Source organism: Nicotiana tomentosiformis, chromosome 1, assembly GCF_000390325.3.
Source record: "Nicotiana tomentosiformis chromosome 1, ASM39032v3, whole genome shotgun sequence".
NCBI classification, from domain to species: domain Eukaryota; kingdom Viridiplantae; phylum Streptophyta; class Magnoliopsida; order Solanales; family Solanaceae; genus Nicotiana; species Nicotiana tomentosiformis.
Genome location: NC_090812.1, coordinates 92,006,961 through 92,079,049, shown reverse-complemented (window position 1 = coordinate 92,079,049; position 72,089 = coordinate 92,006,961). Strand labels below are relative to the sequence as shown.

The window sequence follows — 72,089 nt, the reverse complement described above, 5'->3', positions numbered from 1 at the left end:
CTATTGTTTATCCCTATGTGTTGCATTGTTATATCGTTGTGTTTTCTTTTTGTTAAATTCCAGTTTCTTATTATATTGTTATATTTTCCTGCTTTTTTTATTATATACCAGTGGACCTGACCTGACCTCGTCACTACTCTACCGAGGTTAGGCTTGGCACTTACTGGGTACCGTTGTGGTGTACTCATGCTACTCTTCTGCACATATTTTTGTGTGCATATTCAAGTGCTTCTTATCAGCCCCGCTACTAGCTGAGAGTAGTTTACCCGGAGTGACCCTCTATTCTCTCCTATGTCGTTTACCTTCCGTACTTCTTTTATTAGACTCTGGTATATAGAGATACTAGTTTCCTTATGTAGCTTGTGACTTATGATGTTCCGGGTTTGGGAAGATTATGTATTATAGAGTATTGGTTATTGCACATGTCGAGCGGCATTGCTATAAATATTTTGTTATCCACTGTTGTTAGTTGCCAAGTTTTACTTTCATTTTTGTTATATTCCCGCAATTTTTTAGGCTTACCTATTCGTAAAGACTAGATGTCGTCACGACGTTATATAGAGGGAGTTTGGTTCGTGACAAGTTGGTATCAGAGCCGATTTATTATTACTCGGCATGGTAGACTTTGATGTTATCTTGGGCATGGACTGGTTGTCGCCCCATTATGTTATTCTTGATTGTCATGCTAAGACCGTGACGCTGGCTATGCCAGGTTTACCGCGATTTGAGTGGAGAGGTACCTTAGAGTATATCCCAGCAGAGTTATTTCATTTCTTAAAGTTCAACGAATGGTTGAGAAGGGGTGTGACACGTATCTAGCTTAAGTGAGAGATGTCAGTATTTATACCCCTACAGTTGAGTCAGTCCCAGTAGTGAGGGACTTTCCAGATGTATTTCCAGTTGATCTTTCGGGCATGCCATCCAACAAAAATATTGATTTTGGCATTGATTTGTTGTCGGGCACTCAGCCCATCTCTATTCCTCCATATTATATGGCTCCTCCTGAATTGAAGGAGTTGAAGGAGCAGTTACAGGAGTTGCTTGATAAGGGCTTCATTCGCCCCAGTGTGTTACCTTAGGGTGCTCCTGTCTTATTTATGAAGAAGAAGGATGGTTCTATGTGAATGTGTATTTATTACCGCCAGTTGAACAAAGTTACAATGAAGAACAGGTATTCATTGCCTCGTACTGATGATTTATTTGATTAGCTACAGGGAGCCAGGGTATTTTCCAAGATTGATTTACGTTCTGGTTATCATCAGTTGAAGATTCGGGAACCAGATATCGAAAACTGCTTTTAGGACTAGGTATGGTCACTACGAGTTCCTCGTGATGTCATTTGAGTTGACCAATGCCCTAGCAGCTTTTATGCACTTGATGCACAGTGTGTTCCGGCCCTATCTTGACTCATTCGTCGTTGTATTATTGACGACATTCTGGTGTACTCCCGGACTCGGGAGGATCATGATCAGCACCTGATGATTGTGCTTCATACCTTGAGAGAAAAGAAGTTATATGCGAAATTTTCAAAGTGTGAGTTTTGGCTAGACTTAGTGGCACTTTTGGGTCATGTAGTATCGAGTGATGGGATCTAGGTGGATCCGAAGAAAGTGGAAGCAATGCAGAGTTGGACTAGACCGTTATCAGCTATGGAGATCCGGAGTTTTCTTGGTTTGGCAGGATATTACCGTCGTTTTGTAGAGGGATTCTCATCTATTGCAACACCTATGACTAGGCTGACCCAGAATGGTACTTCGTTCAGGTGGACAGAGGAGTGTGAGGAGAGCTTTCAGAAGCTCAATATAGCTTTGATTACAGCCCCCGTATTGGTATTGCCTACAAGTTTGGGGTCTTATACTGTATATTGTGGTGCATCACGGATTGGTCTTAGTGCGGTGTTGATGCGGACAGTAGGGTGATTGCCTACACATCCAGATAGCTGAAGGTGCATGAAAGAACTATCATGTCCACGACCTTGAGTTAGCAGCTATTGTTCATGCCTTAAAGATTTGGCGGCACTATTTGTACAGTGTCCCTTGTGAGATTTACACTGATCACCGGAGTTTACAGCATCTGTTCAAACAGAAGGATCTTAACTTGCGTCAGCGGAGGTGGTTGGAGCTACTTAAGGACTATGATATCACCATTTTGTACCATCTGGGGAAGGCCAATGTGGTGGCCGATGATTTGAGTTGTCGTGTAGAGAGTTTGGGGAGTTTGGCATATCTACCAGCAGCAGAGAGGCCATTAGCGTTAGATGTTCAAGCCTTAGCCAGCCAGTTTGTGAGATTGGATATTTCTGAGCCGAGTCGAGTATTAGCTTGTGTGGTCTCTCGGTATTCTCTTTATGATCATATCAGGGAGCGTTAGTATGATGACCCCCATCTGCTTGTCCTTAAGGACACGGTTCAGCATGGTGATGCTAGGGAGGTCACTATTGGATATGATGGTGCATTGAGGATGCAGGGCAGGCTATGTGTGACCAATGTAGATGGATTGCAGGAGTTGATTCTCCAGAAGGCTCACAGCCCGTGGTACTCCATTCATCCAGGTGCCATAAAGATGTACCAGGACTTGACGCAGCATTACTGGTGGAGGAGGATAAAAAAGGACATAGTGGAGTTTATGGCTCTGTGTCTAAATTGCTAGCAAGTTAAGTATGAGCATCAGCGGCCGGGTGGATTGCTTCAGAAGATAGAGATTCCAGAGTGGAAATGGGAGCGGATCACTATGGATTTCGTTTTTGGGCTCCCACGGACTCAGCGGAAGTTTGACGCAGTTTGGGTGATTGTGGATAGGCTGACCAAGTCAGCTCATTTCATTCATGTGATGAATACCTATTCTTCAAAGCAGTTGGCTCGAATTTATATATATGTGAGATTTTCAGGCTTCATGACATACTGGTATCTATCATCTCTGACCGGGGTACGCAGTTTACATCACGGTTCTAGAGGGCTGTACAATAGGAGTTGGGTACTCGGGTTGAGTTGAGCACAGTATTTCACCCTCAGACGGACGGGCTGTCCGAGTGCACTATTTAGATACTGGAGGATATGCTCCGTGCTTGTGTGATAGATTTTGGGGGTGCTTGGGATCAGTTCTTGCCACTTACGGAGTTTGCCTACAACAACAGTTATCAGCCGAGCATTCAGATGGCACCGTATGAGGCTCTGTATAATAGGCGGTGTCGGTCTCCAGTGGGTTGGTTCGAGCCGGGCGAGGCTAGATTATTGGGTACATACTTGGTTCAGGATGCCCTGGATAAGGTGAAGGTGATTCAGGATCGACTTCACACATCCCATTCCAGACAGCAGAGTTATGCGGATCGGAAGGTTTGCGGTGTTGCATTCATGGTTGGAAAGCGAGTCTTGCTCCGGGTTTCGCCTATGAAGGGCGTTATGATGTTCGGAAAGAAGGGAAAGTTGAGCCCAAGGTACATTGGTCCCTTTGAGGTGTTGCGGAGAATTGGGGAGGTTGCTTATGAGGTTGCCTTACCTCCCAGTCTAGCAGGAGCCCATACAGTATTCCATGTTTCTATGCTCCGGAAGTATCACGACGATCCGGCTCATGTGTTAGATTTCAGCTCAGTCCAGTTGGACAAAGATCTATCTTATGTTGAGGAGCTAGTGGTTATTTTGGATAGGCAGGTTCGAAAGCTGAGGTCAAAGAACATTGCTTCTGTGAAGGTACAGTGGAGGGGTCAGTCGGTCGAGGAGGCGACTTGGGAGACCAAGCATGATATGCGCAACCGCTATCCTCATCTTTTCACCACTTTAGGTATGTCTCTATGTTCGTTCAAGGACGAACGATTGTTTTAAGAAAGGGAGGATGTAACGACCTGGTCAGTCATTTTGAGTATATTAGCCCTGATCCCCTATTAACTACTTCCCCCGTATCTTTTACTGCTTATGTGACTTGCTGGGAGGTTGTTGTTGTGGTTTTGAAGTGAATTGGGATACTTAGTCCCTAAAACGGAAGTTTAAGCCTTAGGATTTTGATCATAGTCGGAACTGTGTGAAGACAACTCCGGAATGGAGTTTAGTCGGTTATGTTAGCTACGTTGGGTGATTTTGGACTTAAGAGCGTGTCCGGAATGTGAATCGAAGGTCTGTAGCTGATTTAGGCTTAAATTGGCGAAAGCCGAATTTTTAAGATTTTGAGCGGTAGTGGACTTTTTGATATCGGGGTCGGATTCCGATTCAGGAAGTTGGAGTAGGTCTGTAATGTTGAATATGACTTGTGTGCAAAATTTAATGTCAATCGGACGTGTTTTAGTAGGTTTCGGCATCGGTTGTAGAAATTTAAAGTTTCAAATTAATTAAGTTTGAATTGGAGGGTGATTCATATTTTTAGCATTGTTTGATGTGATTTGAGGGCTCGACTAAGTCCGTATGATGATTTAGGATTAGTTGGTATGTTTGGTTGAGGTCCCCGGGGGCCTCGGGTTAATTTCGGATGGTTAACGGATCAAATTTGGTTTTGGAAGAATAGCTGAAGCTGCTGCACCCGGTGTGATCGCACCTGCGCAACATTGACCGCAGGTGCGAGCCTGCAGAAGCGAGCCAATGGGCGCAGGTGCGGTTTGGAAGGAAGAGGACAGGGGTCGCAGGTGCAGAAGTATAACCGCATCTACACATCCGCATATGAGAAAGATGGAGCGCAGAAGCGGAAGGGGCCAGGGCGTGAGGGATCGCAAAAGCGGAAGAATTCCACAAGAGCGGTCGCGCAGGTGCGGCCCATTGCTCGCAGATGCGGACCCAGTGCCTTTAAGTCAATTTCACACCTGCGATGGAAATTCCGCAGGTGCGGCACCGCATGTGCGACTAGAGGTCCGCATGTGCGAAATTTCTGGACAGAACACTTAAATGCAAGGGTTCGCGATTTTTGCTCGTTTTTGACATTTTGAGCTCAGGTTTGGCAATTTCTTGAGAGCATTTTTCAGGGATATCTTGAGGTAAGTCCCTTGTGCTTATTTTTTATCAATAATATTGCTTTCCCATTTGTTTTGCCACCTAGTTAGTGTGTATTTAAGGTGGAATTTGGGAGTTTGAGTCTAGGGATTTGAAAAGATTGATTTTGGGTTTTGAGTGGTCATTCGAAGTCGGATTTTGATAAATTTGGTATGGCCGGACTCGTGAGTAAATGGGCTTTCAGATTTTGTAATTTTTGCCTGATTCCGAGACGTGGGCTAGAGTAGACCATTTAGGACGGATTTTGGAATTTTTGTTAAAGTCTAGATTTCATTAATTAGATTAGTCTATTATAGTTCTATTTATGATATGTTATTGTTTTTGGCTAGATTTGGGTCATTCTGAGTCAGATATTCGTGGAAAAGGCATTGTTACCGATTGATTGAATTGGGTTCGAGGTAAATGGCTTGCCTAACCTTGTGTGGGGGAAATCCCCTTAGGATTTAGTACTGTCGTGATATGTGAGCGTCGTGTACGTGAGGTGACGAGTACGTACACGGGCTATTTGTTGAAAAAATCGATTTATTTTACTGAGTAGTAACATGTTTTTCCTTTAATTTGAGTTATACCGTTTAAATAATTATTAGTCTGTTTTTATTCTTAATTGAGTTATTCCAACATACGTCGTTATCCTGATTAGCCTAATATCGCATGTCTACGTGCTTTAACTACTTATTTGAACTCTATGAAGCATGCCTAGTTGATTTTCTTGTTTTTCCTTATTCTTTATCAGCCTTAACTGTAGAATTCTTGCTGTTAACTATGGTATTTATCGGTTGAGCTATGTGTTTACTTTTGAGACTACGAGGCGGTTCCTCGGGAGTTCTCCCTGCATATTTACTTTTGAGAATACGAGGTGGTTCCTTGGGAGTTCTCCCTGCATATTTACTTTTGAGACTACGAGGCGGTTCCTCGGGAGTTCTCCCTGCACATTTACTTTTGAGACTACGAGGTAATTCCTCGGGAGTTTTCCCTGTATATTTACTTTTGAGACTACGAGGCGGTACCTCGGGAGTTATCCCTGCATATTTATTTTGGGACTACAAGATGGTATCTTGGGAGATCCCCTGCTGTTTATCCTTGTGTGTTGCATTGTTATATCGCTGTGTTTTCTTTTTGTTAAATTCCAGTCTCTTATTATATTATTATATTTTCCTGCTTTATTTATTATATACCAATGGGTCTGACCTGACCTCGTCACTACTCTACCGAGGTTAGGCTTGGTACTTACTGGGTACCGTTATGGTGTAGTCATGCTACTCTTCTGCACATATTTTTGTGTGCAGATCCAGGTGCTTCTTATCAGCCTCGTTACTAGGGGTGGGCGTTCGGTCGGTTCGGTTCGGTTTTAAGAAATTCAGTTCGATTATTTGGTTTTTGGTTTTGTAAAAGTAGTAACCGAAACCAAACTGAAATAAGTTCTGTTCGATTTTCGGTTTGAACATTATCAAATTGGGCTCTCTCTATGTAATAATTGGACTGACGAATTTGTTGGTTTTCTTTGAAAATTTCGGTAAATTAGACTGAAACCAACCGAAAATTTGTTAGTTTGCTAATAATTCGATTTTTCGGTTAACCGAACCAAATAAACTAATAACCGAAAATCGAACCGAAAAACTGAAATTTTAAAATTTTAAACCGAAACCGACCGAAAAAATCGAATAACCGAAACCGAAATAAAAATATTTTCGGTTCGGTCGGTTTTTTCGGTTCTGACCGAAATATGCCTACCCCTACCCGCTACTAGCTGAGAGTGCTTGCTGTTGTACGGAGACTTCAAGGTATATCTGTCGCGTCCGCAGATTTCAGAGTCCCCCTCTATTCTCTTCTATGTCAATTACCTTCCGTACTTCTTTTGTTAAACTATGGTGTATAGAGATACTAGTTTCCTTCTGTAGCTTGTGACTTATGATGTTCCGAGTTTTGGGAAGACTGCGTATTATAGAGTATTGGTTATTTCACATGTCGAGCGGCATTGTTATTAATTATTTAGTTATCCATTGTTGTTAGTTGCCAAGTTTTCCTTTCGTTTTTGTTATATTTCGGAAATTTATTACGCTTACCTAGTCGTGGAGACTAGGTGCTGTCACGACGTTATACGGAGGGAGTTTGAGTCATAACAATAATCATCCAGTATAACTAGGGGTGGGCGTTCGGTCGGTTCGGTTCGGTTATAAGAAATTCGGTTCAGTTATTTGGTTTTCGGTTTTGTAAAAGTAGTAACCGAAACCGAACTGAAATAAGTTCGGTTCAGTTCGGTTTAAGAAATTCGGTTCGATTTTCGATTTGAACATTATCATATTGGGCTCTCTCTATGTAATAATTGGACTGACGAATTTGTTGGTTTTCTTTCAAAATTTCGGTAAATTAGACTGAAACCAACCGAAAATTTATTGGTTTGCTAATAATTTGGTTTTTCGGTTAACCAAACCAAATAAACTAATAATCGAAAATCGAAAAACTAAAATTTTAAAATTTTAAACTGAAACCTACCGAAAAAACCGAATAACCAAAACCGAAATAAAAATATTTTCGGTTCGGACTGAAATATGCCCGCCCCTAAGTATAATATACTGGACAACAAACCTTCAGAGGACAAAGCATATTAAAAAAAATAGAGACAAATAATCATTGAAAAAAATAATCACAAATAAAACACACCTCTAGTATGAACAGAACTCATAATAGAGTATAACATACTGGAAAACAAGCTTACAGATGGCAGGCTTCCTGTATAATATACTAGAATCAAACAAAACTCAAGTATATTATAATAATCATCCAGTATAACATACTAGACAATAAACCTTCAAAGGACAGACTTTCCATATAATATACTGGACCAAATTAATTACAAAACTCCATAAACAAATACTGGACTAGAATTAAAAAATATAATCAAACACCATATTAAAAAAAAATACATATACAAATTATCATTAAACACAAGTAATCAGATATAAACAGAACTCTATTATATTATAATAATCATCCATTAAAAAATATTATACAACAAGCCTTTAGAGGACACACTTCCCGTATAATATACTGCAATAAATTTATTACAAAAATAAAACTCCATAAACAAAAACTGGGCTAGAATTAAAAATACATAATCAAACACCATATAAAAAAACACATACAAATTATCATCAAACACAAGTAATCAACAGAACTTCCAATATATTATAATAATCGTCCAGTATAAAATACTTGAAAACAAGCCTTCAGAAGACAGACTTCCAGTATAATATACTGGACTAAATTTATTAAGTATGAGGTCCAGCACATTGCTCTGGATTTCAAGTTTTAACAAGAACTCGAGCAATCCATAATGCAGTTGAAGCAAAAAACTACTTGAAAATTAACCCTAATATACAGCGACTACAAAAATATTTGAACAACTTATCAAAACAAGTTACGCAACAATTACAACATTACAACATAAAACTAATAACAGAGTGACAAAATTATCAGAAATAAGACGAACTACTCAACAAAGAAAAAAAAATCGTAGATGTTAAAATACCACAAATATTTGAACGCTAACAGTATGGAAATCAAAATTGAAACAAATGAAACAACAATAACAACGAAAATTCAAACACATTACTGTAAAAAATAACATATTCCCAGATAAATTTGAAGAAAATTTGACCTAACCCACACTAAATTCGAAGAAAGTAATCTCACGAAAGTGAAATCCGTACACTACTCTAAACATAAAGCAGTGTACGGATTTCGCTTTCATGAGATTACTTTCTTCGAATTTAGTTTGGGTTAGGTCAAATTTTCTTCAAATTTGTCTGGGTAAGTGTTATTTTTTACAGTAATGTGTTTGAATTTTCGTTGTTATTGTTGTTTCGTTTGTTTCAATTTTGATTTCCGTACTGTTAGCGTTCAAATATTTGTGGTATTTTAACATCTACGATTTTTTTTTCTTTGTTGAGTAGTTCGTCTTATTTCTGATAATTTTGTCACTCTGTTATTAGTTCTATGTTGTAATATTGTAATCGTTGCGTAACTTGTTTTGATAAGTTGTTCAAATATTTTTGTAGTCGATGTATATTAGGGTTAATTTTCAAGTAGTTTTTGGCTTCAACTGCATTATAGATTGCTCGGGTTCTTGTTAAAACTTGAAATCCAGAACAATGTGCTGGACTTCATACTTAATAAATTTGGTCCAGTATATTATACTGGAAGTCTATTTTCTGAAGACTTGTTTCCAAGTATTTTATACTGGACGATTATTATAACATACTTGAGTTTTGTTGATTACTTGTATTTAATGATAATTTGTATGTGTTTTTTTATATGGTGTTTGATTATCTTTTTTAATTCTAGCCCAGTTTTTGTTTATGGAGTTTTATTTTTGTAATAAATTTGGTGCAGTATATTATACAGGAAGTCTGTCCTCTCAACGCTTGTTGTACAGTATTTTTTAATGGATGATTATTATAATATTCTGGAGTTCTGTTTATATTTGATTACTTGTGTTTAATGATAATTTGTATCTGTGTTTTTTTTAAATATGGTATTTGATTATGTTTTTTAATTCTAGTCCAGTATTTGTTTATGGAATTTTGTAATAAATTTGGTCCAGTATATTATATGGGAAGTCTGTCCTCTGAAGGTTTGTTGTCCAGTATGTTATACTGGATGATTATTATAATATACTTGAGTTTTGTTTGATTCCAGTATATTATACAGGAAGCCTGTCATCTGTAAGCTTGTTGTCTAATATGTTATACTGGATGAGTTCTGTTCATACTAGAGTTGTGTTTTATTTGTGATTATTCTTTTTCAATGATTATTTGTCTCTGTTTTATTTTTTAATATGCTCTGTCCTCTGAAGGTTTGTTGTCCAGTATGTTATACTGGATGATTATTATAATATACTTGAGTTTTGTTTGATTCTAGTATATTATACAGGAAGCCTGCCATCTGTAAGCTTGTTGTCCAGTATGTTATACTGGATGAGTTCTGTTCATACTAGAGTATAATGTTAGTGATATACCTTTAAGCTTTTTATATAGGTATACTATAGAGGTACCTATTATAATAGGTGGAGCAAAAAGCCGATTTTTTTTGATATATAGTGTCAATTGCAGCAATTGCATGTTCATAGGGTATCTCATCTAGCTGAAATTCAGAACAATTACATGTTCTCTTGTCTAGATCAACAATAAATTCCATACCCCCTTCTTTGACTTTGAATTTGAGTCGATCAATGGGCAATACTCTAAATGTAAAAGCTGGTTTAATTTTGTCATTCAATGTAGCTTCTGTCCAGTTTGATATTTAACGGAAAATTCCTTCTGCTGCTGTCCATCTTTCATAGAACCAGATTTGCAATTTTTCTTGTATGAAATCCATCATTGTTAAAAGTGGCAATTCTCTTGCACATCTCAAAACATTATTCATTGACTCAACAATATTTGTTGTTAGCATATCTGTCATGACCCAAAAACTAACTGTCGTGATGGCGCATATCGTGGTACTAGGCAAGCCACTACTCAACTATCTTAACACAGTAAAAGCTTTGAAATTTAGACGGAAGCAATTAATATTTAAGAAAACCTTTTCGGAACAGAAATAAACCCGCTACATAATACAATATATCCCAAAAACGGGGAGTCATCGAGTATATGAGCATCTATACCAAGAACAGTCTAATGCAATGTCTAAGGAATAAGAACTAAAATGAGATAAAGATAATGAAGGAGAGCCAAGGCCTGCGAACGCCATGCAGCTACCTCGATAGTCTCCGGGATAAGCTGCTCAAATATAAACACCGGTTATAACCGGGAACACCTGGATCTGCACACGAAGTGCAGGGTGTAGCGTGAGTACAACCAACCCAGTAAGTAACACTAATAAATTAGGAACTGAAATATAATGACGAGCTATGTAGTTATAGTTCATTTTCAATAATCTCAACAAGAAAGTAGACATGCTTCCAAATCCGGCAATTTAAGTCAAATCAGTTTATACATTACCAAGTTCAAGTAAAACCAGATTCAATATCTTCCAAGAGTTTCAAATAGTGACATATAGCAGCTAAGTGCAACAATAAATGAAAGCAAGTACAGCCTCTCAGCGGAACAGTCACTCAACCTTTCTCAATAGCTCAATCACTCGGCTCTCAGCTCTCAACACTCACACCCAATAGGTATCTGCGCTCACTGGGGGTGTACAGACTCCGGAGGGGCTCCTTCAGCCCAAGCGCTATGTCGCTTCGGCGTGCAGCCTGATCCCATATAAATAGCCATAAGGCTAGTTACGGCGTGCAACCCGATCCATATGCATATACAGCCCTGAGGCTCGTTGCGGCGTGCAACCCGATCTATATATACAGCCCTAAGGCTCGTTGCGGCATGCAATCCGATTCATATACACATCCATAAGGCTCGTTGCGGCGTGCAACCCGATCCATGTACATACATATAGCTCACAGCTCGGCACTTAGGCCCTAACTCAGTCACCAACCTCTCCAGTCTCTCGGGCTCTCAGAAATCATAAAAAAATCATCCCAAACAAAGATAATATAATATATCAGCAAGAAACAAAAAGAGACTGAGATATGATACACAAGTAAACCGTGACTGAGCACAAAACAACAATTTAGCTATTAATTCAACGAGTACACGACCTCTGCATGCCCCAACAGTGTAATCACATAGCCTAAGCATGACTCCTAACATGATTTGTAGTCAAATTTCTATAACATAGGGAGAGCATATAGCTAACAACAAGTTATTCAACTTTACAGTTCCACGGAATGGACCAAGTCACAATTCCTACGGTGCACGCCCACACGCCCGTCACCTAGCATGTGCGTCACCACCCAACAATCATATAACAACAAAATCCGGGGTTTCATACCCTCAGGACCAGATTTAAAACTGTTACTTACCTCAATCCAATCCAAAACTCTACTCCAAAATGCCCTTGCCTAGCGAATCGGCCTCCAAACGTCGCGAATCTAGCCACAAGCAATACAATACAATCAATACAGCTAAAGGCATTAATTCCATAAGAAAAATACGAATTATAAACCAAACATCTGAAATTGGCTCAAACCCAGCCCCGGGCCCATATCTCGAAATTCGATGAAAGTCACAAAACCCTAAATCCCATTCACTCACGAGTTTAACCATACTAAACTTACTCAAATCCGATCATAAAATCCCATTCAGCCCAAGAACTCTTCCTTATTTTCCCTAATTTTTCACCCCAAAATCACAAATTTAATGGTAGAATTAAAGGCATAATCATGGAAATTAACCAAAAATAGATAGAAATCACTTACCCCAAACACCCACGTGAAAATCCCTCCAAAAATCACCTTCTACCGAGATCCCAAATCAATTTTGTGATATGAACTCGAAACTCTCGATTTTGAATCTTTTATTCTACCCAGATACGCCTCCTTCGCGGACGTGGAAGCACCCTCGCGTTCGCGAAGCACAAGTTGCCTCTAACCAAAAATCCCTTCTATGCGAACGCGATCAACCACTCGCAAATGTGAACCTTCACTGACCCCTCTCATCGCGAACGCGTAGACCCAAAGCACGGGGTCCCCAGCTGCCTCTTTTCTTCTTCACGAACGCGTCCCCCATCTCGCGTTCGCATTGTACTATCAGTCCAAACCTTCGTGAATGCATCCTTTTCTTCGCGAACATGAAGGACAAATCTTCCTCAGCTACCAGATGCCCTTCGCGAATGCGAGACCACTCTCGCGAATGCGTAAGAGGAAACCAGAACAATTACACCAGCAGTCTTCAGCCATCAAGCCAAGTCCAAACATGATCCGTCAACCATCCGAAACTCACCTGAGGCCCCCGGGACCTCACCCAAACATACCATCAAGTCTCAAAACACGATACAAACTTAGTCGAACCCGCAAATCACCTCAAACAACATCAAAAACACGAATTGTACATGGATTCAAGCCTAATAAACTTTGAAATTTTTAAATTCTACAAACGACGTCAAAACCTATCAAATCTAGTCTGATTGTCCTCAAATTTTGTACACCAGTCACAAATGACACCACGAACCTATTCCAACTTCCGGAATCGAAATCCGACCCCGATATCAAAAAGTCCACTCCCAATCAAACTTTCTAAAATTCTAACTTTCGTCATCTCAAGCATAATTCTACTACAGACGTCCAAATCACAATCCGGACGTGCCCCTAAGTCCAAAATCACCTAACGGAGCTAACGGAACCATCAAAATTAGAATCCAAGGTCGTTTACATATGAGTCAAAATTCATTCAACTAGTCCAACTTAGGTTTTCCATTATGAGACAAGTGTCTCAATTCATTCTGAAATCTCTCCGGACCCGAACCAACTAACCCGATAAGTCATATAATAGCTATAAAGCACAAATAAAGCAGTAAATGGGGGAACGGGGCTACAACTCTCAAAACGACCGGCCGGGTCGTTACATCATCCCCCTCTTAAACAAAGGTTCATCCTCGAATGGGTCTAGAAACATACTTGGAGTCTCAAATAGGCGTGGATATCTGCTCCGCATCTCCCACTCGGTCTCCTAAGTAGCCTCCTTCACGGGCTGACCTCTCCACTGCACCTTCACTGAAGCTATATCATTTGACCTCAACTTCTGAACCTAACAATCCAAAATAGCCACCGATTCCACATTATAAGTCAAATCACCATCCAACTGAACCATGCTGAAATCCAAAACATGAGACGTATCGTCGATATACTTTCGGAGCATAGAAACATGAAATACTGGATGCATACTCCATAAGCTAGCTGGTAAGGGAAGCTTGTAAGCCACCTCCCCAATCCTTTGAAGTACCTCAAAAGGCCCAATGAACCGAGGGCTCAACTTGCCCTTCTTCCCGAACCTCATAACACCCTTCATGGGTGAAACCTTCAGCAGAACCTTCTCCCCAACCATGTAAGCAACATCACGGACCTTCCTGTCAACATAACTCTTCTGTCTGGACTGCGCCGTGCGAAGCTGCTCCTGTATCAATTTAACCTTATCCAATGCATCCTGAACCAAATCTGTACCTAAAAGCCTAGCCTCACCAGGCTCAAACCAACCCACTGGAGATCTACACTACCTCCCATACAAAGCCTCATACGGGGCCATCTGGATGCTGGACTGATAACTATTGTTGTAAGCAAACACCACGAGTGGCAGAAACTGATCCCAAGAACCCCCAAAATCAATGACACAAGCATGTAGCATGTCCTCCAATATCTGAATAGTGCGCTCGGACTGTCCGTCCATCTGAGGGTGAAATGATGTGCTCAACTCAACTTAGGTGCCCAACTCTCGCTACACGGCTCTCCAAAACTGCGATGTAAACTGCATGCCTCTATCTGAAATGATGGAAACTGGTATACCGTGAGGGCGAACAATCTCTCGGATGTAAATCTCAGCCAACCGCTCCGAAGAATAGGTAGTACCAACTGGAATAAAGTGCGCGAACGTGGTCAACCGATCCATAATCACCCAAATAGCATCGAACTTCCTCAAAGTTCGTGGGAGTCCAACTACAAAATCCATGGTGATCCGCTCCCACTTCCACTCTGGAATATCTAACCTCTGAAGCAATCCACCCGGTCTCTGATGCTCATACTTCACATGTTGATAGTTAAGGAACCGATCTACAAACCCCACTACATCCTTCTTCATTCTCTTCCACCAATAGTGTTGCCTCAAGTCCTGATACATCTTTACGGCACCCGGATGAATGGAATACCGTGAACTGTGGGCTTCCTCAAGAATCAACTCACGTAGCCCATCCACATTGGGCACACAGATCTGACCCTACATTCTCAATACCCCATCATCCCCAATAGTCACATCTCTGGCATCACCGTGTTAAACTATGTCCTTAAGAATAAGCAAATGGGGATCATCATGCTGGAGCTCTCTGATGCGATCATATAAGGAAGACCGAGAAATCACACAAGTTAGAACCCAACTGGGCTCCGAAATATCCAACCTCACAAAATGGTAGGCCAAAGCCTGAACATCAACTGCAAGAGGTCTCTCTCCAACGGGAAGAAAATCAAGACTACCCATACTCACTGCCTTCCTACTCAAGGCATTGGCCACCACATTGGTCTTCCCTGGATGATACAGAATAGTGATGTCATAGTCCTTTAGCAGCTCCAACCATCTTCGCTACCTCAGATTGAGATCATTCTGTTTGAACAAGTGTTGGATGCTCCGATGATCTGTGAACACCTTACAAGACACACCGTAGAGATAATGCCTCCAAATCTTCAATGCATGAACGATGGCAGCTAGCTCTAAATCATAAACAAGGTAGTTCTTCTCATGAGACTTCAACTAGCGTGAAGCATAAGCAATCACTCTACCCTCCTGCATCAACACACACCCGATGCCGATCCGAGAATCATCCCAATACACTGTATAAGAGCCCGAAACGGATGACAAAACTAGAATTAGAGTTGTGGTCAAGGCAGTCTTGAGCTTCTAAAAGCTCTCTTCACACTCATCCGACCACCGAAAAGGAGCACCCGTTTGGGTCAGTTTGGTCAAGGGTGATGCAATAGACGAGAAACCCTCCACAAAGCGATGATAATAACTGGCCAAGCCGAGAAAGCTCCGAATCTCCATAGCTGAGGACAATCTGGGCCAACTCTGAATCGCCTATATCTTCTTCGGATCCACCTGAATACCCTCACTGGACACCACGTGCCCCAAGAACGCCACTGAACTGAGCCAAAACTCACACTTGGAGAACTTGGCATAAATCTTCTCCTCCCTCAACCATTGCAACACAACCCTTAAATGTTGGGCGTGCTCCTCATAACTATGAGAGTACACCAGGATATCATCAATGAACACAATAACAAATGAGTCGAGATAAGGCTGAAATACAATATTCATCATATGCGTGAACGTTGCTAGGGCGTTGGTCAGCCCAAAAGACATCACAAGGAACTCATAATGACCATAACGGGTCTTGAAAGCTGTCTTCAGAATATCTGAGTCCCGAATCTTCAACTGGTGATACCCAGACCTCAAATCAATCTTGGAAAATACCCTCGCTCCCTGAAGCTAGACAAATAGGTCATTAATGTGCGGCAAAGGATACTTTTTCTTGATGGTGACCTTGTTCAACGGCCTATAATCAATGCACATTCTCATAGTACCATCCTTCTTCTTCACAAACTGTAATAACCCGGTCGGTCATTTTGAGAGTTATAGCCTCGTTCTCCTATTTTCTACTTTTATTGTGCTTTATAGCTGTTATATGACTGATTGGGTTAGTTGGTTTGGGTTCGGAGTGAATTTAGGGTGAATTGAGACACTTAGTCTCTTAATTAAAAGTTTAAGTTGGAAAAGTCGACCGAATATTGACTTATGTATAAACGACCTTAGATTTGAATTTTGATAGTTCTGTTAGCTCTGTTGGGTGATTCTGGACTTAGGAGCGTGTCCGGATTGTGATTTGGAGGTCGAGAGTAGAATTAGGTTTGAAATGGCAAAAGTTAAAATTTTGGAAAGTTTGACCGTAGTGGACCTTTTCATATAGAGGTTGGATTTTGATTCCGGGAGTTGCAGTAGGTTCATGGGGTCATTTGTGACTTGTGTGCAAAATTTGAGGTCAATCGGATGTGATTTGATAGGTTTCGGCGTCGTTTATAGAATTTGGAAATTTCAAAGTTTATTAGGCTTGAATCTGTGTGTAATTCATGTTTTTGATGTTATTAGAGGTGGTTTGAGGATTCGACTAAGTTCGTATGGTGTTTTGGGGCTTGATGGTATGTTTGGTTTAGGTCCCGCGGGCCTCGGGTTGATTTTGGGTGATTAACGGGTCAAGATTTGAAGTTGTTAGGCTGCTAAAGTTTGGACTCAGCTGGTGTAATCGCACCTGTGGAAGTCTCATCGCAGGTGCGTGCCCGCGGGAGCGGGAGGTAAGCCGCAGAAGCGGCCAAGGGAGTAAAGCAGCAGAAGGTCGCAGGTGCGATGGTGTTCCCGCATCTGTGCGACCGCAGATGCGGCAGAAGAGCCGCAGAAGCAGATTTGGCCTTGAAGCTTGACTCCAGAGAAGCGAAGGTTTGTCTCGCAGAAGTGAATGCGCCGGTGCAGAAAAATGGGGTGCAAGTGTGGATTTTGGTGCAGAAGCGGGCTTTGGCGTGCGCCTGCGAGACCGTAGAAGTGGCCAAGTTGTCGTAGGTGTGGAAGGCCTGGGCAGAGTCTTTAAATGCGATACTTCGAGATTTTTCACCATTTTTAACATTTTGAGCTCGGATTTTGGAGGTTTTTGAGAGGATTTTCAAGGGTATTCTTGAGTTAAGTTCCTTGTGTTCATTTTTCTTTAATAATTATATTTTCCCATTGATTTGCCACCTAGATGGTGTGTTTTGGGGGTGTAAATTGGGGGTTTAAGGCTAGGGATTTGGAGAGTTGGTTTTGAGGATTTGAGTAACCAATTGGTGTCGAATGTTGATGATTTTGTTATGGTTAGACTAGTGAGTAAATGGACTTTCGGAGTTTGTGACTTTTGTCAGATTTCGCGACATGGGCCCGGGCCCCGGGTTCTGGCCGATTTTGGATTTTTGGCTATAATATAGTATTTTTCTTGTGGAACTGGTCCCTTTAGCCTATATTGACTGTTTGTACTACTTGTGGCTAGATTCGGGACGTTTGGAGACCGATTTGAGAGGCAAAGGCATTTCGGAGTAGAGTTTTGCTCGGTTTGAGGTAAGTAACACTTTTAAACTTGGTTCTGAGGGTTCGAAACCCCGTATTATATGTTATGTGATTGGTATTGAGGTGACACACATGCCAAGTGACAGGCGTGCGGGCATGAACCATGAGAATTATGACCTGGTTGATTTCATGGCACCGTATAGTGACTTTATCTTGTTGATATCCGTGTTTTCATCATATGATAAAGTAATTGAGCTGTCAATCATGCTAGATATCATGTTTAGGCTTTATGCCAGTATTGTTGGGACCCCTAGTGGTCGTTTCTTGTTGTCATCTCACTGATTTCATTGATACTTTGTATTTAGTCATATTCATACATTTCATATCATATCTCAGTCTCAGTTGTTATTTATCGATACATCATATCATTGTTTCAGGCTAGTTTTCATGACATTGTGAGCCCGTGAGTGAGACTGGAGAGATTGATGACTGAGTGAGCCCGAGAGCCTGATTATGAGTGACAGTTATGGGATCGGGCTACACGCTGCAGTGGTTATACTGATTTGTGATAGCGCTTGGGCTGTAGGAGCCCCTCCGGAGTCTGTACACACCCCCAGTGAGCACAGTTGATATTATTGAGGGATGGATCTTCCCTGGACATGGATCTTGTCCGAAGTACTTGATACCTGGAGATGGATCTTCTCTATAGGGCTGGATTGGCCTTCCTCGGTACTGGGTGACTGATGGTCAGTGATGTATATATTTCAGGATGGATCTTTCCTGGGCCGTATGAGCTATATACAGTACCAAGTGGTTGAGCATTTGATAGCATGAGCACATGAGGCTGTCAGCATGGTGCATCACATACCGTATGTGCATTGGCATGTAGAAGTAGAAAAGATATATTCTTCACATTGTTCAGACCTGATCTACTTTACTATTTGAACTATCTATTTAACTTAAAAGCATGCCTACGTTTCTGCACAGTTATTTCTAATTTATTTGTGCCAGTTGAGTTTGTCACTACTTTCAGCCCACAGTTTGGGTTTGTTACTTACTAAGTTGGTTGTACTCACACTACACCTTGCACCTCGTGTGCAGATCCAGGTATTTCTGGTTATGACGGCTGCTGAATGAGGAGACAGGATCTCGGAGAATATCGAGGTAGCTGCATGGTGTTCGCAGGCCTTGACTCTCCTTCATTATATTTATCTGTACTTTAGTTTTTTCTCCTTAGATATTGTAGTAGACTGTATTCTGACATAGATGCTCATGTACTCGGTGACACCCCAGTTTTGGGATAGATTGTATTGTGTTGCGGGTTATTTCGATTCCAAAAAAAAGGGTTTTCTTAAATATTAATTATTTTCGCCTATATTTTTAAAAGTTGTTAATGTGTTTAGATAATTGAGTAGTGGCTTTCCTAGTTCCACGATAGGCGTCATTATGACAGTTGGCTTTTGGGTCGTGACACAAACAGAACAGGTGCACCCCAAGGTGACACACTAGGCATAATAAACCCCTTATCAAGGAGTTCCTGAAGCTGCTCCTTCAGCTCCTTCAACTCAGTTGGTGACATACGGTACGGAGGAATAGAAATGGGCTGAGTGCCTAGCACTAAGTCAATGCCAAAGTAAATATCCCTGTCAGGTGGCATGCCCGGCAAGTCTGCAGGAAACACATCCGGGAAATCTTGCACTACCGAAACAAAATCAATAGTAGGGGTCTCTGCACTAACATTCCTCACAAAGGTCAAATAAGATAGACAATCCTTCTCAACCATTCGCTGAGCCTTCAAGTATGAAATCACTCTACTGGGAACATAGTCTAGAAAACCTCGCCACTCAATCCGTGCCAAGCCCGGCATCGCCAATGTCACGGTCTTAGCGTGGCAATCCAGAACAGCATGACATGGGGTCAACCAGTCCATACCCAAGATTACATCGAAATCAACCATACTAAGTAACAAGAGGTCAACTCTGGTCTCTAATCCCCCAATAGTCACTACACACGACCAGTATACCCGGTCCACAACAATAATATCTCCTACCAGCGTAGATACATGAACAGATGAAACTAGAGACTCACGAGGCATATCCAGATAATGGGTAAAATATGATGACATGTATGAATAAGTGGAACCAGGGTCAAATAATACAGAGGCATCCCTGTGGCAAACTGAGACAATACCTGTGATCACTGCATCGGAAGCAATGGTATCTGGTCTGGCGGGAAGAGCATAGAATCGGGCTTAACCGCCACCTAATCGGCCTCCCATATAGGGCGACCTCTAGCTGACTAGGCCCTACCCCGACCTGGCTGAGCGGGTAGTGAAGTAATTGGTGTTGAAGCCATAGTATGACTCTTCTACTGAGCCGGACCTCCCGTAAGGCGGGGATAATATCTCCTGATATGGCCAAACTCTCCATGCTCATAGCAACTCCCTGGTGCTGGTGATGGGGACTGGAGGGAGCCCCGAGCACCGGGATAACTGGTAGAAGGACCTGGCATAGACGAACCCTGACCTGATGGAGCCGAGATGAACTCTGAGCTGAAAGGGCACTGAGAGATGAGTGACCCTGCTGATAACTATGTGAACCATGGCCAGATGATGCACCACGGTGGATTGGGAGATCCGTTTGAGCATGCTTGTAAGGACGGCCCCTACCGTGGTAGAACTGAACCCCAGAAAGAACACCGTTGAATCCACCCTGTCCCCGAGGCCTCTTGGCCTCCCTCTCAACCCGCTCCTGACTGCGGACCATCTCTATCTGACGGGAAATGTTGACAACCTGATCAAAAGTAGCACCAGACACCCTCTCTCTAGTCATCAACAACCGCAGTTGAAATATGAGGCCATCAATGAACCTCCTGATCCTCTCCCTATCTATGGGAACCAACCAAACTGCATGACGGGCCAACTTAGAAAATCTCATCTCGTATTGCATCACTAGGGGTGGGTATTCGGTATTTTGGTTCAGTATTAGGAATTTTGGTTTGGTATTTCGGTATTCGGTTTATCAATTGTGTATACCAAATACCGTACCAAATTAATTCGGTATGGTTCGGTATTTCTTATTTTGGTTCGGTACGGTTTCGGTTTAAACCAAATCTTCATTGTCTTCCCCACTCCATTAACTAATGTAATCCATGTTGTTTGAGATTCCACAAGATAATTCATTAATGGTATGGAACGCAACTGCCTTTTGTGTAAACTGAGAAGTCTCTGATATGAATGAATGACCCATCGATTTCACCTTTGCAGTAATAACTGTATTTACTTGTTGTAGTTGAGCTCCTCTTGAGTTCTTACCATAAAACTTTTGCTGGAAGATATACTTTTTTCACAATGGTTATGCAAACTGCAAAGGGCCCCTTTAATAGGGTTAATATTTGATCTTAAGCCATGCTATGCTAAGGGTAAGGTATTAGAGAATTAGGGGTTTTGGACATTTGGGGTGTGGGCTTAAGCTTATTGGGCTAAAAAATAAAATAAAAAAGTGGGACTTGGACTAAACTATTTAGGTATACCAAAATATCAAAAACCCATACCGTATACCGTACCAAATTATTGAAATACCGAAATTTATGTACCGAAATAAACCAAAACACCAAAAAAATCGAAACAGAAATACTAAACTAATTCGATTCGGTTCGGAATTTGATTTTTTGGATTTTATACCCACCCTTATGTGTCACAGACATATCGCCCTGAAGAAGCTGCTCGAAATGCCTGCGCAGCTCTTCTCTGCGGGACTGAGGCACGAACTTCTCTAGGAAGAGAACGGAGAACTCCTACCATGTAAAGGGTGTTGCGCCGACCGGCCTACGCCTCTCATAAGCCTCCCACCAACTGAAGGCAGCCCCAGAGAACTGAAAAGTAGTGAACGAGACCCCACTAGTCTCCAGAATACCTGTTGTACGAAGAATCCTCTGAAACTTGTCCAAGAAACCTTGGGCATCCTCTGGCCCTGTACCACCGAAAGATGGAGGCTGGAATGTAACGACTCGGCCAGTCGTTTTGAGTGTATTAGCCCAAATCTCCTATTTTTTGTTTCCCCTATACCTTTTTCTCTTTATATGACTTGCCAGGAGGTCTTGTTTTTGGTTTCGGAGTGTTTCGGGACACTTAGTCCCTAAAACGGAAGCTTAAGTCTTAAATTTTTTTACCATAGTCGAAAATATGTGAAGATGACTCCGGAATGGAGTTTTGTCAGTTCCATTAGCTCCATTGGATGATTTTGGACTTAAGAGCGTGCCTGAATTGTGTTTTGGAGCTTCGTAGCTTATTTAGGCTTGAAATGGCGAAAGTTAAATTCTTAGAGATTTGGACCGGTAGTGGAAATTTTGATATCGGGGTCGGATTTCGATTCTAAAAGTTGGAGTAGGTCCATAATGTTAATTATGACTTGTGTGCAAAATTGGAGGTCAATCGGACGTGATTTGATAGGTTTCGGTGTTGTTTGTAGAATTTGGAAATTTCAAAGTTCTTTAGGCTTGAAACCAGGTATAATCGGTGTTTTTGATGATATTTGAGGTAGTTTGAGGATTCGAATAAGTTCGTATCGGGGTGATTTCGAGTGGTTAGCGGCTTGATTGGAGTTAGGAATTTGCAGCTGAGGTGCTGCTGCTTCTGGTGTAACCGCACCTGCAGAGTGGGAACTGCAGGTGCGAGCCCGCAGAAGCGAAGGATGAGCCGAAGATGCGGCCAAGAAGAAGTTGGGCAGGAACTGCAGGTGCGAAGACTTTTCTGCACATGCGAGAGTCATAGATGCGGGCAACTGGGCGCAGGTGTGAGGGGGAGCTGCAGGTGCGATGCATTTCTGCACCTGCGATAGTCGCAGATGCGGTCGCATAGCCGCAGGAGCGGAGCCTGGGATTCTAAGCGGAATCAGCACCTGCAATGGTATTTTCACAGGTGCGGCATCGCAGGTGTGGTATCGCAGATGCGACAGAGAGTCCGCAGGTGCGAGATTTCTGGACTCGAGGTAAGTGGCTTGCCTAACCTTGTGTGGGGTAACTCCCATTAGGATTTGGTACTGCTTTTGATATACGAGCGTCGTGTACGTGAGGTGACGAGTGCGTACATAGGCTATTATTGCAAAAACTCCATTTTCATTAAGTAAAATACTTGTCTTCCTTTAACTGAGCTACACTAGCATATGAATTTAGCATGTTTAGTCTAGAACAACATGTTTACATGTCTTAATTGATTATGTGAACTATGTGCAACATGCTTAGTGAATTTCCTGCTTCTTCCTTGACTAATACTTAGTCTAAATCGTAAGATTTCATGATGTAGTTATATTTCTATTGTTTGTGCTGCATATTTACTTTGGGACTACAGAACGGTATTCTGGTAGATCCCCCTGCTCTGCATATTTACTTTGGGACTACGGAACGGTATTCCGATAGGTCCCCTGTTGTTATTTATGTGTACTGAGCTGTTGACTTGCTATGATTTCATTCTTGTTAAATTTCAGTACTTATTTTTACTGCAATATTTCATTTTGTCTTAGTTTATTATATATATATATACCAGTAGGGCCTTGACCTGATCTCGTCATTACTCGACCGAGGTTAGGTTTGGCACTTACTGGGTACCGATTGTGGTGTACTCATGCTACTCTTCTGCACATATTTTTCGTGTGCAAATTCAGGTTCTCCTTATCAGACGCACTATCAGTGAGTCGGGACATCTTTGGAGACTTTAAGGTAGATCTTTCATGTCCGCAGACCTCGAAGTCCCCTTCTACTCTTCCCCATGTCCATTATCTTCTGTATTTTCTTTTGATAGACTCTGATGTATAGAGACACTAGATTTTCCTTCTGTGGTTTGTGACTTACGATATTCCAAGTATTGGGAGAGTTATGTACATTTCGAGAGTGATCGTGGTATATGCCGAGCGGCATCTTAATTTCTTATTTAGAATTTACCTGTAAATTGCTAGTTTTAATGTTTTCATTCCATTTTCGCAAAAATGTTAGGCTTACTTAGTCGTAGAGACTAGGTGTTGTCACGACGGTTCAAGGAGGGAGAACTTGGGTCATGACAAGTTGGTATCATAGCTCTAGGTTCATAGGAGTCGTGAGTCACAAGCCGGTTTATTAGAGTCTCACAGATCGGTACAGAGACGTCTATACTTATCTTCGGGAGGCTATGAAATTGTTAGGAAAGTTAAGTTTCTTTTATTCCTATCGTGTGAGCTTATTGATCTCGGAGTTTGAACTTTTATCATTCCATTCTCTCACAGATAGTGAGGACATGAACTGTAGTTATCGATGACGCTGCTCCCGAAGCAGGTGTCGCTAGAGGCAGAGACAGAGGCATGGACCGACGAGTAGCGCGCATCGTAGCTAGAGCACCTGCCAGAGCAGCAGTTGAGGGGCCGCCAGTAGCTCCAGTTGAGGGGCAGGTACCAGAGGCGCCTGTTGTTACCTCCGGACTTCAGGAGACCTCAGCATAGTTCCTGAGCATGTTTGGTATATTGGTTCGGGCGGGATTGATTCAGGTTGTATCAGCTACTTCACATATCGGGAGGGACCCAGACTCTCGCCGCCCACACTCTAGAGCATCGAGTTCACGTTGGTCAGGTTCCAGGTGTCATGGCGACACAGCCTGTGGTCCCATTTCAGCAGGTGTAGGGATCACTTGCCGGGTAGAGAACAGGTGGGTCCAGGCGAGAGAGGACAGACGAGGTCAGGAGAGAGAGTACAGGGAGGCGAGGAGACCTCGTAGACTGGAAAGATCCATTGGTCCTTATTTTGGAGGCAGGGTACGGCATGGTAGAAGTTTTGTGGGTCGGTCAGTTAAGTTTGCGTTTCAAGCTTCGCATGGTGTTTCATGTGTTTTTGGGTCTCGGGGTACCCGTACCGCACAGTTCCCATAGCTACGTAATCAGCTAGGTTGTTTTGAGAGTGGCGACACTCGCCATGTGGTGAGGATTTGCCCCAGACTTAGGAGGGGTGCACCTCCACAGACTTCTCATCCACAGCGTGCTCCTCCACCTGGTCCTCAGGCTATGATTACAGCACCAGATGCCATCCTACCTGCCCAGCCAGCTCGAGGTGGAGGTCGGGGAGGTAGAGGTCGCCCTAGAGGGGGAGACCAGGCCAGATATTATGCCATTCTTGCTCGTACAGAGGCAGTTACTTCTAATTCTATCATTTCAGGTATTTTTCCGGTCTGTCATAGAGATGTGTCGGTATTATTTGACCCAGGCTCTACATATTCTTATGTGTCCTCTTATTTTGCCCCATATTTGGGCATATCTCGGGATTCTTTGAGTTCCCCTATTTATGTGTCTACTCCTGTGGGAGATTCTCTTATTGTGGACCACGTGTAACGATCGTGTTTGATTGCTCTTAGTGGTTTTGAGACCAGAGCCAATATATTATTGCTCAGCATGGTGGACTTTGATATTATTTTGGTCATGGGATGGTTGTCGCCCCATTATGCTATTCCTGATTGTCATGCTAAGACCGTGACACTGGCTATGACAGGATTTCCGCTATTAGAGTGGATAGGTACCTTAGAGTATACTCCCAGTAGAGTTAATTCATTTCTTAACGAATAGTTGAGAGGGCTGTGACGCATATCTAGCTTATGTGAGAGACGTCACTATTGATACCCCTACAGTTGAGTCAGTTCCAGTAGTGAGGGACTTTCAAGATGTGTTTCCAGTTGATCTTCTGGGCACGCCGCCCGACAGATTTGATAGGTTTCGGCGTCGTTTGGAGAATTTGAAAATTTCAAAGTTCTTTAGGCTTGAAACCGGGTGTAATCGATGTTTTTGATGATATTTGAGGTAGTTTGAGGATTCGAATAAGTTCATATCAGGGTGATTTCGAGTGGTTAGCGGCTTGATTGGAGTTAGGAATTTGCAGCTGAGGTGCTACTGCTTCTGGTGTAACCGCACCTGTGGAGTGGGAACCGCAGGTGCGAGCCCGCAGAAGCGAAGAAGGAGCCGCAGATGCGGCCAAGAAGGAGCTGGGCAGGAACCGCAGGTGCGAAGACTTTTCCGCACCTGCGAGAGTCGCAGATGCGGGCAGCTGGGCGCAGGTGCGAGGAGGAGTCACAGGTGCTTTGAATTTTTGCACCTGCGATAGTGGGATTCTAAGAGGAATCCGCACCTGCGATGGTATTTCCGCAGGTGCGGTATCGCAGGTGCAGCATCGCAGATGCGATAGAGAGTCCGCAGGTGCGAGATTTCTGGACAGAACACTTAAATGCAAAGGTTCACAATTTTTACTCATTTTTAACATTTTGAGCTCGGGTTTGGCCATTTCTTTAGAGCATTTTTGAGGGGTTTCTTGAGGTAAGTCCCTTGTGCTTATTTTTTATCAATAATATTGCTTCCCCATTTAATTTTCCAACTAGTTAGTGTGTATTTAAGGTGGAATTTGGGTGTTTGAGATTAGGGGTTTGGAAAGTTTGATTTGTGGATTTGAAGGACCATTTGGTGTCGGATTTTAGTAAATTTGATATGGTTAGACTCATGAGTGAATGGGTGTTCTATACCAGGAGAAGTCTAATGCAATATCTAAGGAATAAGAACTGAAATGCGATAAAGATAATGAAGGAGAGCCAAGGCATGCGAACGCCATGCAGCTACCTTGATAGTCTCCGGGATCAGCTGCTCAAATATCAACACCCTCTATGATCGGGAACACCCGGATCTGCACACGAAGTGCAGGGTATAGCGTGAGTACAACCAACTCAGTAAGTAACAATAATAAATAAGGAACTGAAAGATAGTGACGAGCTATGCATTTATAGTTCATTTTCAGTAATCTCAACAAGAAAGTAGACATGCTTCCAAATCCGGCAATTTAAGTCAAATAAGTTTATACATTACCAAGTACAAGTAAAACCAGATTCAATATCTTCCAAGAGTTTCAAATAGTGACATATAGCAGCTAAGAGCAACAACAAATGAAAGAAAGTACAGCCTCTTAGGGGAACAATCACTCAACCTTTCTCAACAGCTCAATCACTCGGCTCTCATCTCTCAACACTCACACCCAATAGGTACCTGCGCTCACTGGGGGTGTACAGACTCCGGAGGGGCTCCTTCAGCCCAAGCGCTATGTCGCTTCGGCGTGCAGCCTGATCCTATATAAATAGCCATAAGGCTCGTTACGGCGTGCAACCCGATCCATATGCATATACAGCCCTGGGGCTCGTTGCGGTGTGCAACCCGATCCATATATACAGCCCTAAGGCTCGTTGCGGCGTGCAACCCGATTTATATACACAACCCTAAGGCTCGTTGCGGCGTACAACCCGATCCATGTACATACATATAGCTCACAGCTCGGCACTCAGGCCCTTACTCAGTCACAAACCTCTCCAGTCTCTCGGGCTCTCAGAAATCATAAAAAAAATCATCCCAAACAAAGATAATATAATATATCAGCAAGAAACAAAAAGAGACTGAGATATGATACACAAGAAAATCGTGACTGAGTACAAAACATCAATTTAGCTATTAATTCAACGAGTACACGACCTCTGCAGGCCCCAACAGTGTAATCACATAGCCTAAGCATGACTCCTAACATGATTTGTAGTCAAATTTCTATAACATAGGGAGAGCATATAGCTAACAACAAGTTATTCAACTTTAAAGTTCCACGAAATGGACCAAGTCACAATTCTTACGGTGCACACCCACACGCCCGTCACCTAGCATGTTCGTCATCACCCAACAATCATATAACAACAAAATCTGGGGTTTCATACCCTCATGACCATATTTAAAATTGTTACTTACCTCAATCCGAGCCAAAACTCTACTCCAAAATGCCCTTGCCTCGTGAATCGGCTTCCAAACATCGCGAATCTAGCCACAAGCAATACAATACAATCAATACGGCTAAAGGAATTAATTCAATAAGAAAATACGAATTATAAGCCAAAAATCCAAAATTGACTAAAACCCGCCCCCGGGCCCACATCTCGAAATCTGACGAAAGTCACAAAACCCGAAAGCCCATTCACTCACGAGTCTAACCATACCAAACTTACTCAAATCCGATCACAAAATGCCATTAAAAACCTCAAAAGCCCAAGAACTCTTCCTTATTTTCCCCAATTTTCCACCCCAAATCACAAATTTAATCGTAAAATTAAAGGCATAATCATGGAAATTAACCAAAACTAGATGGAAATCACTTACCCCAAACACCCACGTAAAACTCCCTCAAACAATCGCCTTTTACCGAGCTCTCAAATCAATTTTGTGATATGAACTCGAAACCCTTGATTTTGAATCTTTTATTCTACCCAGGTACGCCTCCTTCGCGAACGCGGAAGCACCCTCGCGTTTGCGAAGCACAAGTTGCCTCTGACCAAAAATCCCTTCTACGCGAACTCGATCAACCACTCGTGAACGCGAACCTTCACTGACCCCTCTCATCGCAAACGCGGCCTCACCTTCGCGAACGCGTAGACCAAAAGCACGGGGTCCCCAGCTGCCTCTTTTCTTCTTCGCGAATGCGTACCCAATCTCGCGTTCGCGTTTGCGTTGCACTCTCAGTCCAAACCTTCGCGAACGTGTCCTCTTATTCACGAACGCGAAGGATAAATCTTCCTCAGCTACCAGATGCCCTTCGCGAACGCGAGACCACTCTCGCGAACGCATAAGAGGAAACTAGAACAATTACACCAGCAGCCTTCAGCCATCAAGATAAGTCCAAAAATGATCTGCCAACCATCCAAAACTCACCCGAGGCCCCCGGGACCTCACCCCAAACATACCATCAAGTCCCAAAACACCATACGAACTTAGTCGAACCCTCAAATCACCTCAAACAACATCAAAAACATGAATTGCACATGGATTCAAGCCTAATGAACTTTGAAATTTTTAAATTCTACAAACGACGTCAAAACCTATCAAATCTACTCCGATTGACCTCAAATTTTGCATACCAGTCACAAATGACACCGCGAACCTACTCCAAACTTTCCAAAATTTCAACTTTCGTCATTTCAAGCCTAATTCTACTACGGACCTCCAAATCACAATCTGGACGCGCCCCTAATTCCAAAATCACCTAACAGAGCTAACGGAACCATCAAAATTCAAATCTGAGGTCGTTTACACATAAGTCAACATCCGGCAACTTTTCCAACTTAAGCTTTCCATTTTGAGACTAAGTGTCTCAATTCATTCCGAAATCTCTCCGGACCCGAATCAACTACTCGATAAGTCATATAACAGCTATAAAGCACAAATGAAGCAGTAAATGAGGGAACGTGACTTCAACTCTCGAAATGACCGGTCGGGTCGTTACAATATCATATCGTCGTGTTGGACAATGTGAACGATCTCGTCTTCCTGGTGGTTCCTTTATTAAGTAGTCGAATGTTTTTTATAAATAACAGTTATTTGGGACATAAAGTCATCAAATTCTGATTGAATGTATACTCTTACAGCACTTTGAAACATGTTTATTACAGTGTTTCTCACTCTTCTTTGCTTTAGATTTTTCTCTAAATGATATATGCAAATACCATGGTAGCACTCAGGGAAAACTTTTGGAACTGCCTTGTGTCGATCTTATAAAAACATTAAATCTTTACGAATGCCAATTGCTTTTCTTAATTCTCTGATGTACCATTCGTATGACTCGTTATTCTCTGAATCCGTTACCCCAAATGCTATAGGGAAAATCTCGTTACTTGCATCCTTTGTAACTGCCACTAATAGAACACCTTTATATTTATTTTTTAGAAATGTTCCATCAATAGCAATAAGTGATCCATAATACTTCCACCCAGAAATTGATGCCTCATACATAAAAAACATGTAAAGAAACATGTTACATTGAAAAGTAAATAGAATTTAGTTTTGTGGTATGACAAGCTGAATACTAAAGGATATTAGCATATGTGTGTTTATACTACGAATTAAACATAGTAGCAGAATAATAGGCTTGAGATTTTGTGATGACCCGATAGGTCATCTTAGATTTCAGAACCTAATTCTATGTTTCGAGGCCTCAAAAACCTCATTTTAGCCTTTCTCGATTTATGTGCACAGTTCAGGTGTTCTTCCGGAAGGCTTATATGTTAAAAACTGATAAAAATAATAATTTTGCCTTAAAAAACTCATTTGAGTTGACTTCGATCAACGTTTTGAGCAAACGGACCCGGATCCATATTTTGACGGTCTCAGTAGGTCCGTATCGTAATTTGGGACCTGGACGTATGCCCCGAATCAAATTCGTAGGTCCCTAGCTCGAGTTATTGATTTTTGTTGAAAATTAAAAGTTTGAAAGTTTTATATTTTTTAAGAATTGACTGATATTTGGTCTTGTTGATACCGAGTCCGTATTTTGGTTCCGGAGCCCGGTACATGTCCACTATTATATTTATGACTTGTCTGTCAAAAGAAAGTACCGTAAAACTAACGCAGCTCGGGGAAATATAAACATATAGGTTATTGCGGCGCGCAACCCGATCCCATCGTACATCACATAATCCTCCCTTATTTCCTCGTAACGACATTAACAACAATGAGTATATATATATATATATATATATATATGTGTGTGTGTGTGTGTGTGTGTGTGTGTGTGTTGCGGCGCGCAACTCGATCCCACCATATCACAATATCGGTATCATAATCCACCCTTATTCCACCAAAACAATCTACCCTTATTACACTTGTTGCAGCGTGCAACCCGATCCCACCGTACAGTATATATTCACCCTTATTCCACCACATCAATCCACCCTTATTACACATATTGCGGCGTGTAACCCGATCTAACTATATCAATACCAAGTACTCAAGGTGCACAATAAAATTTACAATTCAAATCACGGAAAGACTTTACAATCCATAAATACCAAACTAAACCAAATAGGAAACCTGGTACAACATGAGGATCTACATAAGTAATACTACACATCGAGACTAGGCTAGAAGTTTACAACTAGGAAGTGCAAATAAACCAACTTGAGCAAATAGCAGGAGATTATGAAACTATGAAAAGATCTAATATCATAAACAAGAGAAGACATTGATTAACAGGTAGCAATTAGGCATGGAAACACATTTAGATCATATAACAATTAAGACAGGGAAAGAGATAATTAAAGAAAAGCGGGGAAAACAGGGAAACAGTTAATTCGGCGGCGCATAAGCACTCGTCACCTCGCATATACACCGCTCACATGAAATTCATATAATACATAATCTGAGGGTTCCTAATTCCCTCAAGTCAAGGTTAGACACAACACTTACCTCGCTCCAAAGGTCACTCAATGCTCAATAACAAATTTTCCTCTGGAATTCGCCTCCAGCCCACTCGTATCTAACCACAATTGACACAATAATATCAAATATTTCTAAAGAAATCAATTAAAATGCATAAATTTGGATTTCCCAAACTTTCTCCCAAAAGTAAAAAAATTGACCCCGGGCCCGCTTGGTAAAAAACCGAGGTTCGGACCAAAATCTATTTACCCATTCACCCCCGAGCCCGATTATGTAACTAGTTTCAAAATCCGACCCCAAATTAATGTCTAAATCCTCAATTTACAACCCTCCCCTCCCCCAAAAACCCCAATTTTTCCTAAATCCCTAGTTTTCTACCATGAAAGAACAAAGATTAGGGCTAGGAATTAATGGGTGATGTTAGAAATGGAAGAAAATGAGTTAAAGAGTACAAACCTATGAATTGATGTTGAGTTTTCTCTGCAAAATCGCTCCTAGGCCGAGTTCTAATGGAAGGTTTATGAAATTTTGGGAAAATCCTGTTACTGTTCCGTTTAAGTCACAGGCGTTAGGCCTTCTTCGCGTTCGCGAAGTGCCTGCCACGTTCGCGATGAGCAGCAGCCCGAGTGGCTTTCGCATTCACGAGTCCTCCGTCGCGTTCGCAAAGGCTGCCCTCCTGGCCTTCGTGTTCGCGAGCCAATGCTCGCGCTCGCATAGAAGAATAACTGACCCCTCCCCTAGGTCCCTAAAGCTTCGCGTTCGTGAAGGGTAAGTCACCCATTGCTTCACGTTCGCGACCCAGCTACCGCGTTCGTGATTAAGAAAATCACCCTGCCCCAGTTCACTCTTTGCGTTCGCGAGAGTACCTTCACGAACGCGAAGAAGAAGACACTAGATAACATCTGAAGCACAAAAAACCAGATTTTTAAGTTTCAAACCACCCGTTGCCTATCTGAAACTCACCCAAGCCCTCGGTGCTCTAAGACAATTATGCACACAAGTCAAAAAATCTCATACGAACTCGCTCAGGCGAACATGAACAAAACACCAAAATAATGCCTAGAACAACGAATCAGACACCAAATCAAATGAAATTATCAAAAAAACTTTAAAACTTCTATTTTCACAACTGAACGTCCAAATCATGCCAAACCTACTCCGTTTCTTACCCTATCACATTGAGAGAGGAGTATCATCGTCAGTTCGAGCATCTCCAATATGGCAATATGATTGTTACTCAGTATGAGACCCGTTTTATGGATTTGGCCCGTCATGCTCTTCTTCTACTTCCTAGCGAGAGAGAGAGGGTGAGGAGGTTAATTGAGGGACTTGCTCAGCCTATCAGGTTGCAGATGGCTAAGGAGACTGGGGGTGAGATTTCTTTTCAGGCGGCTGCCAATGTCGCCAGGCAAGTCGAGATGGTTCTTGCACAGGGAGGTCAGGGGTCTAATAAGAGACCTCGTCATTCCGATGGGTTCCATGGTGCCTCATATAGAGGCAGGGGTACTTTTGGTAAAGGCCATCCTCCTAGGCCATTTCATTCAGCACTTCAGGCATCCCACAGTGTTTCAGGGAGTCGTGGTCCTTATGTGCCTCATTCCGGACAACCAGCCTACAGTGCACTACCATCTCCTATCAGTACACCTCCTATTTAGAGTTATTACCTTGGTTATCCGGCCCATTCGGGTCAATCTCAGTTTTCGCAGCCACAACACCAGGATGGATGTTTCGAGTGTGGTGGTTATGGGCATATCAGGAGGACCTGTCCGAGATTATTAGGCGTCATGCCACAGCATTAGGGTTCTCGTGCCATGGTCCCGGCACCAGTTGTTGCACTGTCTGCTCAGCCAGCCAGAGGCAGGGGTCAGGCAATCAGAGGTAGAGGAAAGACTGTTAAAGGTGAAGGTCAGGCCATTAGAAGTGGAGGCCAGCCAGCTAGAGGCCGTCCCAGGGACGTGGTTCAGAGTGGTGGGGCTCAGCCCCGATGTTATGCTTTTCCAGCCAGGCCTGAGGCCGAGTCATATGACGATATTATCACATGTACTATTTCAGTTTGCAGTAGATATGCTTCAGTTCTATTTGAACCGGGTTCTATTTATTCATACATGTCATCCTATTTTGCTTCATATTTGGTTGTACCTTATGATGCTTTGAGTGCTCCTATTTATGTGTCCACACCTGTGGAAGATGCTATTCTGTACATATACAATCAAATACATTGTATTTTTGTATAAGTAAATTATTTTTTTGCATGTATTTATGTATTCTGAAGGTCTGTATTTTTTTAATACAACCGAAAATCATTGTGTTTTGTGATTTTTTGTTGTTTGAATACAACCGAATTGAATATGGTGAATTGAATACAATGTATAATAGTGAATAATGAATATATGTGAATTGAATTCAATGTATACAGTCGAATTGAATAGAACGGTATATACCCTATTTCTTGATTACCTCACTGTATTTTATAAATACAGTCGCGCGAATACATGGAATACAACACAATAGCAGCGAATTTTTACGTTAAATTAATTTTGTTGAGTTAAATTAGGAGTGATACACGCTAATTGATCCTCTTTCTGTTATTAAACAGTCGGATTCTCCTATTTTTAAGCGAATTCCGCTACTGTATTCATGAATACAGTAGTGCGAATACAACGAATATAGTTGCACAACTGGACTCTCCTATTCTTTAGACGAATTCTGCTACTGTATTCCTGAATACAATAGCGTGAATACAACGAATAGAGTCGCGTAACAACTAAATAGTAGCTATAAGAAGTAATTATGTATATGGTAGCTATAAGAAGTTAATAGCCACTAAATAATAGTAGTTTCTGAAAATTCCTCTATTTAAAATGAACTGAAAAATCTCGTGGATGTTATATACCAACAATATTTACAATTGGTAGGCAATATTTATTTTTATACACTGACTGTGAATAATATATACTTTTTTCGGATATTTTTTGAACGGGTGACTAAATTAATTTCTCAAAAATACCATAGTCTAACCGCACTCAACTAACCGACTGGGTTGGGTCGGGTCTGGCATCAAGTAAGAAAATCGAAAAAATGACAGTATATAGCCACGCTCAAAATAATAGTCGAAAATAATTTTTTTTGTATATATATATATACATATATTTCTGTATATTATTTATAAAAAGTATATAAATTTTATATACTTTTACGGTTACCGAATGTAAATAGTTTCGGAGCTAACAATGATGTTTGCTCAATAAGATCACTTAGTGTTTTAGTAGTGGGCTTGGGCCAAGTCAATGGTATACACGATAATAAAGAGGCGGCGAACAATGGATGGGCCTAAGCCCGCGAAACCGTTTCAGAGTCTGAAACAATGCGGTGAAAGTTTAGAAATAGAAGCGAGAAAGTTTCTCCAGTATATATCCATTCCACAATCTCAAACCCTAGTCCTCTCTTTCGACCGGAAACCTAAAATCCTAGTCGCGTATTCTCCGATTTCCTCCCGGTCCCTGCAATTGTTTCATCGGAGACTCGAAAACTCGTTCTGGATTTTAGATATTCTGGATGGGAACAGAGCGGAAGAGGAAAGTAAGCTTGTTTGATGTGGTGGATGACATGCCAGCGAAGAAAGTGAATGTTGGAAGCTTAAACGGTAGCATGACGCCTTCGATTAATAAGTGGAACGGGAAGCCTTACTCACAGAGATTCTATGAGATATTGGAGAAAAGGAAGACTCTTCCGGTTTGGCATCAAAAGGAGGAGTTTTTACAGGCTTTAAAATCTAATCAAACCCTAATTTTGGTTGGTGAAACCGGTAGTGGTAAAACCACTCAGGTTAGTAATTCTAGTGTCCTAACCTCGTTTTTTATTTGCTAATAGTTCTTTGCACTTTGATTGATAACTAGTTGGAATTGAGGCATACTTACACTCTGTTTGGATCATTGTTATCCATTTCTTTGCACTTTGATTGATAACTAGTTGGAATTGAGGCATACTTACACTCTGTTTGGATCATTGTTATCCATTGTATTTGTATCGTATTGTTTTATGAATATAACGTTTAGATAGATTGTATTGTTTGCGGTTGTTAAATAACATTTTGCTGTTTGGTTTGACTGGATCGTACTGTACTTAATTGATAAGTTTACTAAAATATCCCTAATTATTTTAAATATCAAATTTATCAAGAATTACGCATAAAAATAATTTAAGAAAATCATTTTCTACTAAAGTCAAAAGATTTACTATCATTAGAACAAAAAATAATAAAGGACGATGATAGAGAAACAAGCTAACACCGTGCAGTTGGCATAGCAAAGGAACAAAAATAAATAACTAACATTTTGCACACTTGAAAACAACCAATAGTATACAACTAATTAGAGATTAAAGTAATTAGAATTGGAGTTAAAATCAAAGTAGGAGAAAAACGAAACAAAAAGAAGGCAAAACCTATTCTTACTACCTTTGACATTGGAGTTGGGAATAGTAAGCGGCGGAAGAAAAAAAAGGACGAAGACAAAGTAGGTTAAATGTTGTAGATTTGGAGTGTAAAAAAAGGTAAAGGGTAAAATATAATTCTAAAGTAATAAGTGAGGGCATAATTGGAAAGAAAAATAGGAAACAATCCCACCACACCAAATCGGTTGTTTCAAAAAATGGGACTTTTCATTGTTCCGAAACAATAGATTTAACAATACAATACAACCAATTTTAACTAAACAATCAAAACAAACGTTGTTTTAGAATAATAATACAATACAATACAATGGGTAACAACCATCCAATCAAGGTGTTAACATTTAGGTGTGTTTGGTATGAAGCGAAAGAACTAAGTTATTCTCTAGCAACCTAACACCAAAAAATATGTTCTTTGAATTATATTTTCCATTAAAAGGGGAAAAGTGACTTTTTTTGCTTATGTGGTTCTGCTAAAGTCCATTTGAGATAGTTTCTAAAGTTTTGAGATGGTAGGTAGTGAGATAAAGTTTCTTCTGAAAAGTATATTCATTCAAAACAAACACACCTGTATTTTGCTTTAGAACATAAATTATTTACAAGGAGTTATATGGTCTCAAATGTTTAGAAGATTCATATTCCCGGGCTAAACTAATTTGGGATTCTGGCTGAGTTGATTGCTTGGCTATTCTGGACCTGAAAATTAGACGTGACAGTTCATTTTTCTAGTAATATGTTACACGGAGTTCGATACTGTTTGGATTTACTCAGTGTGATAGAATGATATATTCTAGCAATGTTGCTCTGTATTCGATTCCCTGACTCTTTATAGAGTTTCTTTCGTTGTTTTTTGGTGGTACAAGAAATATAGGAATGAAATGGGTGCAAATAGAGTATTATGAATATAGAGTATGTACATAGCCAACCCTAACTAGTTCAGGATTGAGGTGTAGCTGATTGATTTATTGAGTGGTTGAGTGCGTGATGCAAGAAGCTTATTATGATATAGGTTTGTGCAAAACTTGGTATTAGGTCTAACTATCCAATTAACATAAAACAATCTACGTCCCTAAGAAAGTTGGTTCTGCTATAGTCAATCTTTATAGGATTTGATAATTGACTTTTTTGCCTAGCTGTCAACCTGGCTATAATTTTCCATCCCCGCATAACTAGGTTCTCTTGACAACAAAGATGAAAAAAAAGTAATAAAAGCTGGCAACTTTTTAATAAGAAATTAGCTTTGTCTCATTCTCCAGTAATCTGTTACCAGGATTAGATACTATTTGGGTTCTATTGGGGTTTTTCTTTATAACTCAGGCATCCATCGTTTCCAACTTTGAAACCCAGTGGATTATTGTGAGTTTAGTTGCCTTGCTCTTTTTGAGTCCTTGAAGCAAGAAACTTGTGATGCTGTGTGTTTTTGCAAAATTAACCCCTTATTAGTCCGTGTGTTCTTCTATACTCAGTGTGCTTCATCAATTGCTTGTTCATGTTTATGTTCTCACTTCTCAGTTACCCATGATAAAGCCCCCTCTTTGGCAAGAGAGTAAGTTGTTTTTTCTCGAGCTGCTTCTAAAGTATTTGCTTTTGTATATACAGATTCCGCAGTTTGTTTTAGATGCTGTTGAAGTTGAGACGGCTGATAAGCGCCGGAAGTATATGATTGGTTGCACTCAACCTCGGAGGGTGGCTGCAATGTCCGTGTCTCGTCGAGTTGCTGAAGAGATGGATGTTGCAATTGGGGAAGAAGTTGGATATAGCATCCGTTTTGAAGACTGCAGTAGTGCTAGAACTGTTTTAAAGTAAGTAGGTTAACATGATAAACCTTTTTTGAGATACTTTAATAATGTAGCTTGTAAATATTTATCCGTTTGCATATATCATCTAGCCGTATCAAAAAATGTTTTCTTGCCTTCTCAAGTTGCTGAGTGATTAGTAATTTATTTCTCTCTGTGTGTGGCAGATACTTAACAGATGGTATGCTTTTAAGAGAAGCAATGGCAGATCCTCTATTGGAACGCTACAAAGTAATCATTCTGGATGAAGCCCATGAAAGAACTTTGGCAACAGATGTCCTGTTTGGGCTTCTTAAAGAGGTGTTGAAAAATAGACCAGACCTAAAGCTTGTTGTTATGAGTGCCACACTTGAGGCAGAGAAGTTTCAGGGTTACTTCTTTGGTGCGCCTCTCATGAAAGTGCCTGGAAGGCTTCATCCTGTGGAAATTTTCTACACTCAGGAGCCTGAGAGAGATTATCTCGAGGCTGCCATTCGGACTGTGGTGCAGATACACACGTGTGAACCTCCTGGTGACATACTTGTTTTCCTTACCGGAGAGGAGGAGATTGAAGATGCTTGTCGCAAAATCAATAAGGAGGTTAGTAATTTGGGTGATCAAGTGGGCCCGGTTAAAGCGGTGCCTCTTTATTCTACACTTCCCCCAGCTATGCAGCAAAAGATATTTGAATCAGCCCCACCCCCGGTGGTGGAGGGTGGTCCTGCTGGCAGGAAGATTGTTGTGTCAACCAACATTGCAGAGACATCTTTGACAATTGATGGCATTGTTTATGTCATAGATCCGGGATTTGCTAAACAAAAAGTTTATAACCCAAGGGTGCGTGTTGAATCTTTGTTGGTGTCTCCTATTTCGAAGGCCAGCGCCCACCAGAGATCAGGACGTGCTGGAAGAACGCAGCCAGGGAAATGCTTTAGACTTTACACAGAGAAAAGTTTCCATAACGACCTTCAACCACAGACCTATCCAGAAATACTTCGGTCAAACTTGGCCAATACAGTTCTAACTTTGAAGAAGTTAGGTATTGATGACCTGGTTCATTTTGATTTTATGGATCCTCCTGCCCCAGAGACATTGATGAGAGCACTGGAGGTTTTGAATTACTTGGGAGCATTGGATGATGAGGGGAACTTGACTAGGTTGGGTGAGATTATGAGTGAATTTCCTCTTGATCCTCAGATGGCAAAAATGCTTGTTGTCAGCTCAGAATTCAACTGCTCCAATGAAATCCTCTCAATATCTGCCATGCTATCAGGTACGGTTTCTTTCCAGTTTACTTCCTTTTTGGTGGTCGTCGTGTCTTGCCTTTGTTCTATGTCAGAGTTTGGTCAGGCATGGGAATGTCGGTCCGCTTCACCATGCCTTGTTCATGTGCATAAACATTTGTCTATGCATATGATATCATGTGTGTAACTGCAAAACATGTGCACACAGGTGCATGTGTGTGGGGGTTACTTACATGTGTCTTCTTAGGTTGTCATCAGCAACTGTCTTGTCTGGGTTCTATGCCCCCGGTTGGCATGTGCCATAGATTTCTAAGTAAGTGCTGATGGAGGTAGTTGCAGTTTCTCAGTATTCTCTCATGAAGAAAATGGTGTCGTCTCGCCTCTATGCATCTGCTGACCTACAGTGGGCCTCCCCTGTGATAACCAATTTTTTCTCTAGTACCCAATTGCTTTGTCCGGCCTAGGGAGGCTCAGAAAGCTGCAGATGAAGCAAAGAATCGGTTCGGTCACATAGATGGGGATCATTTGACGTTGCTGAATGTGTATCATGCCTACAAGCAGAACAGTAAGTATCCGTATTCAGTCTCTGTAGACATTATATGTCCTTAACAAACAAATTCAGATTTAGAATACCCTTATAACCCTGATAATGACTTTGATGGTAATGGTATAGCGGAAGACCCTCAATGGTGCTACGAGAATTTCATCAATCAGAGGGCTCTCAAATCAGCTGACAATGTGAGGCAACAGCTTTCTCGCATAATGGCCAGGTTCAACCTCAAGTTATGCAGCACAGACTTCAACAGTCGCGACTACTACATAAACATAAGAAAGGCTATGTTAGCTGGATATTTCATGCAGGTTGCTCACCTAGAGCGTACTGGGCACTATCTGACTGTTAAAGACAATCAAGTAAGTATCTACACTAGTTCTGGAAGCAACTCATATTAAGAGCTTCAATGGGCCATAATGCTATTGATTTCTCACTATTATGTCATTTTTATCTGTGTTGTTACAGGTGGTTCACTTGCATCCGTCAAATTGTCTGGATCATAAGCCAGAATGGGTTATCTATAATGAATATGTCTTGACAAGCAGGAATTTCATCCGTACTGTGACTGATATTCGTGGTGAATGGTAATTATCATTTGTTTTATCTTTTGATTCTTGATGCTTTAGTAAGTACTTGCCCTCTCTTTCCTTTTATATTAGGACTGAGAACATCTCTCCTGCCCGTTGACCGTCCTGTAAAGAAAAAAGATAATTATTTTTGTCTAAGTAGTGGTGCCTACTAGTCTGAGGATACTTCAAGCACTCCAGCAGAAATCAACCTTTTATGCCCTGAACCTTTTTTGAGTCGCAACTTTCTAGAACTTCTTACCTTTGTTTGGAAATTGAATTTTTGTCAGCAAGACGTTCTCGAATTAATCATGATAGTAATGAATCTACTTGAGTACTGTTAATTGGCTGAAACTAGCACATTCTTTCCAACAGACCTTTTGTTCAAATGGACAAATGTATTGTTTGAACTAATGGTTTGATCATATAGCCTACGGTTGACTAATTTTGCCTTGTTAATCTCTTATTTCTTTTTTGATATTTTCTTCAGGTTGGTTGATATTGCACCACATTACTATGACCTTGCTAACTTTCCGCAATGTGAGGCAAAACGAGTTCTTGAGCGGTTATACAAGAAGCGAGAGCGAGAAAAAGATGAAAGCAAGAGCAAAAGATGAATGCATTCTTCATAATTTCAGTTCCCCTCAGCATGCACGCTTCAGGGGAGTTCTGGGGTCAAAATTAGTCAGATAGGCTAAAGACTGATGTACTATCTACTATGTACTGTAATTGTTTGTACGGTTCTCGTCTGAACGATTTAGTACCTGTTTCTTGTTGCTGGAGTAATCTGTTTCTTGTTCCTTGCCTCCAATGTCCTGATATATCAGACCAATTCTTTTAGCTCTTTCCTCCTCTATTGAAGCAAATGTACGTAGTCTTCCACTGCATAAACTGAGCTAAGAGCAACCCATTTTATACAGGATGCTCCTGCATAACACACCTCGAAGGATTTCCTCCAGGGTTGGTCAAGCTCTTCAACAATTCTTTTTCCAAAGCAAGTTCTTGAGTGATAGACTGCGTTGAAAATTTGATATTTGGCATTGATTTCTTGAAAGTGAATATCCACGACAATAAAAAACCTCCCACATGTGAAAAACTAGAATTGATTCATGAAAAGCTTGCATGCTCGTCAGGAAATGAGCCAAATCCTCGCTTGTGCTATTTGTTGAAACGATAAGGTTCCTTTATTGCTTAGCATCTCTTAGATGATTCATGATCTTCTCATTCTCTGTCCTCTTTTCGGTTGAATGAAGTGCAAAACGAGGGAGCAGTTAAATTGTACGGTCAAACAATTTAGTGTCGGTTCCATAAATCAAAATTCGTGGTAGTTGCTTGCTGCAAAGATGATGTCGAAAAATCTATCGAAATTTCTTTTTGAACTTCTGCACAGATCTTTATCTGAATGCTAGGTGTGTACCTCAGCACTGAATCAAAGCATGTCAAACAGTCGACTGTGTAATAGACGACGTGTTAGTATCGGAACCTGGGTAGTGCGGAATTTTGCCAAACAACGGTATAATGACAATAACAAAGACAATGGAAGTTGATAATAACGGCAATTAAAGAATATAAAGAAGACACAAATTTAACGTGGTTCGGTCAAGGTGACCTACGTCCACAAGCGGAGAGGAGCAATTTTACTGTACAAACAAGAGTACAAAAGAGAGTACAAAATTAGAGTAAATACTCTAATTAGTCCCAAATACCCCAAGAGAATAACCTTACAAGATCACTCCAAAGAAAGGGTTCACACAAGTGTTTCCCAACGCTTACTCTCTTACAAAATACTCTATAATGAAATAAAGGAGAGAAAGAAAGACAAGAGTGAAAAGCTCTTGAATTGGTGTGTTTGCAAATGAGGAGAAGCTCCTTTATTTATAGCAAGAAATTCTTGGCCTAATAATGGATATTATGTCATGACAAATGTCATGATCCACAAATTTTGTTATAATGGATATTATGTCATGACAAATGTCATGAAAATTTGGCCATATTACAAATCTCCACCTTGGCCTAATTTCGGCTTATATATAATAAATTTGCTCCACCTTCTTCGCAAAAACCCCAATGGGCAAAATCATTCTTCGTAAATGCCAATCAGGTTCAGACAAAGCTTGAACTTGGATACTGGAAGAGGTTTTGTGAACATATCTGCGGGATTGTCTCTAGTGTTGATCTTCTGAACATAGACTTTTTCTTCAGTAATGATTTCTCAGATGAAATGATACTTTATATCAATGTGCTTCGTCCTCTCATGATACATTTGATCTTTAGTCAAGTGAATGGCACTTTGACTATCACAGAAAATGTTAATACCACCTTGGTGTAAACTGAGTTCCGCAAATAGACCCTTTAACCATAAAGCTTCTTTGATCGCCTCGGTCACTGCCATATATTCTGCTTCGGTAGTAGATAAAGCTACTACATGTTGTAATATAGCTTTCCAACTAATAGCGCAACCACCGATGCAAAATACATAGCCCGTCAATGATTTTCTTTTGTCAAGATCACCTGCATAATCTGAGTCTACAAAACCAACCAAGGTGTTAGTATTTCTCCCAAACTCCAAACATGTGTTTGAAGTACCTCGCAAGTATCTGAGAATCCATTTCACAGCATGCCAATGTGCTTTACCAGGGCAAGCCATATACCGGCTTACCACGCTCACTGTTTGTGAAATGTCTGGACGTGTACAAACCATTGCATACATAATACTGCCGACTGCACTGGAATAAGGAACTTGTGCCATATACCTCTCTTCTTCCTCTGACTGCGGGGACTGAGCAGTTGATAACTTAAAATGAGCAGCAAGAGGGGTACTAACTGGTTTAGCATCTTTTATGCCAAACCTCTCCAATACTTTCTCCAAGTACTTCTTCTGGGTCAGAAATAGCCTGTTAGCTTTTCGATCTCTTTTGATCTCCATGCCAAGGATTTTCTTAGCTGCTCCCAAATCTTTCATCTCAAATTCACTTTTCAACTGACTTTTCAAGTTGTGAATTTCTGTTAAATCCTTAGCAGCAATGAGCATGTTATCAACATATAATAATAGGTACACAAATGAACCATCATTTAACTTCCAGAAATAAACACAACTATCATATATGCTCCTCGAATAACCATGATCCAACATAAAGGAATCAAACCTTTTATACCATTGTCTTGGAAACTGTTTTAATCCGTACAAGGATTTCTTCAACAAGCAAACATGATCTTTTTTTCCTTCAATTTCAAATCCTTCGGGTTGATGCATGTATATTTGTTCCTCAAGTTCGCCATGTAAGAAAGTTGTCTTAACATCAAGTTGTTTTAATTCCAAATCATACATAGCAACGAAGGCAAGCAAGACACGAATAGAGCTATGTTTAATAACATGTGAGAAAATATCATTAAAATCAACTCCTTGTACCTGACTATAGCCCTTTGCAACTAATCGTGCCTTATACCTCGCATCTTCAACCCCTGGAATGCCATCCTTTTTTCTTGAAGACCCATTTGCAACCAACAATTCTTTTTCCTGATGACGGCTTCACAAGAGACCAAGTACCATTCTTGTGGAGAGACTCAATTTCTTCATTCATTTCAATCAGCCACTTGGCTGAGTCAGCACCAGAAACTGCTTTTGAATATTTTGATGGTTCTCCAATTTCTTCAGTTTCCTGTGCAACTGAAAAAATAAATGCAACATAATCTCCAAACCTTAATGGTTGTTTACCTTCTCTTCTTGGTCTATGTTTGGCTATAGAATACTCCTCTTCTTTTGGTTCAACTTCAGGAGTCTCAACTTCAGGAATTTCAGCTTTTGTCTCAACTTTAGGAGTTTCAACTGAATTTTGCTCCAAAGTTGATGAGCTTGGCTCAGAAGGAATGCCAATCTCAATCTTCACCTGGTTCTGTGTACTCTTTCCTTTATCTGTATTACAAGAACTAGAAGACTCTTTTCTAGAATGTAACATAGAGGATTTATCAAAGGTTATATTTCTGCTAATTAAAAATTTTGGTGTCGTAGGATCAGGATACCATAGTCGGTATCCTTTCACCCCAGATGCATACCCAAGGAAAATGTATTTTTTAGCCTTTTGGCTCTAATTTTTCATCATTTACATGCATGCATGCAGGGCAACCAAATATCTTTAAATCAGAATAATTAGCAGGAGTACCTGACCACATTTTCTCTGGAGTCTTAAAGTTCAAAGGTGCAGAAGGAGCTCGGTTGACAATATAACAAGATGTAGAGATAGCTTCTGCCCAAAAGGCGTTTGTCAACCCAGCATTTGAAATCATGCAACGAGCCCTTTACAAAAGAGTTCTATTCATCCTTTCTGCCACACCATTTTGCCGAGGTGTCATTATCACAGTACGATGTCGAACAATTCCTTCATTCTTGCAAAATTTGTTGAATTCATCATTACAAAATTCCAAGCCATTATCTGTTCTAAGCCGCTTAACCTGTTTTCTTGTTTGTTTCTCAATCAAAACTTTCTATTGTTTGAAATTTAAGAAAACATCACTTTTATTTTTCAGAAAATAAACCCAAACTTTCCTTGAATAATCATCAACAAAAATTAACATATACTTGGCACCACCTTTTGATGGGGTACGTGAAGGACCCCAAAGATCTGAATGAATGTAATCCAAAGTACCTTTTGTTCTATGAATCGCTGGAGATTTGAAGCTGACTCTTTTCTGCTTCCCGAACACACAATATTCACAGAACTCTATATTTTCGGTACTTTGGCCACATAAGAGACCTCTTTTGCTGAGGATGGAAGATCTTTTTCACTCATATGCCCCAATCGCATATGCCACAATTTGGTGATGTCAGAACCTGATTTATCTGATATTGAAACTGCAGCAGCACCTGTAATAGTAGATCCCAAAAGAGTATATAACGTACCAGATCTGCGTACTTTCATGATCACAAGAGCACCATGAGAAATTTTCAGAACGCTACCTTCACCTGTGTACTTGCATCCAAGAGATTCTAGAGTGCCCAAAGAGATGAGATTTTTCTTCAAGTCAGGAACATGCTAATATCGGTGAGAGTTCTCACCACACCATCGTGCATTTTGATTCGGACTGTACCTTTTTCAATAACTTTGCAGGCAGCATTGTTGGCCATTAAGACAACTCCACCTCCAATAGATTCATATGTGGTAAATTAATCCCGACTGGGACACATATGATAAGAATAACCCGAATCTAAAATCCACTCATTGTTAGATTTAAAACTATTATTAGTTGCTAAAAAATAGTTCTCTCAGTCTCATCAGCAGCTACACTTGCTTCGGCAGTGTCAGTATTTTTGTGCTCATTTTTCTTTTCTGTATGCTTTTCTTTGTTTTTCAATTTAAAGCATTCAGAAATAATGTGACCTTTCTTATGACAATATTTGCACATGACATTTCTATATCTAGATTTTGACCTTGATTTATGTTTCTCACTACTTGAATCTTTTTTATTGGATCTACCTTTTATGAATAAGCCTTCCCCTAGGTTCCCACTAGTTTCCCCAGTAATATCTCTATCTATTTGTTCTTTTGATTTCAAAATAGATTTGATATCTTTATAAGAGATATTATCCTTTCCATAAAGTATAATATTTCTTATATGTTTAAACGACTGGGTAAGGAAACAAGCAATAACACAGCTTGATCTTCATCTTTGATTTCAGCATCTATGTTACTTAGATCCATAAGAAGAGAATCAAAAGTATCAAGATGTGTAAGTATAGAGGTACCTTCAGCCATACGAAAAGTGCAGAGTTTTTGCTTTAGGTAAAGCATGTTTTCTACTGTTCTTTTCATATATAGGGTTTTAGATTTTCTCATATACCTTTGGTTGAGCTTTCTGCTGCAACTTCACGCAAAACCTCATTTGAAAGATTTAAAAAAATACCCATTTTTGCCTTTTTGTCTATGATGGAAAACTCCTCGTTCGTCATTTTATCCGGCATCTTTTCCCTTCCTTGCAGTGCCAAATCTAAGCCATCCTGAATTAGGATAGCTTCCATCTTTAATTGCCACATTCTGAAGTTGACACTTCGGTCAAATTTCTCAACATAAGACTTTGTTAAAGTCATTTTGGCTATTTAAACTAACTCGGTTGGATCTGGCTCTGATACCAATTTATTAGGATCGGGAACCTGGGTAGTGCGGAATTTAGCCAAACAACGGTATAATGAAAATAACAAAGACAATGAAAGTTGATAATAACAGCAATTAAATAATATAAAGAAGACATAAATTTAACGTGGTTAGGCCAAGGTGACCTATGTCCACAAATGGAGAGGAGCAATTTCACTATACCAACAAGAGTACAAAATTAGAGTAGATACTCTAATTAGTCCCAAATACCCCAAGAGAATAACCTTATAAGATTACTCCAAAGAAAGGGTTCACACAAGTGTTTCCCAACACTCACTCTCTTACAAAATACTCTATAATAAAATAAAGGAGGAGAAAGAAAGACAAGAGTGAAAAGCTCTTGAATTTGTGTATTTGCAAATGAGGAGAAGCTCCTCTATTTATAGCAATAAATCATTGGCCTAATAATGGATATTATGTCATGGCAAATGTCATGATCCACAAATTTTGTTATAATGGCTATTATGTCATGGCAAATGTCATGAAAATTTGGCCATATTACACGACGGGTCCATCATCCATGATGAACTGATAAACTCCTTATTTTTGCTTTTTCTGCCAGTGGCAGCGCTAAACAACTTGAAACTGATGTAGAGTAAGAACTGCCTGATGTAGAACCAGAAGTTGGAACTAATTCTGAGGAGTCCACATTAAAGTGATAATTTTATTATTTACCAGAGTTAAACAGTCATAATTTTGATCTGAATGAAGTAGGGGATGATTAAGATATGCACAAACTAACCTTCACGAGGTGAATCTATTCGCACTCAGTGTTTTTTTTTCTTCTGAAAAACAAAACAAAACAAAAGAAATTAAGAGGTATTTCTGAATGTGGAACAAGGTGGGTCTTACTTCTTTCTCCTACCATAGTAGCATTAGTGCACATAGAAAGGTCAGAGGTCTTCCTTTCTTCCATTCAAATGCAAAGAAAAGACTTACACTTTATGTTTGGTTGGAGAATAGGGAAACTTGGGCACTAGAAGGGTTTTGGTAAGTAAATGGCCTTCCACTTTTTAGCCCCTACGCACACTAAAATCCTGAATTCTCATTGTCTCATATGTAAAATGCTTACCACCAGGGGGTGTTGAAACCAAACCGGAAAATCACACCAAATCGAAAAGTCAAACCAAACCGATTAAAAAACCCGACTAGATTTGATATTGAGTAAAAAAATCCGAATCAAACTGACATATAAATATATAATTTTTATATATACATTTGAGACTTTATATTGAATTTTCTTTAAAAAATAAAGAAATATTTGGGATCCTCTCATGTGATATAATATTTAATAGAAGTACAAAGTAGTGAATTCACTTTTATTTACTTTAAATAATGGGTTATATTATTTTCTTATCAAGTGTTATTGAAATGCGTCAATCATCTCTTTGTTCTTCCACATTCATGTATCAAGATTTCTTATATCTTTTTCGAATTTCAAATGGTATTTTGATAATTTAAATTTAAATAGAACATATCATTATTTAGGTATCATGTTGATTTTTATCTTTAATTATTAAATTCGGTTAACCTTGAAAGAGTACATTCATGAAAAATTATTGTTAGACGGCTAAGAAAATAACTATCATGTGATCACGTGTTACTAAAAAATTCTCTCATTAGAATATTTTAATAGATCATATGTTTGTCAATTTTTTCAACTTTTACTAAACATATATTCGCTTATCAAAATTTTATCTATAACTTAAACAAAGTAAGAGTGAAATAATATTCACGTAACAAAAAAACCCGAAAAAATCAAAAAACCAAATAAAACCAAACCAATCCAAACCAATATAGTTGGTTTAGTTTGATTTTAATAAAAACTGAACCAACCCGGTCCATGTATACTCCCTACTTACCACCCTTCACATATTCAACTCCCTAATATATCAACATCATTAACCTCCTTATGTTTTGTGTTACGAGTAGGTTTCTTATACTTCATTGTTAGAAACTAAGAGTCCACTAAACTATATAGAGAATCGGGTTCTTTATCAGTTCCCACAGTCAGCAACAAACTATAAAACCAAACAGTATATGGAACCAGGTTCTCTATCTGTTCCCATATTAAATCGGCAGTAAATAAAGAACATACGATATTTACATGGAAAACTCCTTGCTCAAGGGATTAAAAACTACGACCTACCCTAGTAGGATTTCAACTCCACTAAACCGAGCAAATTTCAGATTACAACCTATTGCAATCTAGGAATTAAACTCTTAATCTCTCACCCCTTACAATAACTCTATTGTAAGCCTTTTGCAATAACTCTATTACAAAGCAACAAAACTTGACTAACTCTAGTCAAGAAACTAAACCAAACAATGATTTAAATCTGCCCTACAAAGACACTTCTTGAAAGTAGTGCAGGATTAAAATTGAAGAACAAAATAACAAAGACTCAACAAACCTAAGGACTTAAGATATCTTCAATCTTTGGATCTGGTCCTTGAGGTTGCAACAGCTTTGTTCTTAAGAGAAGAGGTGGCTAACACTTGAGAGAATATGATTTTTGGATTTTCAAGTGTTAGACAAATGAAATCTCTTGCCTCATGTTGATAATATGTGTGCGTGAGGTCATCAAGGATGATGCAATAAAGTGTCCTTTAGGATTGGCCTTAGCAAGTTACAACTATGTTGCTATACTGCTGCCAGACAGTACAGTGCAGCAGTCTGCCAGACGGTACAGTGCAATAGCTTTTATAGTTGTAGAGTTGAGTGCACGACAACCAGGAAAACTGATCCCTAACTGTTCCCTTATCTGATTTCATTAAGAATTGAACCAGCTATCTGACTAGTTACTCTGAATGCAAGGGAACTAATTGTATCAAGTTCCTTATCTGGATCTCTTATGAAGTTTGTCAAATCATCAAAACAAAAAATGCATAACTTATCAATTTTCCCCTTTTTGATGATGACAGGCTTAGAATTGATATTCCCCCTGAGAACTAGATCTCCACATTGTTCCCCCTACGAATTAGCCATATTCTCCATGAGAACCAGACCAAAGGAACTGATCACAACTGGTTCCTCGAGACTATTTGGCAAATCATCAAAACACAAAATAGCATAACTTATCAATTTCTCCCCTTTTGATGATGACAAACTCATAATTGATATTCCCACTGAGAATCAGATTCCTTACAAGTACTGATCACATCTGGTCCCTACCTGGTTCCTCGAGAATCGTTTGGCAAATCATCAAAACTTGAAATAACGTAACTTGGAGTAATTTTCCCCTTTTTGATGATGACAAACCCAAAATTGATGTTCCCCCTAAGAACTAGATTCCTCATATGTTCCCCTGCGAATCAGACCTATAATAACCATGTTATCAGCAATGTTCCCCCTGCGAAGCAGAGCTATCTTTCATGCACAATACAACATATCAATTTGATTTTGTTCCTCCCCCATGTTGACACCTATGTAACTTTCCCCTTTTGGCATCATTGAAAAGAATAACAGAAGAAGCACAACCAAAAAGAAGTTCAGCAACAGTAACTCATGCCACTTGGGCAACACAACATAAACAATAACAAGAACAACAAGTGAATGTCATTGCACAAAATAAAGTGATTTCCCATAGTAGAGTAATTATAACAAAAGTACAATAGTTTCAACAATACAGAATATGATAATTTAAACAACTAAAGTACCAATGTCATCAAACATAGGGATCAAAAGAAGATAGGAATTCGAGGGAATTTGGAAGGCGTGAAAGACATAAATCACTGGGCTGGAATAAAAGTAAGGGTCTAAGGCCTTGATGAGCATGTCCATTCATTCATTCACAATCCTTTGATCAATGATAATTTGCTCTAAGATCCTCCACTTGTTTCCTCAATCATTTATTCTCACCCTTCAATTGAGCATTCTATTCTGCCAAGGGTCCACAGGGACCTAGTTCTCTACCCATCTGAGTAGGCTAAATCATCAATCAGATCATCAAGAATCTCCCCAAGCTTTCTCCTTATCAAGAACAAACTCAGTCCCAATTTTTACTCCTTCTTCATAAACGTTGGGACTTGGAGGAACAATGAGGTGATTCTATTTTTGGAACTCAACAATGTCAAGAAGTTTCTTCATTTTTCAGCAATATCATAGTCAACACTCTGCCTAATAGCACTTTTTGAGACTTCAGAGTCTTCTACCTCTCCAAACCGGATAACTCGATCTTTTGCTTCTGTAAGGAACCAAGTTCCTCACTCACACTACCCTTTCTTTTTCCTGAGCGACCATGTCTCCCTCTTCTTCCTCTCAATATGTTCACCCTTATCATCTGTTGCATCCTTCTCAACCGACTTTCTTTTCTCCATTTTGATCCTTTTTGAATTCTTTCTCACACGTGAAGATTTTTCGGCTTCATTATCTCTTCTAAATTCACCACATCACGCCACTTCATCATCAATCAACCTACTTTTCATCAATCCTTTTTACTGGATCAGAAGTTCGTTTAAACACAGAACTCAAAAAGAAAAAGATCATCATTAGAATTAACATTCTGAGAAGGACTTAAGGGATCATGTCCCTCATTTAGTTTCCCCTTTTTCAGCACATTCACCAATTCCTCCATCCTTCAAGACTTCTACAAACCCAGCAACAATTTCAGCCTCACGCTCTAGAATATTAGATCTACCCCATTCCCTTTCAGTTAAACTCCCATCAAAATCTACCAAAGACTTCTTGGGGTTTTGATTCATATGGAGTTAGGATTTTTGAAGGTGATAGAGTTGGGCTCACTTCTGGTATATTTGGAGAGAAGGATTCTTTTTGATAAAAGGTTGATTTTGGTTTTGAAGAAAAGAATCGATTTTAGTTGGGTGTAAGAGAAGGAAGTGGTTTTTTGGGGCAATACGTTAGTTCAGAAAAGGTTTAACATTTTGGACTTCAAAAATTAGGAGAGAGGCGGGAATAGATTAATGACATGACACTTTAGCAATTTAAAAAGACATATAAGTATTGGAGAGACTACTAACCTGAGTCGTAGGAACCAGGTTCCTTGACAGTTTTTGAAAATCTGAGCAAAGACTTCTAGAAGTACAATGTCACTCTTACTTGTTTTGTCCTAAAATTGCCATGTGTGTATACCTGTAACAATATAGATTTGAGTTAGATGTCACCGAAAAACACTTTTTAGCATTGTACCTTTCCTTCTAAACATAGCCAATTATCGAGGGACCAGGTCCTTAGTTGAGCTTAATCAACCCCAACTCCATACGATTTCTTTAAAAATGTTCCCTGCTCAGCACCTTAGTGAAGATGTATTCTAACCGGTTCTCCGTCTTCCTAAACTTCATACAAATAAGACCCTTTTCAACATTATCCCTCAAAAAGTGATATCGCACATCAATGCGCTTTGTCCTCTTGGGTTGTACCGGGTTCAAGTCAGCTTTACCAGTAGAAAGAGCCTCAAAGTTTGTTTCTTTGTACCCCATGAGATCAAGCATGACCCCAAAAAATATTTCATTCCAGATGTGCTATTTCTATCCACCAGATATTCAACACAATCAGCATCAGCATATCCAACCAAGTCAAAATTATCTCCTAAAATAGACAAGGACCAAGTCCTGCGTTCCCTTAGGATACTTCAAAATTCCTTTGGCAGCCTTCAAGTGAGATTCTTTTGGGCCAGGTTCTAATCAGTGTTCTATCTGAAATCCTAGGGATCAAGTGCCACACTTTATTCTTCTCAAACTGATGGAGTTCTTCTTGCATATCAGCTATCCAATTAGCATTTTTCTATGTTTCTTTGATGTTTTTAGGCTCGATTTAAGACAAGAAGGCTGAGAGGGCAAACATGTTCCTTGACTTAAATCTAGGTTAAATACATAGTCTATGGGTGTGATTACAGTTTGAAGGGATGTGAACTCTTTTGCTTCCAGTTGGATACTTTAACTTCAGAATTTGAAGGACCGGGTTCCTCCATATTTTAAACATCATTGGCATCAACAAAATTATAACTTTCACTCCTTTGTTCTGTATCAAGAGTACCTAATGCAGCATCAACAACCCTATGTTCAGCTTCAGTCGAGGTAATAGAGGGACCAACTGTGCCTTTTAGAGATTCTGCTGCATCTCCTTCATCGCTCTGCTTGACTTGACTCATCAAAACAGTCATTCTATTTGCAATATCTATAGGTTCACCATGAGCATTTGTAAATTCTCCATCTTCATCTTCTTTGTTATGTGACCCTTTGCCACTATTGTTGAGAATAAAACATTTTGCATCCAAAGTCTCTTGGGTAAGTCAGCTTGGGTTTTCTCCCATTGAGTAGTTCATAGAGAGACTTCTCGAGAAGGAACCTGATCATGCACTTGTTAATCAAGTAGCAGGTAGTGTTGACTGCTTCAGCCCATGAACCAGGTCCGTTATAACCAACTTGTTCAGCAAATAAAAACTCGCATGCCCTAGTCATTTGCGCCATAACTCAGCATTATCATTAATGGCACTTAGGCATGTTAGATCACCATTATTCAGTGAATCAAAGTCTACAACATAGATGTTCTTGAACCTTTTGGCTATCAACACCACTTTACCAGTTTTGAGATTGGTGACAGTGCAAAACAGGAACTTCACTTCATTTTCCCTTATCAAATATTTGAGACACACTCAACAAGCTATATTTCAAACCATTCACATGGTACACATTTTCAATTGCATGGGAGAGTGTTTTGCCAATTTTGCCAACACCAATAATATAGCCCTTATTGCCATTTTCAAAGGACACACTCCCGCCTTGGAAGGCCTAGAGTGAAGAAATCATCCATTCTTCCAGTCATATGCTTAGAGCAACCGCTATCCATGTACCATTTTTTGACTGCTACCTCTCACTCCAGCCTGCACATGAAATCACTGATTAGACTTAGGAACCCAAGCCAGCTTGGGTCCCTTATAAAGTAGAACGGGCGGATCAAACTTCTTTTCGCCCATGCAGGCAACATATATTTTCCTCTTAGAGGACCAGGTTCCTCAACAGTATGCTTCTTTTCAACAAAAACTTTGTTTTTCTATAGAGACTGGATTTTAACTTTACAAGAGTCCTTGTAATGGCCAGTTTGACCGCAGTGAGTACACAACCAATTATCATCCACAGTTACATACTTGCTATGAGGATTATAAGAGGTTTTAGCCTTTTGGAACCCGATTCCTTGCCTGTTTCCACCATTACTCTTGTACATAGACGTTATTACATCAGAGGACCGAGTCCATTTAAGTGACTTATCAAGATCATTTTAAACCTTTTTCAGTTCCTCCTGAAGTTGTCTATTCTTTTCAAGCTCAACAACAAGACTTGTTTTAACTTTCTTAAGCTCACTCTCAAGTTCAAGTTGAGCCTCACTAGCCACTTCTTTACCCTTAGGGATGTCCATCCATTTTTTCGTTTGGTTTTTCAACAAGGTATTTTCTCTAGTTACTTCTTTCACTTGTTCCTTTAAATCTACAATAAAAACTACCATATCATCCCTCTCTTGTTCTATGTTACCAACTTCTTCAATTAAAGCATTTTTCTCATTAATGAGGCTATGATAGGCATCAATCAATACATTTTTTAAGGACATTAATTTTTTCTTAGAGTAAGTTTTCAAATTTCTTTGAACATCAAGAAAACTTACCTCATCTTCCTCCTTGTCCTCCTCCTCATCAGATTTGGCCATAAGTGCAAAGATTGACTCATATTCTGAAGATTCATTGTCAACAACCATCATAGATGTATCTCCTTGATCATCTTCACCTTCAGATTCACCGGAGGAATCTCTACGGTCAGCCAGGGGTTGCTTCACCATGCTGTCAGCAACATCTCTTCTTTTCAACTTTCTGTCAGGGACCTGGTTCCTCTTAGCAACCTTTTCAGTGTGGTTTTGTAATGATCCTGCTTATAAAGAGGGCAGTCTTTAATGAAGTGTCACGACTTTCCACACTTATGACAACAATCATTTCCTTTGAAAGTCCTGTTGGAACTTCCTTTATTTGGTATTCCACCATTTTACGAATCATCTTTTGAAATTTTCGAGTGAGATACGTCATGTCAGATTCATCACTACTAAAGTCGATGTGGGCAGCTTTGAGAACCAAGTTCTTCTCCTTCTTGGGCTCTCTTCTTTCAAGATCTTTCTTTCTCTTCATCTCATAGGTCTTGAGATTTCCAATGAGTTTATCAATGGTTAGCTTTTGCAGATCCTTGGCTTCGGTGATAGCATTCACTTTACTTTACCAGGAACCTGATAAAACACTGAGTAATTTTCGGACCAACTTGTTTCTTGGGATGACTTCTCCAAGGGAGTGAATCTCATTGATAATGGAGGTGAAACGTGTGTGCATATCTTGAATAGACTCATCCTTCTTCATCTTGAAAAGCTCATACTTAGTAGTAAGCATATCAATTTTGGACTGCTTAACCTGAGTAGTTCCCTCATAGGCAGTTTGAAGAGCTTCCCAGATCTCCTTAGCAGACTAATAAGCTGAGATACAGTTGTATTCATCTGGTCTGATGCCACAAACAAGAATCTTCTTTACCCTGAAATTTTTCTCAATAGCCTTTTTATCAGCATCGTTGTACTCTTTTCTTATTTTTGGGACTGTAATTGTTCCCTCACCAACAGTTTTCATGGAAACAAAAGGGCCATCACAAATTACATCCCACAACTCTGAGTCCTCAGCCATGATGAAGTCATGCATTCTTATTTTTCACCAACCATAGTATTGGCCGTTGAATCGTGGTGATCTGTACGTTGATTATCCTTCCTCAAAATTTGGTAGAGCAGCCATGTAGATCCTTTCTAGGTGTTAACCCTTTAGAAAGAACCTGCTCTGATACCAATTGTTAGAAACTACGAGTCCACTAAATTATATAGAGAACCAGGTTCTCTATCAGTTCCCAAGTAAGCAATAGACTGTAAAACCAAATAGTATAGGGAACCAGATTTTCTATCTGTTCCCACAGTAAATAAAGAATACGCGATATTTACTTTGAAAAACTCCTTGCTCAATGGATTAAAAACCACGACCTACCCTAGTAGGATTTCAGCTCCACTAAACCGAGCAAACTTCTGATTACAACCTATTGCAATCTAAGAATTAAACTCTTAATCCCTCACCCCTTATAATAACTCTATTGTAAGCCCTTTGTAATAACTCTATTACAAATCAACAAAACTTGACTAACTCTAGTCAAGAAACTAAACCAAATGGTGGTTTAAATCTGTCCTGCAAAGACACTTCTTGAAAGTAGTGTAAGATTATAAATGAAGAACAAAATAACAAAAACTCAACAAACCTAAGGACTTAAGATATATTCAATCTTTGGATCTGGTCCTTGAGGTTGCAACAGCTTTGTTCTTAAGAGATGAGGTGGCTAGCACTATAATATGAGTTTTGGATTTGCAAGTGTTACACAAATGAAATCCCTTGTCTCATGTTGATAATATGTGTGTGTGAAGTCATCAAGGATGATGCAATAAAGTGTCCTTTAGGTTGGACTTAGCAAGCTACAGTTGTGTTGTTGTACTGCTGACAGACGGTACAATGCAACAGCTTTTACAATTATAGAGTTGACTATATGACAACCAGGGGAACTGGTCCCTATATGTTCCCTCTTTTGTTCTCTTATCTGATTTTATTGAGAATTGAACCAGACATCTGACTAGTTACTCTGAACGCAAGGGAACTAATTGTATCAGGTTTCTTATCTGGTTCTCTTATGAAGTTTGTCAAATCATCAAAACAAAAGACGCATAACTTATCAATTTTCCCATTTTTTTATGATGACAGACTTAGAACTGATATTCTCCCTGAGAACCAGATCTCCACATTGTCCCCCCTACAAATTAGCCATATTCCCCATGAGAACCAAACCAAAGGAACTGATCACAACTGGTTCCTCGAGAATCGTTTGACAAATCATCAAAACATGAAATAACGTAACTTAGAGCAATTTACCTCATAATTGAAGAACAACAAATTCCCGAAGTGGTTGTACATAGGTATTGAGAAATTTTTGTTATGGATTTTAAAAAAAATATGCAAGCAGCAAGAAGGTTGAAAATAAGATTGAAAAACTATCTCTAAAATTTTATTAATTACAGGGCTTTAAATAGACAAATAAATAAAGTAGTAGACTCTTCCTACAACTAAATTACTAAACTCTTACTATAATTAAAATTCTGAATTTTCTAGCAGACTCCTCCTAAAACTAAACAACTAATTATTCTAGAAAACAGTAGCAGTAACAGATGCAAAATCCAACACTCCTCCTTGCTTCTGTCTAAAGAAGGTCATCCTCAATTCCTTCTTCTGCTATTAGTGCTTGTGCATGAGCATCTTTGAACTTGCACACTTTTGTAACATGACTTTTTTGTTTGTAATTTCCACATAATGCATCAGGTCTCCACCAATAAAAATTTTCTAAGTGTATTTTCTTTTTGCAATATTTGCAATAAGGATAATCGACTTTTTCTTTTTGGTGTTTCGCATAAAAAATACCCTCAGTAACTTTGTCTTGTCTGAAGGCCCTTCTTTGCTCTTGTGCTTGAAGAGCACTTATTAATTCTGCAACAGAGATGGTAGAGAGATCTTTAGACTCTTCCAGAGAGGAAATTTTGGATTCAAATCTCTCGAAAATTGTCACAAGAATTTTTTCAACTATCCTGTCATCTTTGAAATCCTCGCCAAGTAACCTGATTTTATTGACAATTAAAGAAATTCGATCAGAATACTTAGCGATGGTCTCATCATCTTGCATTCTAAGAGATTCAAAATCTCTTTTCAAATTTAAAATCTGATTTTGTCTGCCTCGTTCACTTCCTTGATACTCCTGTTTGAGTGTTTCCCAAGCCTCTTTTGCTGTCTCACATGCAATAATTTTAGAGAAGATTGAATCTGCAACTGAATTTTGAATTATAGTTTTGGCTTTGTATTTTTTTGGTTTTCTCATCTGAATGAGCTTTGATTTGGGCAAGGGTAGGATTTGCAGGAAGTGGTTGTATAAGTTTGTCTTCCATTACAACTTCCCATAGATCATAAGCTTCAAGATAAGATTTCATTTTCACTGACAAAATCTGATAGTTTTCACGAGTGAAAGTTTGTGAGGTATTCAAAGAGAGACCGCTGCTTGCCATTGTTAAAAATTTGGTTAAAAATCGGTATGGATAAAAATGCGTATGGTTTAAAAGTGGTTGAAATTGGTTGTTTTTCAGCGAATTCAGAGATCCGTCAAGATCAATGGAGGCTCTGATACCACTGTTATGGATTTTAGAAAAATATGCAAGTAGCAAGAAGGTTGAAAATATGATTGAAAAATTATCTCTAAAATTTTATTAATCATAGGGTTTTAAATAGCCAAATAAATAAAGTAGTAGACTCCTCCTACAACTAAATTACTAAACTCTTACTATAATTAAAATTCTGAATCTTCTAGCAGACTCCTCCTAAAACTAAACAACTAATTATTCTAGAAAACAATAGCAGTAACAGATGCAAAATCCAACAATTTTCTTATGACAAATCCGTCAAGTGCTATAATTCAGTGTTATGCATATGAACCAAATTATGTGGCATAAATATAATCGAGTCTGGCTAGTCTTATGCGAAAAGATTTCATAGAGGTGCTTAATTCAGAAATTATGACTGCAGTAATACAGATCATTCGTACAAAAACACTGTTATATCAAACATTAACTCAATATATGTATAAGATCAAATTTTTACAGCACAAAACTCCACAGATTTCTCAGTAGATCGAGAGTTGCACTGCCTCAGCAATCGAAAATGTTATTAGCGTTTAGGTACTGCATTAAGCCTTTGGTAGAGATTATCAATTTCCACCTGCAAAAGAGTATGAAATTTGGTTATTGTCCAATTATTTCTCATTCTAAAGAACTGAATAAATGGACCAACTGGTTAAGAAGAGTGTGCCGAAAACTCATCACCTTGTAATGCTTAAGCAATCTCTCCCTTCTTTTTTTCATTGTTGCTGTTACCAAGTCCTGGTTAAACTCAAAGGGTTGAGGTTCTAGAATCACGCCTTTGATGTACTCGAAACCTCTTAGCTGTTTTTTATAGAAGTTAGATAAATCAAACCGCTATTACAGTACTACTCCAACAAGACTTAAAGATTGTATATTCCTCACCTTGTTCCTTTCTGCAGCAGTTTTCAGCTCAAGGAAGATATATTGATTTAGCTCTTGGAGAGAACAAAGTTCAGGAATTGAACCCTTGTGTCCATTTTGATCGGCCCATTTTTTGGCGTTTCCTTCGTGTGGCACCACAACTGCCACCAACATGGACTTGAAGCTGTCCCCATATACCCATATCTGTAAGTACACAAATTAAATTTACATGCATTGCTCTCAAGAACATAATAATTCAAATTTGATAAGCTTTTCATGAACTCGAATATGATATGGTTCTCACATCTTCAATGATGGGCGCAATACCATAAACCTTTTCCAGATATTCCATTGCAACATATTCTCCTTGAGATAGCTTTATAACATTTTTCTTTCTATCAATGATTTTTACAACTCCATTAGGCAACATTTCTCCGATGTCACCTGGATACGCTCAAAGGATAAAGTAAATAACGTAAAGATCTGTTTCATATATAGTGAAACAACATTCTTAGCATATATCAAATATAAACTGATCAACCTGTATGAAACCACCCGTCTTTGATGACCTCTCTTGTCAATTCTGGATTCTTGTAGTATCCAGTAAAAGCGGTCCTCCCTCTCACGCATATCTCTCCCCGAGGAGGATCTCCTAGGGGATCATAGCCCATTTCTGGAACTTCCTCCAAACGCACTTCTGTGAAGACAAATGGTGGACCAACCGTTCCAAGCATGGACATTTCATCTGGATGCCCAATGGTGGCCAAACCACAAGTCTCCGTCAAACCTATACATAGAACATACTTTGGATTATAAAAAGAGTGTTTAAAGTTCAAAGTGGAAATGACAACTCACATAAGTTAATGAAGCAAACCACTTATAGTGTTTCAATTGGTAGAAAACTTAAAGTGTTAATTTTTCATTTCCAGAAAAATAAGCTAGATTTACCATAGCCTTGGAGGACGAAGCCACAGGAGGTAACACGCAAGAATTCTTCCACCTCAGTGCCTAAGGGAGCACCACCAGAGACTATTAGGCGAATCCGGCCACCTAACCTATTCTTTACCTACACAAAAAGACCAAATAAATGTGTCAGGAGACATGTATCTGTTCTTTCCTTGTCCATAATTGAATATACTTTCTCAAAATTGTAAGATCAATGCAGAAAATGGGAATACATTTTTTTTTCCGGGTAGTTGAAGTTCCTATGATTAAAGCAGGCAGCCCCGTGAAACATATGAATATGCTACTGCTACTTAAGAAGTTCTAAAGAATGCTTATATGCTGGTGTCCACATTAAGAGTAGAAAGATGGTAGCTGCAACTTAAAAGTGAAGTTTCACTCAGGGCACAAAATAAGCATACATTATTTCATGAAATGTTACAAGAAAGTGAGAACATAATTAGGAAAAGAATACAACCTTCCTAAAAGCTAGCAGATCAGCCAATGGTGAAGCATACTTCTGTTTGTACCCAAGCTTCATCCATTTGAGTTTGCTGATTTTTTTTAGATAGAATTAGAAAGGATTAGCAAACAACAGAATATAAAAATTTGAATAGAACAAACAAAATCAGAATATTACTAGTTATATAGAATGTGGAACATGCTCCTCCTAAAGGGATTGAGTTCTCCAAGTGCTTTCAAAACACCTGATAATCATAATTTGAGACTTGATTACCATCATTCGAATTGTTAATAGGTAGCATCTATATAATTCAGGAAAAACTAAGATTTCATGCCTTCGTGAATCTTTTCATAAACCCGAGGTACTCCAGCCAAAAAAGTTGGCTTCAACTCCATCAGGTCTTCTTGTATCTCATTGATATTCTTCAACACAACAACGACAAGAAGAATCAGTCTCGCTAATCATTAAATTAAAAATTTGTTCGACACATTTAGTTCAAACACCTTACCCCATGGTAGTAGCCAACAGAAGCACCCCTATGAAAGAAGAATTCTTCAATCATCCGATCAAGTATATGAGCAAGTGGTAGGAAAGATATGTACACATCATCCGGCGTCATCTATTCAGAGATCAAAGATTAGTTGGAGAACAATAAAATTTTGCCACTTCTGATATGAGGATTTGTCTAAATAAAAAACAAAAGAATCATAAGGCCTAAGAGATTGCCAGCACAAATTATAAAGAGCGATGAAAGTCAATTACGAAGAGAACTTAGAAATGGAAATCATGATAAGTTACATGTTTATATACTAAGAAAGAGATGGCCTGAAATTTTAGGAAAAGGATCAGTTCTTACCTTGTCTTCAAATTCTTCCATAAAATGATCAACTCCTGTTACAGATGCTGTCATATTTTCATGAGTCAATATTACACCTTTAGGTTCTCCGCTTGTTCCACTAGTATACATGATTGTACATATGTTTAATGGCTGCGGCGGTGAAGGCTCCAATGGATTCTCTTTGCCCTGGGAAAAACAAAGGATATGGAAAATATTCTTTAAGATGAACAGACACCTGAAAAAATAAGTACACTAAGGGCTTTATCAATAGTGTTTAGGCCATCGGTGCAATACTGCTAATGGCTTTTAGTAAATTACCATATTGAGGAATTCATTCCAAGAGTATGGCTTAATACCCATAGAAACTGCCTTATCCTTCTCTTCCTGCTGCAGTGAAGTGAAACACACAAGCACTGCAACCAAAAACAAACTCGATAAAATGATATGCAAGCATACTGGGCCCAAATGTTCATATTACCTGTCAAAGTAGTTAAAATGATAAGAGGCATACTGCAGAAGTTATGTGTGGTCAGGAGGTAATGTAATCACAAAGAAGGCTTTGTTGGCTTTGGGACAGAGTATGTCTACCTAAAGCAGCTGGAGGCTACAACATCACCAATATACAAGTGTGGAATAAAGCAGCAATAGCAAAGACATTTTGGGATGTGGCACATAAGGCAGATAAAATGTGGATAAGATGGATTCATCTATATTACATCAAAAGGCAAAACATCTTTGAAATGAACATACCAAACCAGGCAAGCTGGATGGTGAAGAAGATATTGGGGACAAGGGATGCTGTCAAGCAGCTGCAAAGAGCTACTGTACAGAAGAAAACTATCATCAGATGCATCTACAATCAGCTACTGGGGAATCATCCTAAAGTTGAATGGAGGAAGTTGATTTACCATAATAGAGCCAGACCTAAAGCTGTATTTACTCTATGGTTGCACTGTCATGGGAAGCTAGCTACCACAGACAGACTTCTCAAATGGGGTATCAATGTACAATCACTATGTTTACTGTGCCAGGTATCAGATGAAAGCAGGGATCGCCTCTTTGGGGAATGCAGTTTTTCAAGGGGATTGTGGAGCAGATTATTACAGTGGCTGCAAATGCAAACTCAAATAGGACAGACATGGACTCTACTCTTCAGGTGGATAATGCACAAAGCTAAAGGGAGAACAACCGCAGCAAAGACTATTAAAATGACATATGCAGAATTCATACATGCAATATGGAAGCAAAGAAACAACAGAATTTTCAAAGGAGAAGCTATAGATCAAGAAAGTATAGCCAGGGAGATAGCATGTGTATGTAACATTAGAGGCACGAGCGACATGAGGACCCAGCTACAGAAGTTGATCTTTTAAATTTGCAATCCATAACCCAGCTTTACATGTATAGGCTTAGACTGCTGGATAGTAGAACACAATAGGAGGTTGATTGTCTTTTGTTTACTCAGAGTAGCTAGCTGAGCAGAGCTATGCTTGTTTTGTAATGTTTCTACTGGTGATTAATATAATATTTTAATTACCAAAAAAAAAACTCGATAAAAAAATGCCAATCTGGCAGCTGCAACCAATATAATAGAGAGGCAGACTTACATTTCAGGCGTTTAGCATGTGTGCACTCTGAATTTAAAAGCTGCAAAGATAACATTTAAAAGAGATCATCATATAGCTCAGATATCCAAATCAAGTAAAGGTCAATAGCAACAAAACACAAGAAACATTTAAACTGTGCTTTAGATGATACTCACTTCTTTCACTTTCTTATCTTGAACAAAAACGATATCAATCTCGGCATGTTCAATAATAAAATCTACAGCGCCCGGTCCTACATCAGCACAAAGGAATGGAAGTTAGAGAGAAACAAAATTCTCAGGTAACAAATGACAAAACTTAAATGTATAATTTTGATATTAACAGCATAATTTAGTTGCTTTTTTAATATGTGGAAAGATTATTTACCAAGTGTATCATAGAGAGGGACACATATTAAGCTGTGTGCACTGCAAGCCTGCAAACAAATTAAATAGTCTTATCAAATTATGCGAATGAGCAACTCTTTTGGCAAAATTAAACGCATTATGTTTACACATGACCGAGAACTTAGGCAAACCTGCATTGCTACTATCCACTGAGGACAATTGGATCCATAAATTCCAATTCGAGCACCCTGTTACACATGCAAATATTACGTATTGTATTTGACTTATGTGACATTCTTAAGAAGCTAAAATTGATAACAAATGCTAAGTTGAGCAACTATTCCTTACAGGTTCAATACCGTGAGCCCGTAATGCAGAACCAGTCTGCAAAATCTCTACATAAGCTTCTTTGTATGTTTTCCAGAGATAAGGACCCCACTATTTTTAAAAAGTTAAAAAGAAAGAAGATGGTGAGTAAATTCAGAAAAATAGTACTATAATAAAGGATGACAGAAAACCAGATAACGTTGGACTCCACCTTTCCATCCTTAAAATCACGCCATCCCAGCATCTTATTCCCTGGATATTTTTCAACAGCTGCTCTGTTGATCAAAAGAATATATTTTTCTTTCAATTCACGTAAATAAAGTAAGTTAAGCAAACTATTTCTTTTTTAGTCCGTTCCAAAAAGAATGAACATTTCTAAATTTGGAAACAATTTAGCTTAAACTTCCAATTATATGAGAAGCTTTTATAGCCACACAAATACTCTGCAGCCACACAAATACTCTTGACCTCTTTTTGACTTGTTTAGGACCACAAATTCCAAAAGTCTTATTTTTTCTTAAAATCCGAACCCAGTCAAACAGGTTCACATAAACTGGAACCGAGGGAGCAGTAAAGATCTATGCTTCACTTTGACACTATACTAACTTTGGATACAGAAATAATGGAGAAAGGGCAGCCCGGTGCACGAAGCAACCCGCGTTTACGCAGGGTCCGGGAAAGGCCGCACCCCAAGTCAGAGGCGAACCTATGCTATACTGAGAGGGATCACCGGCACCTGTACAGTTCAGTAAAAATTCCACGTATTCATGTATATGTCTTTGGAAAATAGTGATATATTAGTAGTGGACACCCTATATGCAAATCAAATTTTGGTGGAATCCAGAAATGCACCGCGGACCTTTAAATCCTAGGTCTGACTCAGTCTACCCTTATGCAAGCACCAGTGGCTTGATTACACGGCTCGAACCCATGAACTACAGGTAACGCGGAGACAACTTTACGGATGATCTAAAGCTCCCCTTCAAATAATGGAGAAAGTAACCAAGAAAATCTAAAATGGACTTGGTTTCTCCTGCTCCTGCTTTCTTGTTTTCGTTGAAGACATAACTAAGAAAATAGAAATGTGCACTCTCAACAGATTAAGCTTTTAAATGAAACGTTCACACAAAATCAGGATTAAGCTGAAGGGAAAATGTTACCTAAAAAGTTGCCAAGCTGTAGACAAATCAGGATCAGTTGGAGGAAAACCATTTTTAGCTATTGGATTTCGATAAACAGGACCAACTGATGGCTGTCCATTTTGGCCTTCTTTTCCCTCCTCCACTTTCAAACCAAACATGCTCATGCTCATTTTTCCAATTCTTCCGACTCAGCCCAAAAAAAACTCAACTCAAGTATGTATATCACAAACTCCAGCTTAGTTGGTCCAAACAGAGCTGCATAAGAGGAGTAATGACCCTAATTAATGTTGCAGCTAACTAGTTTCGTACATGAACAGAATAATATTGATTATTCTTATCAAGAAATAAAAAACAATTGCCTAGAATTCAACAGTGTGACTAAAACAGAAGCTTAGCAGATGGTTTAAATTAAACTTTTGTAAGGAATATAAATAAAGTGGGAATTTTGATATTTGAGTATTTTACAAGATAGGCATAAGTACATGGTTTTTGCTGTTGATGCTTTGTTTGTACTTTTTTTTTTAGTAGGGGTAGTTGGTGGTTGGCGGTAGGGAGAGGGAACTAAAAGAATGCAGCAAAATGATGTGAGATGAGAATTTATGGATCACATAGATAACACGAGAGCCGTTAGAAACGCACCAAAAAACTCTTTTTTTTTCCTTTCCCTACATTAAGCTGTGCAGTGACAATAAAGAAACCAACGCATGTGAAGTTACCATTTCCATACCCCGGTCCCCTACAAATAGAGAAACCAAATTCGCGCCGCGTAACCCCATTTAAGGGCATTTCCTATCATAAATTTCTTCATTTTCAGGACTCAGAACCGTAGAACTCTGGTTAAGTAGGGAAGAATCCCATCAATCTTATCACATCTCTAGTGGTTCATTTACTCGTTGACATTAATGCAAAGCAATTTGATGGAGTGTAAAGACGAATTCAACTGATTTCAAAATGAGTGATCTTATTGTATTTATATGTTTTAAATGTATTTTTGTATATAAATAATTCAAGCGGAGAATAATGAGTTCAATTGAATTCGGGAAGCTGCCCTAAATTAAATTCGTCCCTAGTGGCGTGACCTGACTTGCACCGACTATGTCAATTAATTGACTTTGGCATAGGAAGGTGGTGGAGAAGGATGCAACAGCCAAGATTTTTGAGACGCCTTAAATATACAGCTATCTTTCTTTCTTGACTTGACTAATATGTAAAAAGTACATAGATGGATGATCTCAAGAGGCTATGTATTAATGAATAATATGTTAAAAGTACTCAGTTGGAAAAGCCAAATATATTAATGAAGGGTCGGCTGAAAACAGATAGGTAGTTGAAACCGGTAAAATATTACTGATACTATTGCTGCTTTAGTGCTATGTTGCTAATTAGTAATTACTGGTATTTTCTACTCTATTTAAAAATAAATTAGATATTTTTAAATATATTTAACTTAAAACTTTTCATTTTAGTTGTAAATGTATACATACCAAAAATCTTGTCTTTCTTGTTTGAACGGTGTGCCTAGTCAAACACGCAGGAACAATTCGAGTTTTTTTTTTTTTTTTGGTTGGCGGAATTAAATAGTAATACTAGCTATTAGCTGTATGATATATATACTATGATGGATCTAGACTTTGGTCCAAACTTTTATATTTTATAAAAGAGCCTACCATTTATTATTTTGTAACGATATTGCTTCGTCTTCTCGGTCATCTGATAGTATATCATGTAGTTCATTATAAAAATGATAATTTTGTATCAAATTTATTTATGTTCAGGACTATGATTTGCGATAATATAATGAATGTTATTGATAATTGTACTGTTGGGTATTTATAATAGTTTTTAGAACTTGTGGGTATAAGTCATGTTTCATGTTTTTCCAAACCAAACTTCATCCAAAATAGATGTCCAAACACATTTTCATCTTCAAACCAAACTTCACCCAAAATCAGATTTTTCAGAATAAATTTAAGATGGCCAAACGCTAGCTTAGTGTTTTTGAAATGACCTAGTAAGATACTTCTTCTTTTTTTAAATAGAGCAACTATATATCGTACGTTTTCTATCAAGTAACGTAGCCATTCTTGCACGATATTAGCTACTCCCTCCGTTTCAATTTACGTGAACATATTTTTTTTTTTAGTTTGTGCCAAAAAGAATGACATTTTTCTTTATTTGAAAACAATTTAGCTTTATGCGATGATTTATAGCCACACAAAATATATGTGCCTCATTTTACACCACAAGTTCAAAAGTCTTCTCACTTTTTTTAAATTCCGTGTCCAGTCAAATGAGTCCACATAAATTAAAACGGAGGGAGTATTTAAAAATGTTGACATCTTTGATTATTTCAACTTGCAACAGGAGACATGTTACTCTATTTGGAAAGTCATAATGGCATTTAAGAAAAGATGGCAACAGTAGCTGTAGCAGTATAAATGAGTAGTACGACATGCAGTTGAAATCTTTAGCTATCTATTTATTGTCATCATAATAAGTGTCCGAAACCAAAATGTATGGGGAAACAAATAGTGACCAAAATATATATAACGCCCTTTTAAAGGGCGCTATACCTTAACGACCGTTTGCCCGTTAAGGTATAGCGCCCTTTTAAAATGCGTTATATATATATAACGTTTTTTCTTACCGCACTATACATATTATGTGGGTCCACCAATAATTTTTTTGGGCTTAACAAACATAACAATAATTCAATTGAGTATAGCGCCCGTATTTAAAGTGCTATACCTAAAAGAATTGTATCCCCGGATTAGTTTTTGCCTTATTTAAAGAGGTTAAGGATTTTCTAAAAATCTATTCACAAATATTCTAAGTCTTCTCAAATATTTCTTCGTTAAGTTGTTTTGCATTTTGTCATAATATCTGAAGAGCGAAGAATAAGGGTTTCATTATATTGGGGGTGAGGTTGTGATGGTGAAATAACTCAGTAACATATAGTTTATCTCCACAGTGTCAGGTTAAGTTGCCACTTACAATGGAGTACGATACATTGGTATCGTTGTTATGTAAAAAAAATGAGTGTGAGCAAATGTTCGGTGAACTTTAAAGTAACCGAAAGATATCTGTATTCTGTCACTCCGCAAGGGATTGTTTGTTATGCTGAGTTTAACATCGAAGACGATGAAACTCTGAGAGATTTTTTGAGGATTACGAATGAATACCGGGAATTTCTTGTGATAAAAATATTGGAAATGTATGTCAAGGTTGAAGACGTTCGCAATAATGAGGTTGCGCAAAGCAGGGATATCCCTCAGTCATCGGGTAGTTATTTTAGAGCAGTTTTAGCCGAACAGGTTCCGGCTGAAAGAGTTTGGCCTGATCTAAACTTATCTCCACGGGCGAATAAGGAGAAAGGAAATAATTTCTCTCCTAGTTTACATAATCCACAAGACGAGTAGTAAATTTTAATTTTTCTTTGTGTTACGATGTTTATTTTTGCTGTATTGAATTTGTATTAACACTCATATATTCCACATGGGATACTAGCCAGATATGAATTTTACAAGTTATAAACTAACGCCCAGTTAAAATATGCCTAGTTTTGGTGTGTTGGATCATGGTGATCCATCCGTGAGTCATCACCAACAGGATAATGTCCATCATGGGATGTCAACATATTACGATTTGTAAGTGAAGTGATATAGCTATATGTAAAGTATTTATCAATTTGAGTAACTCATTATTTTGTTGGTTGTGCAGTAAAAACGAGCATCTTGAATGTTTTGTCCTTACTCAATTGCCCGAAGACAACATATTTAATCGGGATCTGGCAGATGCACAGAGTCAGGAAGAGAATAGTGATTATGACAACAATGCCGATGAGTCTAGAGATGACACACCCTTCCCTGACGAGGGTGATGATGATGAGGAAGAGAATGTTGGACCTGATTTAACGAGGGAGCATGCTCCATCTCCTGTTAGACCAAGAGTGTACGAGTCTCACGTGCCGTTTCATTCAAGGGAGATTCACTACCTTGATCATTTGCCAAGTATTCCGGATGTGGATGCCCTCACAAAGGATATTGACGAAATTCGGACAGCAATGTGGGATGAATCTAGAGCAACGGTGCTGTCAAAGGGCATATTTTTTCCCGATAAAGCGTGCCTAACCAGGGCGGTGCTAATGTACAGTATAAAAGAGTATCGTGAGATCACGGTAAGCGAGTCATCTCCAGATATATACAAGGTAGTCTGTCGTAGATGGTTTACGGGTTATAATTGGATGCTGCATGCGAGGAAGAAGAAAACAAATATGTGGGTTATGGGTAAATACATTGGCACCCACAATTGTAAAATGGACACATTCAGTGAGAATTATTTTAACTTAAATGTTGACTTGATTTCTCTTGTCTTGATTCCACACATTGAAGCATCCATAAGGTACAAGATCAAAGAGTGTATAACATCTGTCCACTAGGAATATGGGTGCACCATTAGCAAAAGAAAGGTATTTCTCGGGTGCAAACATGCGTTTGAAATTGTTTATGGTAACTGGGATAAGTCATTTGCATCTCTACCCAGGTACATGGCTGCATTGCAATACTTTAACCCCGGGACTGTTGTTGAATGAAAGCTTGAGCAAAGTCCGGGAATACTAGAACATATATTCAAATATGTGTTCTGGACATTTAAACCAGCAATTGATGATTTTCTGCATTGTCAGATGGTAATATCCATAGACGGCACTCATGTCTATGGAAAGTATGATATTAAGTTATTGATCGTCATTGCAGTAGATGCTAATGGAAGTATATTTTCCTTAGCTTTTGCTATTTGTTCCAATGAAAGCCAAGAGACGTAGACGCTATTTTTGAACCATTTGAAGGAGAACGTTGTCAGACAATGTTCATGTATTTGTCTAATATCTGATCGGCATAGCGGTATTTTAAGTTCTGTACAGAATTTTCCTGCATGGCAGGAACCGTATGCATACCACCGTTTCTGTGTGAGGCACCTGAAGGCCAATTTCCAGAAGGCATATCCCAACAAGGACTTGCATGATTTAATATGGATGGCTACAACAGATCACCAAGAATGTAAATTCAGGAGGCGCATGGAATCGATCAGGCAGGAAGACGAAGGAGCCTATCGTTGGTTGATGAGACATGAGCTTGACAAGTGGACATTGCATGCGGATGGTGGCAGACGGTGGGGAATTCTGACTACAAATCTGTCAGAGTCTTTTAACAGGTTATTGAAGTCTGCACGTGGATTGCCTCTCACTGCCATGATGCGGATGTCATTCAAGCAGACGGCGGAGAAGTTTGTTAAAAGGACTAGAGGTGCATCATCATTGATGGAAAATGGGTGTTGAATTTATGCCAATACCAATGAAAAGATTTGAGAAATACAGGAAGAGAGCACATTGGCATTCATTTTTGTAGTATTGCAACGAGCGAAATATTTTTGAAGTTCGCACCGCTATCCATCACAACCGAAAAAATAATACACACATCGTAAATGAAGCCAAAAGGTTATGTTCTTGTCAGAAATGGTCTATCTACCACATGTCGTGCTCACATGCCATCGAGTGCTTTCAACATACAGGTTTAGGGGCAACCAATTACGTTGATAAAGAATATAGTATTGTTGCATACTTAAACACCTATAGTGGGCAGTTGCAAACAGTGGGTGCTGAGCATTATTGGTCGCCGGAACCATTTAAAATGGTGTGTAACAAGGACTATGTACATCAACGACAAGTGCAAAAAAGAACGTGTATACATAACCAAATGGATGTTGGTGATACCGTTTATGCACGCAAATATGGCATATGCTCGCAAACAGGACACGACCGTCGTAAATGTCCTTCAGCTAGTTTGGGTGGCAGTGGTAATTCAGCTCCTGGTGGAAGTTCATCTAATGTGCCCAACTATCAAGGTTACACGTAGTATTTTGTTTCCGTAATGTAGTTGTAATAAATGTATGTACCTGTTTATCATGTAGAATGTATGAAATAAAATTATGTTTCCATTGTTGTTAAATCTTATTGATATTTAACATTAATACTTCATTACAACAATCTAACATAAATCCATTTTTTAAAAAAATAATTGTCTTATCGACCTAAAAAGTTGCTCGCCTGCAAAAGCTATCTTCTGGAAAAGTTGTATTGTAACCGAAAGAATCTTTAACACGCGAAGCATAGCGCAGTGAAATACTACGTTATGTGTGTTGTCTTGTCGACCTGAAAAGCTGCTCCCCTGCAAAAGCTAACTTCTGAAAAAATGGTATTGTACCCGAAAGAATCTTTAACACGTGAAGCATAGCGCAGTGAAATACTATGCTATATGTGTTGTCTTGTCGACCTAAAAAGTTACTCGTCTGCAAAAGCGATCTTCTGGAAAAGTTATTTTGTACCTGAAAGAATCTTTAACACGTGAAGCATAGCGCAGTGAAATATTATGTTATGTGTGTTGTCTTGCCTATAAATAACTAGCGCATTTTAGTTATTATTTGTGCTTAACCAAAACAAATAGCAAAACTTTCCATAAATTTTTCATTTTTCTTGCATTAATAAATGTCTGGATGCAATGACCAACCAATGTGCTATTGTGGCAAACGTGCGATTTTGAAGGCATGTTGGTCAGATGGTAATGTTGGGCGCAGATACTGGATATGTCAACAATCGTTTGGACGCAATGACGAAAATCAATGTATGTGTGAGGAATGGTATGATGAACTCATTAACCAGGAATACTACAAATCATGTTTGCAGTATGTTTGGAATATGAACGGTAAATACCAACGCCAGATCTCTGAAATGCAACGAGAAATTACGGCAGTGCAGGAGAAACTAAAAGAGGCGGAAGAAGAAAAAAATATGCTGGAAGAGAAATTTAAGTGGTTGGAGCAGAGAATAATAGGCGGTAATGACTAAACAAACACATATATGTGTTGAGTGTAGTATTTTATCTTTATGTTTTTCGTGTCATGTATTTTCATTAGTTGTACTGAATTTAAATTATGTTAAGTTGTTATGTTTGTATTTGTGTTGTAGTATTAAAATAATGAAGAACCGGAGAAATAAAAATATAATAATCATATAATATAAACAATAAAAATTGTTGCTATTATTTACTGAATATCATATGTACATAAAATAAAATAAAAAATCAATGTGTCCCACATCCCGTATGCTTTAAAACAGTTGTTGGCCTGAGGCGCATCCCATCCCGCCCAGCTACACTATCAGGATCATCCTCATCACGTCGCCTCTTTATCGGAGAATGCATTGTAGCATGATCGTCAATAGAGCTGGCAGGCTCGGTAGAAGGGGTCGTCGGTCCAGCAGTAACCTACAGAATAATAAGATATTTTAGTATATGAAATATGTATTAGTAATGTGCGTGTTAAGTCACATAAATTTAAATTGTCTTACCATGGTCTCGTCAGGCTCCTGAATATTATCATTCGTCGCAGCCATGTTAGTATCGCACAAGGTGGCCTCCGTGACGGGCGAGGATGAAGCCTTAAAAAAAATATTTACATATTTATGACTAATCAATGAGATAAAAACAAATATAAATAATAGTAATACAAACAAACCTGCGCCTGTGAAAGATCCTCAGCATCCCTCGATGATGAGCCATAACTCAGCCGGCGCTCACTATCCACATCTCATGTCGGATGATCATCAGCAACGGTCGATGGGTGAGGAAAATACTGACCCACTCCTGTCGTGTAATAATCGTGCCCGCGATCAATAATGGAGCTGACGGGGTCACCTGCGAAATCCCTGGAATAAGCTGAAGGCTGAATGACGGCATATCTCTAGGAGCATGGTCTGACTCATGGTGGTCACTCGGCTGATCAACTCCAACATCCTCAACAGGTGCCTCAACGGCCCCTTGCTGGGGATCACCTCCTCGCCGACCCCCATAACCTCGTGGGACATCCCTACCTCTCTGGGCACGCCTGCCACGTCGACCATGTTCCAGCTCCATTGGTGGCCCACGATGGTACTGCTCTGGCGCTACATACTCAGCCTCGTATCCTAAGCGCTCATCATCTCAGGCTCGTCTCAATGGTCGGGAAGCCAGATCGGTAACCTACCGGCCATACTCGTGCAAGGCGACTGTTCCCTCGCCGGTATGCTGCTGCATCTGCAGTCCCAACTGGTGGAACAGATGTAGGCCAATAACTTGCACAACATGTAAAATATAAATTATGGAACGCTAGGTTAACGTTATAAGTAAGTATACCAAATAACATACCAGCCCATATGGAACGTACCGACCGCCAGCGCGATAAACGGGATTCCCGACGAAAAGTCGGGTAACGCTGTGGTACTAGCCTATATACTCATGCTCACCATCTGTACGGTCAGGTGGAGGGGGTGGCGGACTCAGGTCATACCGTTGGTCCCAAATATCGATCTGCACCTCTAGCCATGCCACATATATCTGGTCAACCCTGTAACGATCATCCCGCTGGTAATGTGTCATATGCCAAGCGGGCAGTGGCGGTACAAACTGCGGGGCGACCAAATTGGCGAAGTACTCACTCGGTGGCATGATGCTCGACAATATCGAAACACATCAATGGGACGGAAGAGCTCCACATAATTCGGTCGGTCGAGCAATAGTCGGGCAAACCAGCTATTAGCTCGTTATTGTATGGCCTCCAAATGAACTATTAAGTAAAAACAGGAAACGTGAGTACACACAACACATATAAAGCCAGGCCAAGTAAACTTA

At 39.4% G+C, this 72,089-nt stretch overlaps 3 protein-coding genes and 1 long non-coding RNA gene across 7 annotated transcripts; 1 reads left to right on the top strand and 3 right to left on the bottom strand.

Annotated features, from left to right (window-relative positions):
- Nucleotides 1–34,295: 34,295 nt before the first annotated feature.
- Nucleotides 34,296–40,309, top strand: LOC104104671 (probable pre-mRNA-splicing factor ATP-dependent RNA helicase DEAH2). Of its 2 annotated transcripts, XM_009612811.4 has the most exons (7): nucleotides 34,296–34,707; nucleotides 36,931–37,133; nucleotides 37,295–38,379; nucleotides 38,790–38,915; nucleotides 39,024–39,262; nucleotides 39,369–39,487; nucleotides 39,960–40,309. In XM_009612811.4, the coding sequence occupies exons 1-7, from the start codon at nucleotides 34,438–34,440 to the stop codon at nucleotides 40,084–40,086; spliced, it is 2,169 nt and encodes a 722-aa protein (XP_009611106.1). In that variant the 5' UTR covers nucleotides 34,296–34,437; the 3' UTR covers nucleotides 40,087–40,309. The 2 variants fall into 2 exon arrangements, with proteins under 2 accessions (XP_009611106.1, XP_033514190.1); XM_033658299.2 differs by lacking the exons at nucleotides 39,024–39,262; nucleotides 39,369–39,487; nucleotides 39,960–40,309 and having other exon boundaries at nucleotides 38,690–38,913.
- Nucleotides 40,310–52,852: 12,543 nt separating this feature from the next.
- Nucleotides 52,853–54,296, bottom strand: LOC138907184 (uncharacterized). The gene is made up of 4 exons (XM_070197537.1): nucleotides 54,135–54,296; nucleotides 53,872–54,071; nucleotides 53,609–53,826; nucleotides 52,853–53,490 (listed from the first exon to the last, which is right to left on the bottom strand). Exons 1-4 carry the CDS (start codon nucleotides 54,294–54,296, stop codon nucleotides 52,853–52,855), a joined length of 1,218 nt encoding a protein of 405 aa, XP_070053638.1.
- Nucleotides 54,297–56,046: 1,750 nt separating this feature from the next.
- Nucleotides 56,047–56,863, bottom strand: LOC138900586 (uncharacterized). The gene is made up of 2 exons (XR_011411704.1): nucleotides 56,666–56,863; nucleotides 56,047–56,100 (listed from the first exon to the last, which is right to left on the bottom strand). It is a non-coding gene; the product is annotated as an uncharacterized lncRNA (long non-coding RNA).
- Nucleotides 56,864–57,197: 334 nt separating this feature from the next.
- Nucleotides 57,198–64,102, bottom strand: LOC104104670 (long chain acyl-CoA synthetase 1). Of its 3 annotated transcripts, none has more exons than XM_018773622.3 (20): nucleotides 64,086–64,102; nucleotides 63,388–63,624; nucleotides 62,439–62,502; nucleotides 62,249–62,338; nucleotides 62,092–62,148; nucleotides 61,941–61,989; nucleotides 61,730–61,806; nucleotides 61,575–61,614; nucleotides 60,286–60,380; nucleotides 59,986–60,153; nucleotides 59,638–59,748; nucleotides 59,464–59,551; nucleotides 59,307–59,373; nucleotides 59,145–59,220; nucleotides 58,673–58,790; nucleotides 58,266–58,511; nucleotides 58,029–58,168; nucleotides 57,746–57,928; nucleotides 57,545–57,664; nucleotides 57,198–57,440 (listed from the first exon to the last, which is right to left on the bottom strand). In XM_018773622.3, exons 2-20 carry the CDS (start codon nucleotides 63,537–63,539, stop codon nucleotides 57,390–57,392), a joined length of 1,992 nt encoding a protein of 663 aa, XP_018629138.1. In that variant the 5' UTR covers nucleotides 63,540–63,624; nucleotides 64,086–64,102; the 3' UTR covers nucleotides 57,198–57,389. The 3 variants fall into 3 exon arrangements, with proteins under 3 accessions (XP_018629138.1, XP_009611105.1, XP_070043775.1); XM_009612810.4 differs by lacking the exon at nucleotides 64,086–64,102 and adding an exon at nucleotides 63,852–63,992; XM_070187674.1 differs by lacking the exon at nucleotides 64,086–64,102 and adding an exon at nucleotides 63,729–63,811.
- Between the last annotated feature and the right edge of the window lie 7,987 nt (nucleotides 64,103–72,089).

Excerpts from the sequence above, each read along its gene's own strand:
- LOC138907184 (XM_070197537.1), bottom strand. The coding sequence starts at position 54,296 with ATGCATGACTTCATCATGGCTGAGGACTCAGAGTTGTGGGATGTAATT. Across the intron at positions 53,827-53,871 it reads GAAGTCATCCCAAGAAACAA|TAAAGTGAATGCTATCACCG; the intron begins GTTGGTCCGAAA and ends TTCCTGGTAAAG. Across the intron at positions 53,491-53,608 it reads AAAATTTCAAAAGATGATTC|GATCATTACAAAACCACACT; the intron begins GTAAAATGGTGG and ends CTTTATAAGCAG.
- LOC104104671 (XM_009612811.4), top strand. The coding sequence starts at position 34,438 with ATGGGAACAGAGCGGAAGAGGAAAGTAAGCTTGTTTGATGTGGTGGAT. Across the intron at positions 38,380-38,789 it reads AATATCTGCCATGCTATCAG|TACCCAATTGCTTTGTCCGG; the intron begins GTACGGTTTCTT and ends TTTTTTCTCTAG. Across the intron at positions 39,488-39,959 it reads ACTGATATTCGTGGTGAATG|GTTGGTTGATATTGCACCAC; the intron begins GTAATTATCATT and ends TATTTTCTTCAG.
- LOC104104670 (XM_018773622.3), bottom strand. The coding sequence starts at position 63,539 with ATGAGCATGAGCATGTTTGGTTTGAAAGTGGAGGAGGGAAAAGAAGGC. Across the intron at positions 61,990-62,091 it reads AGTGGATAGTAGCAATGCAG|GCTTGCAGTGCACACAGCTT; the intron begins GTTTGCCTAAGT and ends ATTTGTTTGCAG. Across the intron at positions 58,512-58,672 it reads CTTCGTCCTCCAAGGCTATG|GTTTGACGGAGACTTGTGGT; the intron begins GTAAATCTAGCT and ends TTCTATGTATAG.